This window comes from Lichenostomus cassidix, chromosome 4 (assembly GCF_008360975.1).
Source record: "Lichenostomus cassidix isolate B80296 chromosome 4, HeHo_3.0, whole genome shotgun sequence".
Taxonomy (NCBI): Eukaryota; Metazoa; Chordata; class Aves; order Passeriformes; family Meliphagidae; genus Lichenostomus; species Lichenostomus cassidix.
In genome coordinates this window covers 22964980-23033887 of record NC_139484.1, presented here as the reverse complement: position 1 = coordinate 23033887, position 68908 = coordinate 22964980, and the positions used below count along the sequence as shown (strand labels likewise).

Genomic DNA, 68908 nt, shown 5'->3' with positions numbered 1-68908 from the left:
GTATTTTGTCTGAAATGATAGATCTCCGTATTAATTAATTATAGCAGCACTAGCTGAATAAAGAATTGTGTAACTTGAACCAACAAATTTGCAGGATGATGCTGTGAAAGCAGAGTCAAACATGTATTCTTTTCCCCCATGTGCTTTACATCTGTCATACCTTCTTGCTCTGGTGTTCCTTGTCCCTCCTGGACAGCAGGACTGGTCTGTGGGAAGTCAGATGCATGCTTGGATAACAGCAGTGTCTCATCCTTGTCTGCTCTGTGTGTTGACATGCTAGAATGGTGCTGTCTGGGCAATGTGTGAGTCACTGAAGCTCCCTTGTTGCCCTCAGACTCATGAGGCGGGTGGATCGCATGGAGCATTCCATTGGCAGTATCGTCTCCAAGATCGATGCCGTTATCGTGAAGCTGGAAGCCATGGAGAGGGCCAAGCTGAAAAGGAGAGATGTGTTGGGAAGGCTGTTAGATGGAGTGACAGAGGTGAGAAACCCACTGGCTGTGGTCTGGTCACACCCTGCATGACTTCCTTGCTGTTGGCACCTCTTCCTACTGCTTGGCTTGGCAGGATTGAAGGAGTGGTGGTAAACAGGAGCTGGGTGCTTTGGCAGTGAGTGTGTGATTTCAGTTAGGTGTTAGGAAAATGTGAAATTTAAAACATGAAATTTTGGGAACGTGATCCAAGTTTCAGGTATGACAACATGTCTTATAGCAGGCCTGCCTCACCATTTAAGCCTGTGGTCAAGCAGCAGTGGTGTTCAGTAGTTGCTGAAGCAGCTTCTTCATTCCTTGGTGTCTGTTGGGATTAATACAAAATTTTTTATGGACTGGTCTGGTAGAGTCTGGGGGATCCAGCCCAGAAGGCCCAGCCTGCTCTATTCTCCTTTGTTGCTTCTGGGACTGTGTGTGGCAGGTGGGAACAGGTCACTTCTGTCACCAGGCTTACCTGACTTGTACTGCTTCTCCTTTCACCCTCTTTCTTGAGGGCCCTTTAGAAACAGCCTATAGGAGAAACGTGTTATTTCTGTGGATGCTAACATCTGTCAGCTGGAATACAAATTGTGCTTTCCTAGGTGGCAAACTGGGCATTTCAGTACTGGAAATAAAACAATTTGCTGTGGGAGTACTCGAGTGGCATAAGAATTTCCTGTGGTTGTATGGGGTTTTGCCTGGACTGGTTTGGAAGCTGCATTTCCAGCTTGTGTCTTTTAATGCGTTTAGGACGAAAGAGTGGGCCGGGACAGTGATCTGCACCGGGAGCAGATGGAGCGGCTGGTGCGGGAGGAGCTGGAGCGCTGGGAGTCGGATGACACAGCCTCGCAGATGAGCCACCGGCTGGGAACACCGCTGGGGCTGAACGGCCAGCCTCGCTCCAGGAGCTCCCGGCCCTCCTCCTCCCAGTCAGATGGCATTGAGGCGGGAGCGGGAAATGGGGGGAGCAACGTCCATGTGTAGGTTGAGCTCTGTAGGTGATTCCATGTGTTTCTGGTCTCAGCCAGCAAATACCTTGTGCTGTTCTCCAGCGTGAGGGGATTGTTCTGATCAGACCACTGAGGACAGCTTTCACTGGTGGGAAGAATAAATGGTCACTCCATAAGTAATTTTCAGACCTGTGTAAGCCATGTGTAACACCTGCAGTGAGAGTGTCAGCCTTGGAAACAAAAACACAGGAAACTGAGTGGATATCAGGAGTTACAAAATCTACTGAGACAGAAATCTGATTCCATGAAAGTATTATGGGCAGCACTTGCATGGGGGCAGCAAGCTTTGGACAGAATAATGTGCAGTGGCTGGCACACTAAAATAAAAGTCTATGAGTTTTCTTCTTCCTCTTGGGAAACACAAATTTAATTGCTTTTAAAAACAAATTTGAAAATATGATGGCATCCATTGTCTCATTCCTTCTAACAGCTGACAGTTTTCAAAGAGATAAAACAGCACTTTTTTTTTTTTAATTTCAGTTTCTAGTTCTTTTTCTGAGTTATTCTTGGTATACTGACATTTTGCTTAACTTAAAATATTCTTTTTTCCTGTTTTTGAGAGGTACTACTTTTCTTCAAACAGAAGAAAGTGCACTTAGTTTGTACAACTGTAAATTACATAATTCTGTTGTAGAAACTGTATGCATTATAATTAGCATTTCAGAATAAATATTTGCTAACTGCTTCCTCACACCCAACTGACAACAATTTTCAGCTATGTTGCAAAGTGCCCATTTTTTAATGCTGTGTTTTCATGATTTAAGTGTTCCTGGGATAAACATTCCAGAGGTTCTTAGGCAAGTGTGGCTACTTTGCAGAAAATACATTATTTAAAAGCACACAAAATTGAAAAATACTAAGTTTTTCTTGGGTGTGACAAAGAATGGGGCAGAGAAGTTGCTGACAGTTGGGAAAATCCAATCTTGTGCCATTTGAAGTTCTAATCACATCTCAACTCTGTGGTCTGTATTTACATTTAACTGAACTGCTTGTAAAATTATTAGGTACATTTCTACATAGGCTTTCCTGCTGAGGTGCAACACATGATCCCTTGGGGAGGTGTTTGTAATATAATCACTCATTTTTAGTATTTAATTCTCTCTGCTTTCTGTCATAGAAGCTTTATTTTTGAAAGGAGATGCAACACTGAATTCTGTTAGTTTCCTGTAGAGAGCATTGAGGGGTGTTTGGAGTGTTGCCTGGCAGTTTGTTTCCTTATGTGGAATGCTGGTCGAGGAGGGAGGCTGTCAGTTGTGCTTTTTTCCTGAAGGTGGCAGTTGTCTTATGTTTAATGACTCAGAGTTGGTGAAAAGGATAACGGAAAGCTACATAACCAATCATATCTCAGCTATTAGTTGGGTATATAGAGGAAAAGATTCCTGTTTAACAAAGTATAAGTAGCACATGTTATGCTATGTTGGTGCCTTCTGTTCCAAAAAGCATTGTTAGCTCTTGAGTGCTGCTTAGGCAAGGCTTCTGTGTTCCATATATTCTTACAATGGCACTGCCTGGATGTGCAGTGGCTCAGAAAGCCTTTCCTCTCTCCAGAGAGCTTGCTAAAACTAAATAGACTTCACAACTTTCCATTTTTTAGTTTATGAGAAATCATACGCACAGAAACCTGATTAATGTAAGGTGGAAGAGGAGGAAATTCAGGGTTGGAATTTCATAGTTGCTGTGTCTTGGGAACAGAATTATGTGGGAGAACAGGCTGTGATTTTTGTGTGGGTTCTTCTGTAGTTTATTTTGTCCTGTATTGGGAAGAAATTCACAAGAGTTCTCATAAACTTGCCAAAATATTGCACAGTGCAATGGGTAGGGCATTTCTGTGGGACGAGGGTACTCAGACTAAGCTCTCTCTTGCCTTGACTGAAAGGTTTTACACCTCAGAAACCTTTCTGAGGAAAGCTTTTCGGTGCTCAACTAGCATTTCTAACTGTAAACAAAGGGACCAAAAAGAAACACCAGCTGTACACATGGCCAGCTGGTGTGCAAGGAAAATAGAAGATAAAATACCAAAGCAATTTAAATATACAGAGCCTTGTCTTTGTATTCATATCCAAAATGTGCCTTTCAAAATGTTCATCTTGCATTTTGTTCATTCTTTTCACTCAGTTCATCTTTTGTTTGTACTATATGTTTATTATGAAAGTGTTTCCATTTATAGCTGTGTTTGTTGGGGTGTATTTGTGTAACGTGTCGTTACTTGATAACAAACTTCAGCTTGAAGTGCAATAAGTTTCCATGGGGTACCCGTGTGTATTGACAGTGGGCCTTGCAGCAAGTGCAGTGCCACTTGACAAGTGTTACAAACATTTTATTGGTGCATTTTTCAATTTTAGATTGTAATATCATTTGTCACTTATTACAAAGGTACGGTCTTTGCATAGTAATGTACAGTGTTTGGTCTTATTAGGAAGCTGTTAACTATGCAAGTCTTCTACAATGATCAAGAATGTATTGATCTGTAAAACTGAGCACTTTACTTCCTAATAAACAATTTATATAATCTACAAAGCAAACATTGTGCCCTTCACTTGGTTTGTTTATGATGGAACATGAAGAACCCTATTTTTTATTTGTGTTATTTTTATCTCACACCTTATTCTCAGATTACCTAATAAAGGGAGTAGAGGGTATAAATGAGCACAGAGGACCAGACTCATCCTACTGTTTCATTGCCCAAACAGTACTTTTTAAAACACTTTTATTTCAGATTTGTGTTTCTGCAAATGTGTGGGTCTGCTTTCTGCTGTTTCAGGTAGCAGCTCCAACTGCCAGTAGCTGTGTCTTCATTACTTCACATCTGCTGTGTAAATTAACTCTTCTCTATTCTCCTTTATTTTCCCCTTGTTTGAGGGAATACTACAGCACTTGGAGGGTTAGAACAGTGCTTGGAAAGCCCAGGCTCACATGTAAGACCCACAGCAGTGGGATGCTAGGAAGAGAGCAAGAATGGTTTTGAGATCTGGGGACTGTACTGGGTTTATGTGCATCTCAAAAAGTCAGTAGTAATAAGTGCAGTAAGATTTCCAAAGGACTAATCATGACAATTTTCATCAGCCACAGTTTTGCTGGTGACATTTTGATGAATGTTTAGACCAGTAATTTCATTCATTTGCAAAGTCTTGGAAAGAGTCAAAGATTAGCAGATACTCACAGGGGACAAAATGCTCCTTAAAAAACTCTTCATACAAAACAAACCAACAATATTCAACTCTTACAGAGTTGGAATTTGTTTTAACTCCTGTTCAGTTTTTAAGACTTCTACTTTGAAAAAAGTAATTTCCAGTGAGAAGAGTTAGGCTTTGTTTTCAGGGAAGTCACATTTGAGGCATTTTCAAAATAAAAACTTAAAGCTGCCAGGAATGCCTGTGTGAGCTGCACAGGCTGCTGATTTTACTGTTGCATGGAGAGTGGTGTGATTTAAACTCTGAGAAACACTCCAAGGAAAAGAATGCTCCTTTCAGGCTAAACTTGCAATTACCAGTTCATTCCAAAGTCTGAGGTAAGCACACTTCTGTGCTGCCATCAGCTTTCCCTGGAGCCAAGGTGGATCCTGTCAGACAGTTCCCCAGCTCCCCGGTTTCAGACGTCTTGAGTGCAGAAAGATGCAGCCATGAGAAACCTTGTGCTGCAGAAAGGCAGAGCTGGAGAGCGCCGGTAAGAAATTGAAATTTCCATTTCTCTCAGTGTTCTTGTGATGCCACAGCTGTGTAATAAAGGCCAGCTGTGTTTCCTGGCTGAGTCACTTGAAACAGTTAAGTGAAGAAACAGTTTTGACAAGGGCTTTAACTGTCCTAACTGACTGTTATTTCATGCCCAGCAAGAAAAGGAGGGAGATGTGGACTGGAGAGGAAAAGCATTTATGTTCAGGAGACTTCCCCTTTTTTTATGGCACAGGAAGATGAAAATAAGATCTATCAGACAGGAGAACTCATTTAAAAAAGAAAAAAAAAAAAGGAGGGGAATATTAGGTTGAAAAAATTGTTCATGTATGTAAGAACCATAATCACAGGTTATTTAGCAAATAGAAGTGTGTTACATGGAAGACCCAGGGGAGCAACTTCAGGAGTCTTTGTTGGCATTGCTGTTACTTACATTATCAGATTATACTCTCTCCTCCTGCTATTTACCTTTTGTGCAAAAAGACACAACTAAACACAAAGCAAGCTCTTGCACTTTGCTGATGTTCAAGACACAGCAAACTGATGCTTATGAAAATGGCATTTACCAGTTAATATTTGAAAACTATTCCCCTTTTTTTTCCCAAGTTAGATGATGTTCTCTTTTAGAAGATCATTTGTGTAAAGCCTGCAGAAAACCTGCCATTGTAGCAAGGAATTCTGAAATTCTTCATCCAGGAAATAAAAGTTTGAATACTTGTAATGTTTATCAGCATCCCAGAGAAAATGTGCAAACTTAAAATATGTAACTATAATCCATACCAGGGATATTTGAGGAGGTTTGACTCACCTTGGACTGATGCTGGTGTGTTGTCCAGAAACAATTTCCATCACATTATCTGCAGAGCCTGTCTGCAGCTGTACAGAGCAGGGTATTGCATCCTGAGCACCTGACTCTGTGCCCACTGGGTCAGTGGAAAAAAAATCAGCTGGTAAGTGGCTGTTTCATAACAGTGGAGAGTGAGGGAGTGATTGCAGTAATGTGCTCCTTGAAGAAGCAGGGTGACTAAGATATTGGCAAGGCAGCTTTCTTGAGAATGAACCAGACTTCACTCAAAATCTTATGGAGGCAAAGATTATTTGGAGGAATACATGAAACTGGAGAAGCAGGGTTTACTTATTTTAGCAGGCTAGGTTAGGCTGCCCTTGAGTATATCCATCTGTTTCCACACGTAAAGAAACTGTTTTTTTGAGCTCTTAATCTATAACTATGTAGTCTCTGAAGACAAGAGATATACATACATTATTTAAAATTTTTTGTGATGTTGCTATCTTAATTGCTTTCTTTTTTCTATCTCTAGTGGACATATTCATTATAATTATTGGCTGTCAACTTCAAGTGTCCACCTGACATAAATTCTTTTTGGCTTCTTTGGTATTTTTTTTTTTAATCCTTTCTCTGTGCTGGAATGACACAGAATTAGGAACCTTTTTGTTAATTCATTCTCTGCCTCAGTGGAATGCTACTCTACAAGCACATTTCTCAATGCCTCCTGGAAAACCCAAATTAAACAAATGTCTTTCCTTGCAGGTGGGGATTACATGGCCTAAAAGGATCTTACTGTTTCTACCAGCACAAGAAGCCAAGAAAAATGATGACTTTTTTTTGCAGCCCAAAGCATCCAGCCAGTGGTAGTGGCTTCATCAGCAAAACATGTAGGCCCATAGTGAGAGCTAGAGGGTCAGCAAGAATTCAGGCACTTGTTAAATCTTTGCTTGAACCAATACAATTTTTCAAAGCCTTGGTACACTGTGAAAAGTCACAAATCTCAAGTAAGTATCATGGGCCTTTTAGATGTGCCATTTGAAAAGTCAACAGGCTGTATCATGCACTTGTCCAAGTATGTGTAAATGTGTTACAGAACCAATTAAATAACTCACTAATATCAGTTTTGAAAATCAGGCAGCAATTCTGAAGATAAAGTTTATTTTCTATACTGTCTAGCCTTCTGCTTCTTCAACAAAAGCCATTCAGATTGCTCTGCCATCAGGCTTACTAACCTGTTTCAAATTCCACTGAACTAATTCTTTATTCCAGAAGAATTACTTCAACAATTTATATTATTGATTAATAAATATTTTTACCTACAGAGAAGAAGCTAAAAGAGTAATGATTGGATACCAATTATTTCACATTTGCCAGTGTCCTTCTGCATATTAAAAACTCTCAATTAATACAGGTTTTCTCTTTGGGCTGCTATCAGCATTAGGTTGCCTTTAACTTTTTTCTTCTTATTAATAAATAAATTTAGAGCTTTTTCAGGCTACTCTGAATTGTGGCCTCCCAAACCTGTATTAGTTTTAAATATTCTTCCTCAGGCATGAGCCCTTCAAGTGGATGATGTATTAGCTGCTTCTAGCCTATTTGATATCTGCTCTTTCCTTCATGAGCATTCACTACTAGGTACAAGCAATTACTCTCAATGGCACAGAAATATCAAAACCTTCGTTTCTGTACTGAAGGGAATAAAACTGAAAAGTGGTGTCTTGTGAGATTATTGCTGTCATACTAACTGTTCAAACTAATTGATTTAAATTAGTTTAATAGCACTTTAGAAAGTAACAACCCTCAGCTTGTGATTTATTTTAATTATTTTTAAGTAGTTCAGATGGAAGATGTGAAAGAAAAATCTTCAACCAGATTGAACACTCTAAAACCTAACTGAAAGTAAGTCTTTTAAAGTCTCCAAGAGTCCAGATTAAATCACTTGCTGTCAAAGTGTAACTGAAGAGGAATTTTCATACATGAAAACACGTTTTCAGTCAAGCAAGTGATATAATCAGAATCATTAAATTCTGTGCATCACACTTTTTAAATGCAAATGACAAAAATCTGAGGAAAACAATGGTATCAGGCAGTTCTGTCATTTGTAAGCCCAAGCAATGCAAGAGTTTTAACACCATAAACCCCTTGATCCATGGTACCCTCTCACTAAGATCCTGCCGAAAGGAGCAAATGTCAGGGATAATTCAGCTCCTAAGCCAGCTGCAGTGGAAAGCAGGGATCATTTCAAGACCAATTTGGGACAGATTAACGAAAAAAAGTCTTAATGAGCCATGTACCCCTAAAAGAATGCTGGACAAATCCGCCCCTAATGAGGGTAGGGAGATAAAAAAGATTGTGAAAAACCATTAACCTTGGATATGAAGGAGTTCCTTGAGAGCCTAATTCTTGTCACAAGGTCAAGCTTTTACAAAGCAATTATTAAGGATCTCCATAGTATCAGCATACAGGCACACACATGTACTCAGAGCCTTTTAACCTCAGGGATTCTGGACTCATTTCCCTTCTCCTAAAAATTTCCCTCCCACTGCTTCCACTGTTTGTAGAGGTACATGTTAGAGTTTCTAGGGATGATATGTCTCCTGGCTTGTGCCAGCAATGTAATTTTGCTAGTCAGTCCCAAACTAAAGGGGAGAACCAGATATGTCATGGAATAATAGAATGTTCTGGGCTAGAAGGGATTTTAAAGAGCACCTAGTACCAGATCCACTGCCATGGGCAGGGACACCTTTCACTAGAACAGGTAAAGTACAGTGCTGGATAAAAAGAGAAAAATAAAATCTTTATTTAAAGCCTATGGTGTGACAGAGAAGTCTGATGTGACTACTACTGTGATTTCTGCACATGCAACTGAGGTATAGAATTTTACCAGCTTTACACAGCTAAGTATTGGACAGTGCTAGAAGAAACATTTCTTTTATGCAAATACATTCTTATAGATGACCAACTGCTCAAATGCATAGTCTAAAGCAAGAAAAGTTGAGGAGTTTTGTGGTAGATATTATCTGTGTGATACTGTGTCAAAGTCTGTTCAAAATGTGAGCAGTTCAGCTTAATTTGATTCTTTCCTTTCTCAGAAAACACTGTTATATACTGAAATCTACTCTATTTTCAGATTGGAACACAGTCTGTTTGATCACATTTATAACTCTTTAAATGTTGAAATTATAAGGACCAGCTGCAATTAGCTGGGCTGTAGATTTCTACAGTTTTAGATCAGGGATGCTGTTCCACAGCTGTTTCCTCTGATGCAGTTCAACTGTGAGTAATGGTGTTTGACTGAGATGTTATTCCACAGGCCCTGTATCATTTGTTTCCAAACTCACAGTGAAATATTCTGGAGCACAGCCACAGGCTACACGTCTAGGAGGCCTCATTCCATGGTATTCAGAGCAAAGCTTGCAAAGGGAGCTGGAGAACAATGGAGGTTCTTTACTCTTCTCCTTCACCCTCAACTTCTCTGCCTCATGTTCTTGTCCCAGCTCTGCACTGCTTCCAAACCAAATATTTCTGACAGAATGGGGGAGGACGCACTCATTTTGCTTCTTTGATTCTGTCACTCAGCCTTGGATGATTTTTGTAATATTGGATGTAAAGTTCATAAATAGTTTCCTTAGCTGGATGCTTATGCAAAGTTGAATAAAAAAGGGATATGAAGCATCATGTTTTTAAAATACCTACTTGATATTAAAATATCAACCTTTTTTTGACATCAAATGTCTTGAAAGTTTGTTTTGTATGACTTACACAAACCAGGGCAAACACTGCAGGAGCAACAAGACCAACAGTAAAAGCCCAGGAAAGAGCTGTAAAGTTGTCTGCTATGCATTTTTATGCATTTACTATGCACAGTTCTGCAGATACAGAAGGAGACAAACTAGCATAAAAACAACAAAGAACTCACTATAGCAGCACTAGTGGGGCAGTGAAGATGACTTGCAGTCATGCAGAGGAAACACAAATTTCAGGACAAGGATTATGGGAAGTGGCACAGTAAGTAAGTACACCTTTATTTAAAAAAACAGTGCTTCTACCACTTGAGTGAGGCAAGAAAGGCTTGATGGCATCTGTTATTACATTCTAGAGCAGTAATGATTCCCAAATAGAAAGGGGCACTGGGATGGAAGGGATTTTGTCTCATGTACCCTGTGACCACATAAGCAGGTGAGACTGTTGGTGTCCTGATAAGCATCACTCTGGGCTGAATTAACTGCTGGTGAAGGTAGGTGCTAATTAAACCATGGAACCACTATCTTTTTCAAGTTAAGTCACTAAATACTAGCTATAGTTTTTGACAAGTTCATAGCTAGAACATGCAGAAAGAGTGAATAGTCTCTTGAAGAAATGAACAGCTGTACATTTTTTGTGGCAAAGAGGAGTGAGTTGTGCTAGACATTTTGGCAAAGTAAATTAATAGTAAGTATTTAATATACAAGTATGGCATTCACATTGTTGACTTGGGTAGTAATAAAAGTACAAAGAAAGGTCTCTTCAAAAATAATCAAGTCAGTTGCACATTCAGTTCACCAAACTACTGAACAGTGGGAATTGCATCTTTCCCTCTGGTTTTAAGAGAACTTCTTCATGAAGTGCAGTTTCAAGTAGGCAATGGTGAAGAAGATTATTGACATGCAGGCCAGAGCCAGGTGGTTCTGCCACAGACCCCAGGTGCTGTAATCGATGCCTTGCTTCTCCAGATAGTCTTCTCCAGTACATGCCCTACAGATAAATACACACACATTGATAAACTGGGTCAGTGTGAGGATCTAGGGAGATCTCTGGAAGTTGTGGTGTGATTGCATGTGTGTGGTAGGCTGGGCAAACACCAGCTGTATGTCAGTGGTTAATTTTCCATTCGTAAATTAGTTTTTCTTGTAGCTCCAGTTTCATGTAGGAAGCTGAAGTGGATTTTGTGAGGCTGTACAATTGTAGTGTGGGTGTGCATAGCTCTCACTAAAGAAAGTTTGAAGAACAGTGAGAAGCATAATGCCAGATATTTCTAGTGTAATAAACACTAAATATGACAACAAGCAGAATGTCCCCTGCAGTCAGAATGCAAAAACCCAAAGATTCATTTTCCATCTCTGGTCATCAGTTAATATCTCTGATACTCTGAATAATGTTCTAGGGCTTCTGAAGTTCCTGCAGGTGGGATTCATTTCAATGTACTAAAGTACTTACAGCTGGCCTATCTGTTGATCTCTGCTGTCGCTGCTTAAAACTGTGCTGTTAATGTTGCCGCAGAAGTTCAGACCAGTCAGCTCATTGATCTGTAAAGCCTTTTAAAATAAAAGAAACAACAACAACAGAATCAACAACAATAATCTCAAAACCTGAGGCATTTCTAATTGTAGGTATCATTTGGGGGGTTTGCAGACAGCTCACAGACTAAGAGAGTACATTTGCAATGAGCACGATCAGTGAAACTATTTTAAAACAGAAATTAATAGGTAAAGGAGTGATATGTTAATGAGATATAACACAATTAAAATGCATTCTACAAATGTGATGGTATCACTATTACATTGGCCAAATCCCCACTTTTTAGCAGAGTAGCAGAGTTCTTTTTTTCTTTTAAGAGAGCAATATATGCAGCCCACACCCTGTAAAGCATATATCACAACAGGCTTTACCACCTCCCCAGGCCAGACTATTTCTGCACAGGCATAGTAAAGCCCAAATTTCTCTGAAAAACAGCACCCTGGCTTAAACTTTCACAAATTAGGAGAAAAGCTTTAGCCTGACAAGTTTTTGTTTGATTGATGAAAAAGAGAAATAGATTTTTACTTTTTTGGGGGCGCATAACATTGTTCTTTACTTTGAAATATTTCTGTCCAGCTGCATTCCAGTGGATGTGGTAGTTCAATGTCTCTAATATAAGGTGTTTCCAAATTACAGAAGTGAGGTCTTGTAAACAGTAATGGGTGCTAGTTGATGAGAAACCTTTCTTGTTTCAAGATTCTGCACAACACTCCAAGGTTGCTGTACTTAATTAGCTCGCCTTTTGCTCATTAGGCCACCAAGTTTGAAGGTTTCTTTATCATGACTAAAGACCTTGCTTTTTAGCAAACAATTTCCAGATCTGTACACAGGAAAACAGAGCACTTACTGTCAATCCATATCGAGGGATGCTAAAGTATTTGAGCCAGGAGAGCCAGGACGCGACACTTGGGAGATTGACCAGCAAACCAGAGAAAAGCTAGAGGCAAGAATCACCAAAAAAAGCCACAACAACAATAACAACAAATGACAAATTACATCCTTTTATAATGTATTCTCTAGCTCTTGACTTTGCTTCTTAAGATAAAAAGGAATGGGAAAGCATTTCTAGAGGAAGAAACTGTTCCAGTGGAAGAACAAGGGAGAGGGAAGGAATAACTTTTGTTACCCAGCTTGGGGCCATAACCCCAGGTCCATCTCCTAAAATAAGTAACAGGAAATGCTTTCTCCTGTGCAATAAACCCATGTGCTTCCTGTCTGGGGGTCCCACACGGATTCACATGACTCTGCTGCTCCTCAAAGTGGGACTGCTGGAGGTGTGCTCTGGGTTTTGGTTGCGTGCCCTGAGTCTGAGGCAACATGGATTTTGGCTGTGGGTTCAGTGCTGCCCCATTTAAGGTTCCTGTCTCCTGACTGTGGCTGTCTGTATGTTGTCCAGTTTAACATGCTCAAGATGGGCTCTGCAGCTCAGCTGGGGGAGTGGTCTCAGAAAGCAGGAGGCTGCAGGTCACGTTCTCAGCCAGACACATTTGCCTTTTGGAAAGTTAAGGGAGAGAGAATAAAATGTAGCCCTAAGTGGCTTTCCTACTTTCCAGGCAGTTTGGTGGCTGGCAGAGCCACTGAGCAGAGGGAAGAGGAACCACTCTCCCCCTCACACCCAACCCTCCATCCCCCAGTTCTTGTTCATTCAAAGGACAAATCAAAATGTTCAACTCCACAGGATCAGGGTACTCAAATCAGACAAATCAGGATACGCTTAACCCCAACACATTTTGCAGAATTCATCTGAATTCTGGGTTAGGAGGATTCATGGATTTCACCATTTCTAGGATTTCATGATCCAATCTAGAAAACAGAACAATGCTACTCACAATCATAAAAACAAATGTGATAGTCATGAGTAGGTTTGCTACAGAAACCACGCTCTGTCCTGCTGCAATGGCAAGCGCCATGGAAGTGGCTGTGTAGGACACCATCATAAGGGTGAACATCATTGTAAAGAAGGCTTGTACTGTTGGTTTCAAACCTTAAAGATCAGAACAAGAAGGGTTTCAGTATGATCCTGCCGGAAGCTGTACCATAACCCAAATTCTATCCTGAATTTCTAGTGTGTCCTGCCAACAGAATACACTTTGTCTGCCAGCACAGGTTGTGTCACTGGGACCTGAGATTGCTGTGGTGCTTGTGGCAGCACCTATGTGTCTCCCCTGACAGTGGAGGACAGGATGGATAGGTAGTATGCCCAACACTGTAGTAACACTGAGGATAGTGAGTGGCTTCTAGTTTTCCATCAAAGGAGAAACTTCTAGTGCACTTCCATGAGTAGCAGTTGTACAGATTTTCACTAGTTTCCAGCAGAGAGCTCTCCTAAAGAACCTAGCAGCCTTTGGGTGGCTATGGGTTCAGTAGCAAGGTCTGTCTCATTCCAGTTTCAGTCTGAGAGCCTCTTGCTGATGTGGCCTTGTTCCCTATTCCTTAAGGAAAAAACTCAGACCAAAATGAAAAAGCTGGTAGTAATTCATACAGTATTAAGATCTTAAAATAATTTTTTTTCTTTTAGCTGTTCTTAAAAGGATCAGAAAAGTATCTTGTAAATGTCATCAGAAGCCAAGAAGGCTGCAGATGAAAAGGAATATATCAAACCTATGATATGGTTATGGCTTCCTCCTAGGGACAATGGGGATGAGATATCACAGGTTCTGCGATGAATACTTAAATCTACGTATCTTTTTTTGTAGGGAACAACATGGTGTGCTAAAAGCAAGTGCAGTAGCCACTGCCATGCCAGTGTAGTGCCTTAGCCTATATAAATATCCATGTATACATACACATCTATAAAATGCACGTGCCATGCTGATCTCTTGATGGGGCTGGAATGAGACTGTAGGAGGCCATACTTACCAAGCATGAAGTAAACTATGCAGGTGAAGATGATGCTGGGTAAAGTCCTTATGGGTATTAAATCAGCTATTAGCTTTGCTATGAAGTATGCAGATGTTCTGTAGTACCCACTGATATATTCATGTCTGGAACAGAGATAGGTACAGCACATTAAAAATTTAATCACTAAAAACCAATATGATTATTTTCACCCAGAGACAAATGAATTTGAGCTCAAACTGGATCAAAATTTTTCATACTTAGGCTGTAATGCAATGGTCCAGTAAGCCACACACTACAGAACTGGTGACATTCTCATATGTAAATGAACATGGGTATTTGTGCACATGATTTTTAGTAATTTTGTGTGTCATGTCATCAAAACAGAGAGGGTAAAGTTTGAATAATTTGCATATTTTATACAGCATAATATGCATATCTTTAAAGAGTCCAGTTAGATAGTATTTATTGCCCTCACTAGCACGTCATAAACTTTGGGCAATCCCAAAATTGAGTCTTCAGGGCTTTTTTTCTTACTATGCCAATAATCTCAAAACCTGAGCCATTTCTAATCACAGGTATCATTTGGGGGCTTTGCAGACAACTCACAGACTAAGAGAGTAGATTTGCAATGAGGACTATCAGTGAAATAATTTTAAAACTCTGCACTACCTGTACTTTAATGACAGCTAGCTACAGCAGGGCAGACAAACTCACTGCCTAACAGCAGAGCCTGGTAACATTTTTGTAAGTTTTACTTACATAAATATCTTCTTTTCCACAACAAAGAGTTCAATAGCTGAGACGCTGCTGAAACACTGGTTGGTGGTCAGAAAGAACATTGACCCCACTCTGTAAAATAGCAAAACAGTTAGCTGTCATTAAAAATGGGGTGAAAATTTAGTGTTTCCACTACAGTATACACAAATCCATCTGTAGTGCCTGAAGTTAGGCAGTGTCTGACCTCCCATCCCAAAATTCATGGGAAAAAGTTTTGGCTACAAGTCTGAGCCTGTAACAAGCCTGACACAGATGTGGTACAATTATTATTTGTTTTTGGCATATAAGGATAGTACATTCTCTGATGCATCAAAGGATAGAAAATGAACTGAGTGGTTTTTTGAGAGTGTTGTGTTTAGGTTTTTTTTCTTAGTGTGATTTCCCAACACCTTAAAGATTCTCAGATTGTGAGGCATTTGTCTGCTGCAAACTGTAAGGAACAGAATAAGCAGTGTGAGAAGTAGTTTTCACCTTTTCCACAGAAATTTAAGGCACTTCATGCTCAATTTAAAACTGGGCTAGTTTTAAGCAAATGGTATGAAGTGTTTCAGGATTAAGAACCCAAGGGTTTCATAGGTGCAAACTCATGTGTCAAGTTACCAACATAGAGCTGTCAAAATGATACATAGAGCAGCATAATTTGAAAATCTAACTTTAGGTGACCTTCTGCTGGCAAATCCAAGTACGTGAATAGAAACACTTGCAAGGTTAAAGCTTTAGTTACCTAGGTTTATGTAGCCACAAGCCTGTATATTTTAACCCTCTCAGTTCTGCAGGGACCTCACTAGAGGGACAAAAGCACATCCTCTCTTCCAAGTTACTCAGGTTTGGAATAACTACTGATGTGAAGGGAAGCATTTGCTTTAAAGAGATATTAAGCTCCTTTAAAGGAACCTGTATCAAATTTTTGAATATCCATTACCTAGGCTTACTGACCTGTTCTGCAGTCCAGCAGAATCCTCTTTAAGTCCAAAGAAAAGAGCGCCTACAATCAGTCCCAGAAAAGCTGTAACACACACCTAAATGGGAAAAAGAGAGAAGAGGAGGAAAACTATCATTCCCATTGCTTCAGAAGTTTTCCTGACTGCCAGAAGGAGGATGACAGTTTATTTTCATGCTCCACAGTGTGTAATTGCTGGGCTCTATCACACATCTTATTCATGGGATTGTTTTTAACAAGATACTACAATCAGATGTTCTGATATTTGCAGCCTGTAACGCGTTTTAAATAGCAAAGGTAACATCTGCCTCAAGGATGTCACTTAAAAGAGTGATGTGTGTGCATCACCATTTTAAATGCTAAATGCAAATGACAAAAATTGGAGGACAACTGATGGTATCAGGCAGTTCTGTCATTTGTAAGCCCAAGCAATGCAAGAGTTTTAACACCATAAACCCCTTGATCCATGGTACCCTCTCACTAAGATCCTGCCGAAAGGAGCAAATGTCAAGGATAATTCAGCTCCTAAGCCAGCTGCAGTGGAAAGCAGGGATCATTTCAAGACCAATTTGGGACAGATTAATGAAAAAACAGCTTAATGAGCCATGTACCCCTAAAAGAATGCTGGACAAATCCACCCCTAATGAGGGTGGGGAGATAAAAAAGATTGTGAAAAACCATTAACCTTGGATATTAAGGAGTTCCTTGAGAGACTAATTCTTGTCACAAGGTCAAGCTTTTACAAAGCAATTATTAAGGATCTCCATAGTATCAGCATACAGGCACACACACGTACTCAGAGCCTTTTAACCTCAGGGATTCTGGACTCATTTTACCTCCACACCAACCGTTTATTCACTCATTACATAAACCACGATGAAGATCATTTATGCCCTGGCTACTGGCCAGCTTTTCTATTGGCTTCTCTAGAACTGCTGAGAATTGCAGTGGGAGTTTTGGTGTTGCTGTGACTGCAGAGTTTGGCCCATGAATTAGGGGATTTCTGAGGATTATTCATTCTGCAGAGGCCAGCCAGACATTCTTTATTTTTTAAGGCAACGTGCAGCTTTGAAGGAGTCAACACTTTCGGTGTTGATCCTTCTGAAAAAGCACCAACAGAGGCAGAGTTTCTCTTTCATGGTGGGTGTTAGACCCCATTGTGGACTTCAAGGCACTGTGTCTAGAAGACATCATCACCAATATGAACAGTCAAATGACCAAACAGCAAACACATTACGAGAGTGCAAAAATATTTTTGCACTTGAGCCAACTGCCAGCATTTCATTTTGTGCTGAAGCTTAATTAAGTATGCAAATGCAGTCTGTTAGCTTTTCCTGGAGGGGGAGAGGATTTGAGGCCAAACCCCACAGTGCCAAGACTGGACAATTCGAGTCAAATCTGAAGAATGTTCTTGAGCAAATGTGTGAAATTACTTGGGAAATAATGTGCTCCTGGCTGGGAGCAGCAGAATGCCCTGCTAGGAAAAGTCTTGTCTCCTAAAGTTTTCCAGCAGTCCAAAAACAATTGCTGAACAGTCCCAGATTTGGGAGCATTCAGGGCGCCTTCTATTCCCAGACTCCCAGACCCTGAACACTCTTTCTTCAGATGCTTACTGCAGCCAAAATACCAAGAGGCAAAACTATCTCAATGACTTATCTAATAATCCAATATATCAATGTATACCACAAAATTATTGATACAAAAAGCATTACCTGGGCTATGGAAGCTTGAGGATTTCCTATCAGATTTTTGAATGTGCGTTTGGACACCCATTTCAGCTGGTGAAAGAAGGAATTGGCGTATGTGATTTGCCGGAAAACTCCTTTGGTTTTCTTTTTATTTCCTGAAGAAATACTCTCTAAATGTGCTTTTGTTTCTTGGTAGTAGACAGAGCTTGAATATTTTTCTGCTAACTGCTCAGCCAAGCTTTTATCATATTCAGAACTTCCTTCAGTGCTCTCTGCTGAAAAGATTAAAAAACCAGAAGAATTAAAATGCACACATAGTTCCAGGGATTCATTGTACTCAGTCACATAACATGCAGTTCAAAAAAGCTGGTATAAATAAGACCAAACCTCTGCTTGTCTGTGCAACCTGTCCCAGAGGCAGCAGCCTCTCAACACTCTGACCAGGCAAACCCTTGTCTGCCCAGGGTATTTCAACCTGGCAGCAACATGGCTTTTAGTGAAAATTTGATTTTTACATCCCTTTCCCCACAAAGGTTTCTGTAAGTGATCTGTTTCACAGATCTGATAACATAATTCTGGACTTCCCAGACTTTTAGATCCAGGTAATCCTGAATGTCTGCTTTGGTCATAAATAAATTGCTGCAGAACTCCTTTTTTCCTCAACACAGTGTGTGCTTTTCCAATGACAGAGATAACATACATTGCCAGCTATAATATTTGCAAGACCCCAATCACAGCATTTTTGAAAAATGATGGTTGCTCCTTTGGTAAACATATGGTGAAACTGTGTTTGGCCACACAGTGTATTCATTTCCCTTTTCAATCCTGAGAAAAGAGAGGAAGCTACTAACGAGTAGCAGCAGAAAAGGATGAGAAAGCATGGTCCATACCATAGGTGAGAGCTGATTAGTTAGTTTGGGGATAATTTCTGCCTTAGCACATCTTCAGGGAAGCATCAAGTGAACTCTAGCCCCCTATCTCTACCCCCACTTCCCACCCTGCTCAGAGGAAGGAAAACAGTCATTTCCTGACAGAAAAAAAATTCCATTGGGTAAATTCTACAAGTCATAACTGCATCAGACGATGTCCTTTACTGGAACAATTGCCCTGATTTCTCATCTCTGGTTCTGCAGGACTTCAGCTGGTTTGCCTTGACAATGAAAAAAGCTCTTTTCCTGTGCTGAGAGTTAAAAAACCAGTTTCCTTAATTGCCATTCCCATACATGTTAGGATAATTTGACTCAGCTCTGGGTCTCATACCTGTGTTACTCTCATCAGCCTTGTTCAGTGCCACAGCAGTGGAGTCTCCATTGATGACATCCAGGAAGAAGTCAGCAGGGTTGTTGTAGGGCTCACACTGGTAGCCTGTGGTGACAATATTACAAGCCCTGAGTGGGCTGTGTGACTGGGCAAAGGCTGTGCTTGGCTGCAGAGCACAGCCATACATCCTGCCCACGGAGCAGCCTGCACCAAAGGCACAGCAGGCTTTGGAAGGTCTGTGTTTTCCCGAGGGATGAGCAGCACTGCCGGGCAGCACCATCAGCAAAAACAAGGTGACAGCTGGCAGTGTGCTCTTCCTGATCCTAGCCTGGGCTTTCTCTGATGAAAATTCACCCAGGAAGAGCTCATCTAAACCCACATGTGGGTCAGGAGGTGAAACACCCAGAGAAGTGCTTAGCCTGTTAAAATCCTGGGCTTGCTTGGATGCAACGAGTCCAATTCTGGCCTGGAGCTATTGGCATTTTACTTGAGTTGGTGCAACTAAAGGTTGGCCCTGATGGAAGTTGTGCTCACCAATGGACTGGAAGTACTCAATGGCATGCTGGGCTGGCCCGTGGTACAGCACTCTCCCTGCAGCCAGCAGTGTCAGGTTGTCAAACAGACGGAATATGGAGTACCGGGGCTGGTGGATGGAGAAGATGATGGTTTTCCCTTGTTCTGACATCCTGAATGTGAAGAATGATGGAGATGTCAGCTTTTTGAGTTGATTCAGTGTTTAGACAAGAGAATTCCAAAGTTCAGTTAAGTTTTGATGAAGTCTGATTAACTTTGTGTGACAGAGAGGGGAGAAGGAAGGAAAATAAATGAAAAAGAAAATACTTAGGTCATACTTACAGCGTCTGTGCGAGAAAAGAATTCCCACTTTGGAGATCACCTTTTCAGTAGCAGTAGAACAGCATTAGCAGTACTGGCATCAAGTCCTGTGGTTGGCTCATCCAAAAACAAGATGGCAGGATCTGTGATGAGCTCCATCCCAATATTGGTCCTTTTCCTCTCTCCCCCGGACACCCCACGAGTGAACTGGGTGCCAACCTGATACAAAACAAAAAACTTATATCATTTGGCCTGAAGAGAAATCCTTGAGGAACAGCATCCTACTCACATGGCAGTATTTGGGGAGAACTGTAAGGAAGTTTCGCCCTACTCTCAGAAACAGATGAAAATGTTATCTCACACATAGGCTGGTTCTCAATGTCACTATTACTTGAGGTCTTTTTATCCACCCACAGACTACTTTTCCCTTTCCCTGCAATGTTTCCCTTCACATATGGTAACAGCACAGTCTGTACAGAAATGTTATTCAGTTTTTCTTTACTGAAACAGTCTATTGAAATTTACTTCTTTTTCATCTGCCACGATGAGCCGTTTGGTTGATTAATAAACCACTTATTATTGGATCATGGTTTAAGCACAATGTTTACAGGCCTTACCTTGGAATCTGCCACTTTGCTCAAACCCAGTTCCTTGATGATCTGATTCACTCGTTCATTTTTTTCCTTCTCCTTCACTGACTTTGGCAAGCGGAGTGCTGCTGAGAACTTCAGGTTTTCTCTTACAGTCAGGGTTCCCATCACCACATCATCCTTCATTAAAAAAAAAAAAAAGGGTAAATACTTGGTGGTAGCTCAGCAGTTTCTATTTGTTCCTCTGACAACTGCATCTACCTATGTTTTGTGCTGTCCTTGCATGCAGAGGGACAGCAGCATCAGCCAGAACATGCAGTAAGGTTCACCTTCAATGCCTGTGTCGTAGCAGAGTGTTGATGTAATTGTATTTGCCTTAATTCATGAAGCAACACCATATAGGAACAGCCTCCATCATGCATGATATCAAGATGCATAAACAGCAAAGTATTAAAAACTATCCCCTATGAATTCTTACCTTATTCAGGTTTTTGGAGATGTTAAGGGAGAAACTGAAGGGCTGAAGGGACCTAAGGAGCAGCTACAGCTCAGGTCATTATCACAGTGTGTTTGCCTGTGCAGCCTCAGCCCACCACAGGTGAGAGCAGGGAGAAAAGAGGGAAGGAAAAGAGAGGTTGGATCCATGTGGATTAGGGTGAAGGTGTTCCCAACTTGTTTTATCAAAGGAGGAGGCAGGGGAGGTTTTTTAGATATTTTCTGCTTGTCTCTTGCAAAGGGAATCTGTCAGGTGTAGAAAGTTCAGAGTTACATGTGGTTTGGGAGTCCACCTTTCTGTAACAGGCTGACCATAATTTTAAGGAATTTTCCTAAATTCTTGGATCAAAGCAAGGTATTTGCAACACAGCAGCAACTTCTTACAGTAGAATCCATGGTGATAAAAATTACTTACCTGTACTACATACCCAGTAGTACATTTAAAGTTGGGAGGTTGAGGAGCTCCATTGACCAAAACATCACCAGAGAGCCCACGGGGATCCTTCCTGGCAGCCAAAATATCCAGTAGCCTAAAAGAAAGTTTGGTTGCTTTGTCAGATGAACATGCAGGAGGCAAAGCTCTCTGAAGCATAAACCTAGCTCATGGTACAAAGAGCTGCATAAAAGCATAACACATTAAATGTCTGCAATTTAGAAAACCCCCAGCAACTTTCAAGGACTGTTTCTTTTGTCCTGGTTTCCTAAGAAAATTAGATCTGTGCAGTTTCACATCCATTTTCTTCAATAATTCAACTTAGAATGATGTGTAACGAGCGACAGTCAGCAAAATGTGGACTACGACTGGATTTCACCTTTGTCAGTGTAAACTGCTTGTCTTTTTTGAATTCAAGGATTTCTCAGGAAACAGTGAGATTTGCACAGACCTAACTAAAAACTCAATCTTTCTCTGAAAGAGGAGTCCATTACTGCTAAATGTGTGCAGTTTTATTTTCTCCTTGGTGTAATTTTTGTGGAGAGCAAAGGAGGCACTTACGAAGATTTACCACTTCCAGTGGGTCCCAAAATTGCATTCAGTCCTGGTTTCATGATGCCACTGTAAGACAAAACAGATTGGTTTTACAAAATAGTTGGAGTGGGGTTATTTCTTTTACTGTTTCAACTGGTAGGCCAGTGTAATTTATCTGCACAACTACTTTCTGCATTGCATTAATTTTGGAATTAAAGAAGCTGCCTAATCACCAGCAATATTTATCATCAAACTTCACCTTAAGTTTTGTTGCTAATTCTGCTAATTCAAGATGAACTAATCTTCATATAATGAAGACAGCTCAGAAATATCACTAAAATGTAGCAAAACCTGTCGGCATTTTTACCACATGGACCTCTACAAAAGAAGCACACACGTGCTTTAACCATATTCAGTTCTAAAGGTATTATTCTCTCCACACAGAGAATAATGGTCTCTGTAGGTAGAATAAACTAGGGATTTGTCTGTACTTAAATAACAGTTGATAGTTTCTCTGTATCTGACATTAAAGCTCCATGAAACTCAAAAGCCAGATGGAAAATGTTCCAACTAACCCATGTGAATCAACTGAGGTACCACAACACATGGCTTTTCAGGAAAGTACCAAAGCCTTTAAGAGCTCATGTTTAGCAGGTGTGGAAATTCCATGGGCAAAGAGCAGGACAGACAGAGCTACACAAAAGGGTGAATATTTATGATATAAACAGGAGTGAGAGAGCTGAAAGTCATGGGTGACTTGGAACAGCATATTTTACAAGCACTTGCCACTAATTTTAACTACTGAACTGTGAATGGGCAAACTTTATTCACTGATTATTGAACAAAGGCCATAATTACATGGCTGGTTTACTGCAGCAGTGCTCAGTGCTGGAGAAAACACCCCAGAACAACTCAATCAAAAAATGCCAAAACCTCAGAAACCTTTACATCTATTCAAAGTTAACCTAATCCTCACTCATATTAACATGTTAAATGATTTAAATTAGACCCCCCAAAAAATCTCCCCTTCCCAAGGCCACCTGAGGGCAGGAGACACAGCCATGGAGGCCAGGCTGTTGGTATCTCAGCCAAACACCCTGGTGCAGTAGGAGGATTGCCATGCAGTGTGAAGCAAGCAGAGCTGGTTGGTGTGCCCTGTGCTGATAGCAGCCAGGAGGGCTGTGCTTCCAGGGCCAGGGACAAGGAGCTCTCTGCTGTGCAGCCTCAGCCCAGTGACTGAGGACCTGGGCTTAAGCACAGCTGGCAGCAAACATGAAGCAACCACACATAGAAATAAATTTTTCTAAATCTTCATCTGCATATTGTGCTTAATGGCTCAGTGCCATGAGTGAACACAGCTGTTGGGACAGAAATAAGACATACACACACTCTGAAGAGATGTTTAAACACCTACTTGACGTTTCTCAAAACTTCTTTATCGGTAGTTTTTTGGAAACACAGGAACCCAGTCTTTGTCTTCACACGGTAGCAGATGTTGTGGAAGGTGAGAACGCTTCCTGGCCTGCCAGCCAAGTCTGGCGAGGATTGCCTTCTGCTGGGAATGCCATTTATACTGGAGTCTGACATCTGAATGCATAGGTGTGGCTGGCTTTCTGCCATCCTTCCTCTGGAAATGAAAAACAGGAAAGGGAAGATTTGATTAGGTATGGAGAGGAAAGATGTGTCTTTTGGGCTCAGTGTTTAGCACTGGGCCTAGGGTGGGCCTGGAAGATGCCCATCTAGGAGGGGCTTTTTTGGGTAGGAAGTCTGGGCCTTGTGGGCTCAGACCTGGAGATGACATGAAGCTGATGAGAAGCCAGGTCTGCTGGGGTTAGGGAGATAGAAGAGTCTCCCTCCACCCTGGTGGTCTGTTGGGTGGGTTGACCTTGGCTGGCCAGCAGATGCCCTCCCAGGTGTCCTCTGAGGTGAATATCTGCTCTGGCACCTGGACCTCCTTCTCTGGGATCTCTAGAGCTGTTTCTCCCACATTTTCTCACCCCTCTCTCACAGCTTCTCAACATCTTTTACCCTTTCTTACACAGGTTTCCAGAGAAAGGAAAATAATGTCGTTATAGGAACATGAAAACTGACACTGCTACCAAGTAAATCCTCTTCCTTGGGTTTGATTTCCATGTGAAAACTAGAAGGTAGCTGTGGAATAATTAAAGTTATCTCACCTCCCTCATCAGGCAGGGTCCTGCCTGTGAGCCATCCACCTGCACCATGGGGCATCCCTGGCTGTCCCTGTGCATGCAGACCTTTGTCCCCTTTGTGCTTCCTAAGGGTCATTTAGGTGAGAGGTGGGATCTGCCCTCTCCATGTACCATGCTGAGTCATCAGAGCCTAATTACTGTGGCAAATGTTAGTAATGCAACAGTTCATGGGAATCGAGAGGGTAGATGAGCAGCTGGGAGCTGTGGGGTGACCAGTTCCCTGCCTCAGCACAGTTACACTGCTTGCAGCAAGAAGGGAGGCAAATTATGAGACAGTTCCAGACATGCTCAATGAATTTCAGAGCCGTTAGTAAAAATGAGCCTTGCAAAAAAAAAAAAAAAAAAAGCTGTTTAATCTAAGAGACTCATATGGTCACATAAAAACCCAAACCCAAGCCCTTATCTTGTCAGTTTGCTAAGGGTGCTTGACAGACAGCTGAGCTCTCCTTTGTGGCTATCAGCACAGTGAAATTTCTGGAAGTTCTACATTCAGCAACAGGCCTATCTGCACATAAAGGCTGGTTCATCTGTCTCCCAGTGATCCTATCCCAAATCTAGCCCAAGGTTGCCTCTCCTGAGAAAGCTTCAGTTGTCTGTGCTGACAAAAATATAAGGTCTTAATGTTTCAGTAATCAGTAATCTTGGCCCAGTGCAAAGAAACTGTGTTCCAAATGTAATTACAATGGGTCTAGCTTTAATTTGAGCTAAAATGTATTTTGAGCAAGTTGAACATCAATCAAGTGTGCCTCAAAGTATAGAAGCCTTTTACTGATAAACTGCATACACTTTTACTCGTGCCAGGGAAGATTTACCTACCTCAAGGAGGGCAGGTAATTTTATAAGGTTGTTTATCCTGTAGTTATTCTAATTTGGCTGGACATCAATCATTGCCTTTTGAAAGGATGCTTTGGTAACTTAGAGAGGTACATTCAGAGCTGCAGTGGGAATTTTTCATTTTAAGGCTCACCAAGTGCTGAGCAGATGTTTGCTGAGCCAGGCACCAAATGCTCAACCACAGGGGCAATACAACATGTAGGCATTAGAAAATTCCTTGAGCTGTTGGATAACCAAGCAGCAAAAGGTGAGTGCAGATGGCAGGAGACAGTGTGACTCCAACCTTGATATATCACTACTATGTAAGGCATTTGCATCAGTATTTTTCTTGATCACATTTTTTTCTCAGCTTAACATTTCAGTTTTACTGATACAACATTATGAGCAAATGAGAAAAAAATAGGTAGAGTTTGACTTCAGGCATTATCAACAGAATGGTGGCATTTTTCTTAGTTTCATTTGATTTTGTTGGGTTTTTGGTCCTTTTTTCCAAAGACCAACATGATAACGCTTGCACTGAAATTTCTGAAATGCTCTTTAGGAAACAAATTTCCTTTTTTTTGGGAATTAAAGAAATTCAGTCTTCCAGACTGAACTAGCCAGGTAGACAGTAAGCAGACGATCAGAAACTGTTTTCACAAATGCAGGATCACACTACTTTCACAGAGTCATTCCTAAGAACAGACAGTCTGTCATAGTCATATTTAATCTGCCAATCAAGTTATTATGAAATTGTACACATCCTTGCAAAAATGTGTGCAGAAGCTATATAAATAAATCAGCTATGAGAAAAATTACACATATCCACAGCAAACAGTCTTTCAGTGGCTATTTAATACAGATGTCAGCAGAAAACTTCCAGTTCAGGAAGGCTTGAGCCCAAATAGCCAGAGATAGCCCAAATCTGCCAGAGAAAAACAATGTTCTTTGCTATTGTCCCTTGGGAAGGCACTAACTACAGGCAGCTGTGAGCAGAGGCTGGATTCAGGTCTCATTGGACCCCTAATGTAAGTTGTTCCAGCCGTTCCTGGCTGCAGTGTGCCTGTGCCACTTGCAGGGACAGGGTGGGGTGCAGCAGGTGGAACGCTTGGTACGTGGATTTGCCTGTGCTCTGTTCCTCCCTTCAGGAAAAAGGTGTATTTGTGGGGACATGCCATTTATCAAAGTGAAAAAACCCAAACTATTTCAAAGGTCGTTAATAATGAAAATAACATGTCACACTTTTGGAGCTACTAGAATTCATTGTAGAAAGAAATTGCAGAATTAAGCTTTTGATTTGCTTTGTTTTTTTGGATGCTTCGTTTTCACTGTGGAGTGAAGAGTCGCAGTTTGGTATTTTACAAATCAACCTTCCCATTTCTTATCTAGCAATAAACTTCACCAGAGGAACACAGGGGCATGCTGTCTCACAGCTAATATCATTGTCAGCTGCTTGCAATTGCTCCTCAGAAATGCAATTTTTAAAATATTGTAATTTTTAATGGTTTTAAAAATAATTTATTGAGTTTCATGTGACATATAGCCATGAAACATTTTAAGCCAGAGCTTGTGCAGGACAAAGAAACAACCACGATGAATGTTAATCAAATCAATTTCTGTGCAAACTTTAAATGAAATTTCTCAGATTTCATTACCAATGGCTTACAAATGTTTACTTTAAATCAGAAATGAGCTGGAGATTCAATGGCAACATGTACTGCCTGCTGTATTCAGAAGTATTTGTTATTCTCAATAAAGGGTTTCATATTCTCATCATATCAACCCTGGGTATAATACCCTTTTGCATTAACAAAATATAAAATCTATAAACCCTTTGGGAATTTTGCAAATTTTGTTTGTTTTGCTGAATAGTTTTAAAATATTTTTTATTGCTACTTTTTCAGCATAATTTCATCTTTAGCCTTATAGAAAATCCTCTTTTTCAGAGATATTTAGTCTCAGAAAATTTTGTCAGGAGACAAGGACTGGATCTAGAGATTTAATCTTTTATTAATGGCAAAATGAAACAACTTTCTTAAAAACAACCAAGAAATCTCTTTGCCCACTGTTTAAATTCAGAGAAAATGAAGTCTCAGTACAGTCACTTTCCTGTGTATTCTTCTGAGACTTGTTAAGTACAAAGTCTCATTTTTCCTACACACACAGGGCACTAAAAAACATCAAACAGCATAATGTGTTATAAAGTTCAATCGATTCAAACCCATTTGAATCACAACAATATCATACCTGGAGTCTTTCAAACAGTTTCAGTAGATGTATTTGTATTCCTTAAGATATATTGTCTGTACAAAAAGCTAAGGAACATTCATTCCTGTCAGTCTTCATGCAAAGCTCTTGGCATCAGAGGGATTTGCAGTTCAAATAGAAAAAAACACAATACTAAAAACCAATATTATAGGAGGCATAGAAAAATGATGAATAACAAAATTCAGACATGCATTTTTTAAAATCCAGGCAGTTACTCAAAAGATTTTATCTCTATAGAGAACAAGCATTGACGTTACTTAAGGAGGAAGAGTTTTAGAGACAGAAGCAGTTTCAGCAGAGTTTTCTAAAGGAAGCTTCCTCAAACCCTTTTTAAAAACAGTCCTTTTTCCTTTTTTCTGGGTATTTGAACAAGCCAGGTAAACCACAATTAAGTGTGCTATTATTTATTTTATTTTAATGGGTATAAAGTTAAGTCTTGCAACCTGCAAGCTGAAACAGTACTGTATGTGCATTTTGGACTTTGGAGATATATATATATATATTCACAGAAGTTGTAAGTATACCTTTTCTCCCCCTTCTTTAGACCTTTCCAGGGATGTGGACTGACCAGAGAATGACTGTGGGGATGCACAGAGGCCAGGATATACAGTCCCCTTTCTCAGGAACACGCGTAGGAAATTAAAACCATTTGAGTAAATAAGGATAATGCGATTCAGGCAATCTGTAAGTTAATTGCCAGCCGATTTACCAGGGATTTGTAACCTACCTTCCATGAAAAGAGCCCTGTGTGTTAACTGGGGACCGAGCAAGCAGAGCATGGTGCATGCAGGCATTTGCACACCGGTTAACATGCATGAGGGAATACCACGGATAGCAGTTCCTGCAAAATATTCTCCTTTTTCACCTTTATGGTTGTAATTTAAGTCTCGAAGCTTTTCCCTTTCCCCCATTAATAAAATGTATTTTCATTGATTTCTTGCCTTCCCAACAAAAACTCTTGAAAAGCTGGGAGAAGGCAGGCGAGCTTTTTGCTGGGCTTTCCTTGGCTATTGGAGAAAAACAGCTGCCGACTACAATTCCGTTGCAATGGCAGTGTAAGCAATTCATGGACAGGGAAGCAAGGCACTACACGAGCTGAATCTGCCCCAGTAAAAGGTCTGAAGTGCTGCTACAGACTCACTCACCAGCGGCAGGTCCGGGCAGCGCTGCAGGGCTGCTGAGGAGGTGCCAGAGGCGCCGGGAGGGATGCAGGATCCAGAGGAAACAGGAGCGTGGTGTGGAGGAGCACAGTCCCGACGGCTCGCTCAGCTTGCAGAGCAGGGCAGTGCCACCCGGATCATCACATCTGCCGCAGAACGAGCTGCCAGCTGGGTTCCCTGTGCTCCGTCACCCCCGGGAGTCTCCACCCTCTCCCTGCGCGCTGGGGAAGCCACGGGGCTTTGTGGGGAGGGCAGGGCCAGGGCGAGCCACAACCTTCACCTTTTCTCCTTTTTGCTGAGCAAGTCGTGAGCTGCAAGGGCAACACCTCGCCGGGAGCTGCCCCAGCCCAGCCACGCCGGTAGCGGTGACACGGGAATGAAGGAGAGCATCTCCACGTGCCCGAGGCTTGCAGCCATGGACAGGGCTGGCAGAGCTGGCAGGGTGGGATGGATGCCGGCACGGCATGGCAGGCACAGCTCAGCCGGCTGGGAAGTCCTCTCTCCCAGTGTGCTGGAGACAGGTACGTTTTCCTTCAGTTCCAAATGCCTGCAACAATGCAAAGGCTATTTTGAGCCCACCAGAGAGGGGTTTTCACTGGACAGTACGTGGGCATGTCGTTGATGCTGTGGAAGGAACTAAAGCTGCACTTCAGGAACTAACCACCTTTGCTATGCAAGGTAAGGGCACTAGTCCCCAGATGAGGTCACTGGGCAGCATCAGCCACAGCTTTCCAGGAGCTGTGATAACACTGGGAGCAGGGTCAATTACAGGCATGACACTTCTCCCATGTCCTCCCTGATGCAGTTTTGCTTTCCAGAACAGCTGCAGCTTCTAAGAATCCCAAAGATGAGGCTGGGCAAGCTCTAGGGGATGCTGAAGGAATTCCTTTGGTTCAGTTGGTGCCATCCTGAGCGAGTGGTCTGCCAGAGCTTTGACAAATGCATGAGCCCATGGAGTCACAAGCTTTCTCCTTAGCAGAAGACATAGAAGAGTACATGTTATGGATGGTTTCCAGTTAAAATAATGATTTTCATGCTCTCTTTTTCCTAGCAAGACTCATTACTAATTATTAAACATCAAGGCTGCCTGGTCCAAACACCACAGGGCCAGATCTTTCAGGTGGCTGTAACCTGGAATAGGTAAGTATATAATTGTTCATAAACCACCCTCCTGAGACCTTGTTCTTTCCTTTATCAATAATTTTATAATAATTAACTCTCTACTGTTTTTATATGAGACTTATAAGCATGCCAGCAGCCAGTGAAAATCAAAGCACAGTCCCAGTGGCATTTGAGAAGGTGCACACGTGACCAAATAGGTGCAGAAACACTGTTATCTCATTCAGGGAGCATATCTGCAGCCTGGGCCGGAAACCTCAGCAGATAATTTGTAGTATCAGGGCTATTCCCAGGCAGCTTGGACACAAAGGTGTACTGAGTAAGTTACTATACTGGGAAGAGCTGCTGACTCCCTCAAAGGCAGAGGCCCTGCAGAGAGACCTGGACAAGTTGCAGGGCTGAGAAATCACCAACCACATGAAGTTTAAACAAAGACAAGTGCCAGATTCTGCACCTGCCGTGGGGCAACCCTGGATGTATGGACAGTCTGGGGAAAGAGAGGCTGGAGAGCAGTGCTGTGCAAAGGCACCTGGGGGTCCTGATCAGTGGGAAGTTGAATATGAGTCAGCAGTGCCCTGGCAGCCAGGAGGGCCAAGCATGTCCTGGTGGGCATCAGGCACAGCATCACCAGCAGGGCAAGGGAGGGGATTGTCCTGCTCTGCTCTGCACTGGGGCAGCATCAGCTCCAGTGCTGGGGGCAGCTTTGGGTGTCACAATATAAGAAAGTATGAAACTATTTAGAGAGCATCCAAAGGAGGGCAACGAGGATGGGGAAAGTTCTAGAGGGGAAGCCATACCAGGAGCAGCTGAGGTCACTTGGTCTGCTCAGCCTGGAGGAGGCTGAGGGGACACCTCATTGCACTTACAGTTTTTTTGTGAGGGGAAGATAAGGGGCAGACACTGATCTCTTTTCTGTGGTGACAGTGACAGGACCCAAGGGAATGTCCTGAAGTTGTGTCAGGAGAGGTTTAGGTTGGATATTAGCAAAAAGTTTCTTCACCCAGAGAGTGTTTGGGCACTGGAACAAGCTCCCCAGTGAATGGTCACAGAACCAGCTTGACAGAGTTGAAAAAGCTTTTGGACAATACTCTTGGATACAAGGTGTGGTTCTTGTGACTGTTCTACGACTAGCCAGGAGTCGGACTTTATGACCCTTCTTGTGTCCCTTCCAACTCAGGATATTCTTCTACGAGTCAGGAAAAGCCAGAGCACTTGCAGTGGATGCAGAGAGGTGGCTATTGCTCTCAGCATGACTGGTGCTCATGTTTAAACAAAACAAACCACAACAACAAAAGGAGATGAAAAACTGTGGTAATTTTGTTTCCACAGTTATTCGCTCTCCTGTTAAGAGCCAATATAATTTAGGGCTTTTTTTATTGTGGGCACAGGTATCCTTGAGATTTTTTCTGAATGCGTCAACTCACAGTTGCTCCTGTCTTCAGCAATGGAGCAGACTATCTGAAGGAAAGCCCCAGCTGATGCTTTCATTAGAGTCTGAAACAGTGAGCAAAAGGAATTCAACTTATCTTTCTGCAGTTTCAGGAGCTAGAAGGGAGTAATTTAATTTCACTGGGAAATTTTCTCTCAGACACATGTGCAAGTGAGTCTGAAGGGACCATGTTATCAACTCTGATAGCTGCTGAGATGCTTAATGGTCTTGTATAAAGATAGCACAGAGCCATTCACATTTAAATTAGTAGTAAAAGAAATGCATTGTAGGAACATGATCCCTCAGAGATAAGATTATGTATTTCATCAGGGAGAGACAGTGCAGACTTTGGCATCTCATCAACTTTGCTACTGCAGGGCTCCCAAGGGGATCACGCGAACCCAGGGTTTGAAACCTGTGTCCTCAGAACTGAGTGGAAAACTCAGTTATAAATTCCACCCTAATAAATTATTTTCTATCTTACTGTCTCCAAGACCATGCCTGCCCCAGGCGCTTGTTTGTCAGATAAGAGTGCATGACATGCGTTCATAAATTTTTCTTCATCTATCTTTGGGCAAGCCTGTGGTGTATTGCAGGGTTATTTAATGTTAGTAACTGATTAAACATGGAGTTCAACCTTTCAGGCTTGTGTTTTGTGCTTGGTCAGATGTGAGGCACACCCACAACATGACCTTTGGTCAGTTCACAGCACATAAACCCTGAGATGTTATACACACACTAAGTGAGGTATCACCTTATCAGACGATGCTTCCAAGCAGCTTGCATGTGCTGTTTAAATATTAAATCTGACAGAAGGTCACCACCAGCTCTCCATTAACTAAGACAAAAGCTAGAATCTGTGCAGCTGCCACAACAGCCAAGGTGAGATCCTGGGCTGTGTTCCTTCTTTGTTTAGAGGTGAAGGAGGCTCTGCCCTTTTGCCTCAGCACTAAGAGTCAATGTTTAAAAACATCGTAAAAAATTATTACAGGAGGAGAAGAAAACACATCTTGTATGAGTAATGGCTATTTAAAGACTAGAGATGATGAACTTCAAGGAAGGGCTGTAGAGGTTGAATCCAGTGTTGCTCATTATGATGCTCACCAGGAATTCTCCTGAGCTGCAGATCAGGCTGGCATGATACTGTACAGTACTTCCAGCTTGGTGTCAAATCTCTCAGGAGTCCTTTTGGTCTGTCCCATTAGCTCTGAAAATAACATGATGTGCCTTTCCTCTGTGAGGTTTAACATTCCCATATCGAATTATTTCAGCCATGCCTCAGAAAAGTACCAGTTATATCACACAGTGTTAACATCACTCATTTTACTTGCATGGGAGGTTTCCCAGCAGGTGCCCTGCTGCTCAGAGTGAGCTGCATTTCACTGATGTGTTCCATCCTCCTGAATTTAGGCTTAGAACTATAATCCTCCACAACACTGCTTTATCTTACAAGTGGTTTGCCTCTACCTTACTTTGAAAGCCAAAGCCTGGCTTACTTGAGAATCAACAAACCTAGGAAATATCTAAGAGCTGTGTTTCCTGTTAGTGAACACCCCAGCCCCTTAAGCTGCTAACACCAACTTCTAACATCCATGTCTGCAGTCTTATTTCCTTCCCAGCTCTCTGATTATTTTGAGACAGCAAGTCCCAGAGAGGGAGTTGAAGCACCCCAGTGGCAAGCACTGCACCCTCTGTGAAATGTTCTGAACACAAAGGGCAAAGACTACTTCATAGAGTTGAACTACACAATTCCTGAGTTCTTACATTCACTCATTGCTGCTCTAACACGGTCCAGCAGCTGAGGTGTTTCCTTCTTTACTGCTAAATTGCTGTCATCTTGTGCCGGAGTAGAAATGTCTTGTCGTGTGGGAATTGCCTGTGGGCGAGCAGCAGCAGCAGGGCAGTGCTGAAGAGCTGCTCTTCTTCGTGTGCTGAACTATGAAGCAGAGAAGCAGGTGGAGCTTTCAGCATCCTTCTTGCCTGGTGCCCTCTAGTGACTGACACTCTGCTCTCCCGGGTCGCGCTGAAGAGAGGATTCCGAAAACACAAAGCTGCTTAGGGCCAGGCCCAGAGGACAAAAAGAAATAATATCGGGTTTGTTCATTAGTAACAGCGCGGGATGAGAAACTTGGTGGTCTGGTTTATTTCTTTGTACTTCGTGTAGGCAGCATCGTCACTGCTCTGCCCTAGGCGAAACAAAAATGAAGGAGCAGAAAAAGTGCTTCTTGAAAATGTAGAGAACCACTCTGGAAAAGAAAAAAAAGCTGTTTCGGGAAGGGCTGCCATTAGCTTGTTTTTACCAACATGCAGTACATCAACACTCCCACTGCACTAGCCTTGATGAGAGAAGAGCTTAAGAGAGTGCCTGATCTGATGCTCAGGGTCATGCCTTGCTGCATCATCTCATGCTCTTGTGGGATCAGTGCAGAGCTGGGAGTGCTCAGCCTGGAAAAACCAGAGGCTCAAGAGACACATTATTGCTCTCTAAAACTACCTGAAAGGACTTTGTAGAGAGGTGGGAGTCAATCTCTTCTCCCAGGTCACGTTCAAGTGACAGGATGAGAGGAAATGGGAGGAAATGGCCTGAAATTTCGCTAGGGGAGCTTTAGATTGGATATTAGGAGAAATTTCTTCATGGAAAGGGTGGCCATGCCCAGGAACTGCCCAGGCTGCCAAGGAAAGTGGTGGAATCACCAGCCCTGGAAGTGTTAATGAGATGTGTAGATGTGGCAATCTAATCCAAAATAGCTGGGGTGTCCATCAGCTGGAGCCAGGGTGTCTGTCACCCAGGAGCCACATGGGCTGTCCCCTACAAGGATCTCTTCCCAGCAAGGAGCCTGGGCTCTTCCCTTGGAGATTAAATACGTTACATGTACCTCACTGTGTGGAGGATCTCTCTCAGTCCCACTTCTGACATCAGAAACAAAATGGGGGTGACCCTGGCTCGTCTGGGCAGCCCTGCTGTGAGGCTGTGGGTGCAGGTGAGGCAGCAGCACAAGGCAGCTGTGTCTCCTCCATACCTAAAAAAAGGAGAGACACCAGTCAGTCACAGCTCCTGGGTGCACAGCCCAGAGTCCTTCAGGGGATGCCTGTCCCCCTCCCCATCCAGAAGAGTCACATCTCTCCCAGAAGGGCAGCTCAGGAAGAGCATCTTGTCAAACCTCTCTACATTTCATTCCCACTGTGTGCACAGGGACTGTACCCTCTAGCACTGGGCTGTCCCCAGCACTGCACAGAACCGCTGGCAATGGGGTGCAGCTGGGCCAGACCCCATCTGATGCACCTTCCCTGAACTCCCTGCTGTGCCAGGGCAGGGCTGACTCCGATCGGGAGTTGCTGACACAGAGTTGCCTCACCTGGGGGTGCTGTGAGCTCGTCCATGTCCCTTGATGTCGCCGGGACGTGCGGTCCATCCCAGTGGCGCTCAGCCCGAGAGCTCCGGTGCTCCTGGGACAGGACAGATGCGGAGGTGCCCAGTCCTGGCACAGAGTGCTGGAACAGCCTGCCGGGATCTCACGGGAGAAACGGGATTCCTGCGGAAAAACTAAGCTTGTCACGCTTCTTTGTGTGCACCACGAGGGTGGAACACCGGGAGCAGCTGGCTGAGCCGTGCGACAGCCAGGGACCGCCGGCGCAGGGAGCGGGATAGGGGCGGCTGCAGCCCCGCGCAGGAGCAGCGCCAGCGCGGCCAATGCTCCTCCCGGACTGTCGGGGAGCTCCTGCCCCCACCCACACACTGGGATGCCGGGATCCTGAGCCAGCAGCTCCCCGGAGCCCGGGGGCGGCTTGGATAGTGCCGCGATGAGGAGCTGGGACGTGCCAGGAGTGTCCTCAGTGCTCCAGGGAGGGGCAAGGGCAGATCCAGGAGAGGGACTCGGGACAGTAAAAGCCTTACAGAGAGCTGCCGAAGGCTTCAAAAGTAAGTGTGATCCTTAAAAAACTGCCTAGATAGGGTGGGATGCTCATTAAGATTTTGTGGCACTCAGGTGAGGAGTATGAAGCTGGTGGGGGGTTGAAGTTCCTGGAAGTGCCGCTGTGCCCAAAGGGGAAAATGAGGCAGAATCCGTGGGGCTCCGGGCAGATCTGAACCTGGGTGCCGAGGTGCCTGTTGTAGGAGAACAGAGGGCCTGGTGCCTGAGAAACATCGATACTTCCAAAAGGCAGTAGGAGAGCGGTGATGGAGTTCGGCAGCTCCTTGCAGAATCCCCTCTGCTGTTGCTGGTTTGTGAGCCCTTGGGAAGCCACAGCCTTGGGCTGTAGGATGGCTGCAGGGAGCCTGCTCTGTCCCAGAGCCCCAGACCAGAGTGACAAGCCTTCTCCTTGCCCTACAAGCCCTGGGGATGGCTGCTTTGCATTTGTATGACTCTGCGATGTGGATCATCTGCGACAAGAAGCTTTTCCTTCCTGCCTGCTACTCCCAGCAGCAGTTTGGCAAGGATCATGCTGGTAACACCTCAAATAATGCACATAGGTGTGCCTACTGCTAAGTCAGGTTGTGCCTACTGCTAAGATCATAAGTATGTACTTGCTTTACTAGTGATCATTTGTAGTAGCTTTTAATAAAGAAAATTGCAGAAACAAAACCTCCATGCCCTTGTGTCTGCTCAGCAGCCTCCAGGCTGCTCCTGGCTCACTGTGGAGGATACAGGTTCCTACAGGGTTCATGGCTTTGGTCCCTGGCCCCAGTGGACCAACCCCTGCATACATTGGAGGAGAAAGAGAGCTGTAGAGGAAACCCCATGATCAGGAATGGGCCAAGGGGTGGAAGGATGCCAAGCAGGAATGACTGTCAGGGAACACCAAAACAACCATCTCCATGGGAGGAAAGATGCGGGCAGGGGCTCTGCGCTGGGAACACAGGGCTCTCTGAGGAGAGGGCGATGCTGTTGCCAGCTCTGCACATTGGTGGGGTCCACAGAGAAGTTCCCATAGCAGATTTGACTTCTGTTCTGCTTTATTTTATCTTCTCACTGAATGTTGTGGTCTGGCCTCTTTCCAGCACGGGTGTGCAAGAGAAAGCCTCCTTTACCTGACAACCTCATCATGGCTCTGACCACACAGCCTAGAAAAGTACAGCCCTGGTTCTGATGCTGCAGAAGGACACAGAGACATAAGAAACAACACACAGGCAGGAAGGCAGGCAATGCTTTTATTGCTGGCGTTACCCTGGGAAGAGTGAATTGAGCACAGGAAAGGCAAAGTCCTCGTGGTGCATTTCCCAACATCCAGGGCAGCAGCAGTTACTGCCTGCAGTGGCTTCACAGGGTGCACTGAAGATGGCAGCATCTGCAACGGGACACGAGAGGAGAGTCACCCTTTACCCAGCCATTACTGCCCTGGCACTGCAGCAACCCTGTGTCTGAAGGTGTCAGTGGAAAGGGATACCTTGGGAAGCCACTGGGTGCTGTGCAGCAGGGAGATAAAGCAGTGCCAGCACCCCCAGCTTACCAGAATATGCCCAGCTCCTTCCTCCGGTTGATGTCTCTCTTCAGCTGGCAGACTGCGCAAGGGGTGCAACACCAGATGGTGCAAAAGTCTCCCAGGATGGAGCCCTATGGAGCAAGGGACACTGCATGAATAACCCCACCCCACATCAGCCTTTAAGCCTTTCAGCCTTTCTATTTCATATCATCAGCACCCCTGGGCAGCTCACCCGGGCCCCGAAACACTCTGCTGCTCATATGCAGCAAGGACTGGGATGAAGTGGTGTGCGGTGAAACTACCTCCAGCTCACAGTGGGGAGGCAGGTGTGTCCCTGGCTCCCGACCTGCTGGGACGCCCATGCAACTCCTTGCCTCTGTCCTTCTCTGAGCCCCACCCCAGCACCCATGCCATTACTGTTGCTGCTGTTGGGACAGGTCCTGAGCTGGTCACTGACCGGGATGTTGTATTTGGTGCGGTACAGGGTCCTCATGGCCACGCTGGAGCCACACAGACAGCACTCGTCCATTTCCGAAGCCACTTGGCATTCCAGGCAGGGGTAGCAGAACATCCCACAAAGAACTATGGGACAGTGAGATGTGGATGTGGTTGAGAGGTGCAAAGACTGAGGAAAGGGGGAAAAGCCAGCCGGGAGCTGTGGTTCTTGGCATCAGGCAAGAGCTGCTCTGCCTCCAGTACCCACAAAAGTGGGGTTTGCAGCAGGGGTAATGCTGCAGAAGGAGCAGGGTGAAACACCAAGAACACATAATGAGCAAGAGCAGGAATGAGGGGTACAGATGTACTCACACACGCCGCAGTCGGAGCAGCAGTCCATCAGCCCTGTCTGCCAGTGCCCTGGCTGTTGGGCAACTGCAAACTGGGGTTGGCTTGTAATCACATTGTGAGAGGCCATTGCCAGCACAGAGTCAGGTCCCTCCAGGCAGTTTGTGGTCTGGAAAGAAAAGCCATCAGAGGAAGATGCCACAGGGGTTTCTGAAGTAGGTGTTTCCTGAAGCAAAGCCCTCCCCAAAACCAGTTTCCCACCAAAGGCAGCAGAACATCATCCCTTGCCTATGCAAGTGAAATGCCTGAGTGAAAACAGAGGTCCTTCTGCTTCAGAACTGCAGCGCTTCAACACTTCAAACTTGTCTTCTCCTCTCCAGTTCATCTTTCATCGTTGTCTGCATGAAATGTTTTGGGCTGGTTTTCCATGTTTTTGTTGTTGTTGTTATGATCACAGTCTCCCAAAGTTACTCCTGCTCATTTTTAGTTTCCCCAAGATCTCAGGAGTCACCTTAACTTTTGCTTTGTTCTGTGAGGATCTCAAACTATTTGCTTCTCCCTCTGCCTTCCTTCTTCATTTCCCTTCTTAGCATTATTCGCCAGTGCATTTTCCTTATCTTTCCATCACTCTAAACCCTGTCACCAGTTCCTATCTCTCCTCCAACTGACTGTCTGTGCCAACACCTCATCCTCCTCTTCCTCAGTCCCCTGGGGTCACCATGGCCCATGGAGTTCCTCTCCATCCCATCCTTCCTCAGCAAGGGGCTGCATCCTCTGAGAGCAAGAAAGCTCCTGCTCCACAGCACCATCCCCAAAATCATCTGAATCATGTAACAACTCCACCTGCACCTGCACCTCCATCAGTGGCTCCTTCCCTCCCTGCTGCCTCTGCAAGGCACAGCAGCAGCCTCTGCACTCTCACTTTTGTTTTGGAGCTTTAATTAAACAAAAAAAAAGAAAATAGAGGATGCTCACACAAGAGAAGTGCCATGCAGACACACTCCCTGCCCTGTGGCCAAGCTCAGCATCACTTTGTTAAGCACTATAAGTGGATTGTTTTCACATCAGAATTGCACATTTAGACAGTTAAATATCAAACAACACAAGAAATCTGGTGGAACAAATACATTGCTGTGTCCAGCACTAGGATGCTGCCATAGAGCTCATTACCCACATCAGAGAGGCACTGACTGTGGCATTGCAGGTGTACTGACTAATGCCAACAGGTGGCAAAGGGCTGATGGCTCTGCTGGCAGCTCCTGTGACTCCCCAGCATTTACAGACTGTCTCAGACACATCCCAGCTGACAGACACAGCCTGTTGCTGCAGGGCCAACCCTTGTTCCTGGCAGTCACAGGAACAGGAAAAAGGTTGTTGGATTATGCTCTTAAGAGGGAAGAAAGCTGGTAAAAATCCCCATGTGGTTTGCTCATGACTTTTTGCCGCTTTCTTCAGGCAGTGGAAGCAAGGCTGGGCTGCCCCTATCTGAGACAACTGTGAGGGCAGCAGGGGACACTGCACCCACTGTTCCTCTCTGGATGCCTTCTGGCCCTGCCCTGGCCAGCTCTCCCTGCTTGCTCATCCATGAGATCCCAGAGAATTCCCACCACTTCTGCAGCCAATGCAACACCTCCTGGCATGCCAAAACAGCAGCCCGTTCAGGAAGCCTCAGCACACAACGATTTAAGAAGCAAGAACCAGGAGAGACAGGGAATGAGACAGACCATGGACAGGCTGGGCTGTGGTAAGCCCAGTACGGGGCTCTTGTGCAGGGACAAGGATGTCCAGCAGCAGGCAGGATCACAGGGACCCCACAAGGAGAAGTGGACAATTCACAGCCCTATGGCATCACCAACCATGCTGGAATGACTGATGGGGACACAGGAGCAGCAGCAGGACAAGATTTATGAGCAAGATCCCACCAGCCAGGCTTTCCCTTCCCCTCCACAGGTTCGAGCACACCACATCCCTGCATGGGTGGAGGCTGCAGTGCAGAGCAGGCAGCAGCCTGGAGAAGCCTCTGCCACACACTCACCTCCCAACAGAGGCCCAGGCCAGCACACCAAATGTATCACAATTCCACAATTCACAGTCCCATGGCATCACCAGCCACGCTGGAATGACTGATGGGGACAAAAGGACCCCGAGGGGCATGCAGCTACCTTTTGCCAACAGCCCAGCTTATAAAGCAGAATCTACAGGCACATGTATATGTGCACAAATGAGCACTGCAGTGCAAAAGCTGCTGTACTCTACTTCTCTTCCACATGTCTGTCAAGATGCCATCGGCAACACGCACCACGCTGTGGTTAACCCTGAAGCAGTTTCCCAGGCAGAAAACTCATTTTTGTTTCCAGTTCTTCCCCTTCTCCAGCATCACCACTTCAGCTACAAGCAGTTTCCACACCACAACCAGAGCAAAGCCGTGCCATACGTACTTTTCAAGCCGTCCTTGTCCCAGCAGACACGTGTCCTTTTCCTGGTTCTTATGCTTTATATGCTCTCTCACAAATGACCTCTGCTCCCTCTGACTAACAGAGCAAATGCCAGCTTAGGTGCAGCTTTGCAGTGGCAGCTTCCCTGTTGCACTGCTGCTGCCCTCCCTTGTCTTTCCCCACTGGGTATTCTCCAGGCCTAGAGCCCCAGTGGGAGAGATTCCCAGAGAAGGGCAGTTTCTTTCCAGGCTCTTGTACTGCCTTAGGCCATGTGCTGCTGGAAGTGCAGCACCTTTCCTTCATCAAATCTGAGCATCGGCAAGAACTGCCTGTAACTGTACTGGGTGGCACAGGAGTGGCTGCTCTTAAGCTAAAAATGCATTTTTCTGTATTGCCAGGGATCACCCATATGACTGCTTGGGCCATCTGGGGTTTAAGCAGTTGGGAGTGCCACAACACCCACCCATCCTGCAGCATGGACAGAGCCACTACTTGTTCTTCAAAAGTTTTGCGGTGAAGGCAAGAAGGCAGAGTCGGGACAAAAGAATAATCATATTCTGCTCAAGGAAAGAAGCTGGGAAATATTTGTAGGGATCAAAGATCCTTTAGCATTTCTCCTGAGAGTGATGGAGTCAGAGTGGATGAAACCTCCACCTTCTGGATGGGAATGCAGGGCTCACAGCCCAGAGCAGGCAGATGGGCTCTGTAAGACCATGCAGGAAGATGACACTCTTTGTCATGGAGAGGACCTGGAAAACCCATGATGCAGCCAGGTTTTTATTGCAGGTGGGTGGGAATTCATGCTGAGGGTCCATGTCTCTGCAATATCGAGGTGAGCTGGTGCCAGGCAGCCCCAAATCCCCATGCCTTTACATTCAGAAAGGTGGCACTGGCCAGCAGCCCTGGACAGCCACCAGGGCCACCACAGCAGGGACAATGCTGGGTGGGCCTGCAGAAGTAACTTGCCTCAGGAAAACCCAGCTCTGCCCTGGAGCAATAGTCACTTTCCCATATTTTGCAACTTGGTTGAGCAACACCAACTCCTTCAATGTACTAAATACCCTTTCTGAAAACTGATCCATTAGCAAAATACTAACAAAAATATCTCTATGCAGCAGGCACAGGGAAATTGCAGCTGCACCAGGGGCTGCTGAGAGGGATGGAGCAGGAGAAGGATGGGTGTTTTCAGGTGGTGCAAGAATGACATACACACAGGTAGGAAGACAAACTCAAAACTTTATTGCTGCAGTTAAATTGCTTAAAACTCAAAACTTCATTGCTGCAGGGGAAATCAAATGCAATCAAGGCAAGCCCCATATATCGCATTTCCCAACTGTGAGTGAGGGCAGCAGTGACTCCTGCCTGCAGCAGCTCCAAGGACATAGCAAGGATGGCAGCATCTGCAACAGACAGTAGAGGAGGGTCAGGGAGTGAGGCTGTGCCTCACCACACTCTGTGTGTCCCTCCAGTCCTTCTCCCTCCACCCTGCACAAGGTTCCCACCAACATTTTGCTTCAAGACAGATCACTCTTGTCACCTGTCCATGGCCATTTCCCCACTGCAGAGAACTTTGTCTCATGTCAAGGGGTTGGCAGGAGAGGCTCTGGGAAACTGCTTGGCTGCATGTGATGGCAGCTTTATGGACCATCACCACCACCTTACCAGAATATGCCAAGCTCCCTCCTGCGGTTGATGTCTCTCTTCATTTGGCAAACGGAGCACACAGGGCACCACATGGTGACACAGCAGTCAGAGCAAATGGACCCCTGTTAGGGACAAACTGGTTAGGGACAGAGGCTTCCCAGAAACCATGTGTCAGCCAAGAAAACATTAATCACATTCCAAGACAACTACTCTTTTTTTCTTGGCTGGCTGCAGCATCCTCAGTAGCAAACCTCCCGGGCTGGCAAACCTCCAGCACAATTGAAAGGAAGGAGGGAGCCCTTTGTGCAAGCTGCAGATAGCTACTTATCTTTTGGCTTCTGACGTTCAGACTGGGAGAAAAATGCACGCAGGAACAAATAATTTGGGCAAAGTGAACTTGGGCCTCGTGATTTGCCCTTGGGATGGCACCAACTGCCTCCCCTGCAGGAAGAAACACCCTCACACATGTGCTGTCCGCCCTTCTCCCAAATCTGATTATGGATTTTTATCTCTGTAACCAACTTCACCTATTCTTAATCTGCCCACGGTTATCTCACATCCTTCCCACCTTTCAAAGCTGAAAGGGGGAAGCAGCAGCTGATGTGGACATGAATGGGGAAAAAAAGGGAGAGCAGAAAAATCACTGCTGCCCTGAGGTCATCCCATAAGTGCAGAGAGAGGGGCCTCGGGAGCACCTCATCTCTCAGGCTCACAGCAGCATGAGGGGGCAGGCTCAGCACTGACCGGGATGTTGTATCTGGTGCGGTACAGGGTCCTCATGGCCACGGTGGTCCCACACAGGCAGCACTCGTTCATGTCTCCAGCCACCTGGCATGCCAGGCAGGGGAAGCAGAACATCCCACAGCAGCCTAGCAGGGTGAGAAACACAGCACTGGCTGAGGCTCTGCCTGCCTGCCCAGAACCACTGACATCAGCAGAGCAGCTGGGAGAGCCAGGCTACATGGCTGCACAATGGCACCACTGGGCAGAGCAGCAAGGGCAAGGAAATGTTTTCTAGGCACTCACAGACACCACAGTCGGAGCAGCAGTCCATCAGCCCTGTCTGCCACGTGGCTCTAGAGACAGAGGACATGGCCCCGCCATACTGCGGCTGGATTGTCACAACAGTTGGGACAGCCATTCCCAGGTCCTCTGCTGAAAGAGACAGGAAAGAGGAAAATCAGTGAAAAACTTGTGGTCAGTCTGAACCTCCAACCAAACTGGTGGCTATCACCCTTCAGCAGGCGGCCTTTTGCCCAGCTCCCTTGCTGCCACTGGAGATGATAAAGCATAACTTACCTTTTCAAGGTTTTTGCATTTCCTGCCATTTTATCCAGCCTTCAGTGTAGCATCAGGCCACTGGTGTTCCCCACTCCACCTCATAAAAGCTTTACTAGTGCTTAGACACAGCTCATTTCCCTTGTGCTGTGCTGAGCTGAGCTGGGCTGGGCAGTGAAGCCAGGCTAAAGGGAGTGACTTGGGCATTCCAGTTGTTGGACTTGGCTTATTTTATGCAAGATGGCTTTGGCATGGGCACAGAGCATGTGGGAAGCACCTGGGGACTAATTTTCTCACTTCCTCATAGCAAAGCCAGCCTCCACACAAGAGAGATACTATAGAAAACTTGTATGTCTGGTTTCTTTATGTAGGGATTTAGAAAGGCAGAAAATCAATGTCCAAAGCCTGACACCTCTCCTGTGGTCAAAAAAGCAAGCAAACCTTGATAGCCAATAAGCCTCAGGTCTAAAATAATAATAATGATGATGATAAGAATAGCAACAAGAGCAATCCCTCTCTGCTTTTAATTCCCTGGACAAGTAAAAAAAGCACAAAACATTCTCCAGTAAAAATTCAAAGAAAGTTTGGCCTTGGGGTGAGGTTTGCTGAGATAAGATACACCGCCTGCTCACATTTGTTGACACCTTTTTTTCTATGAGCTAGGTTGGTTTGTTTCATTTCTTGGAAACAGCAGTTCGAAAAAAAGCAGACCCACCCTACAGGATGGTCAGGCTCCTCTCCCTCTTCCCCCCACGTTTGTTCTGACCTCAGGAGCCAGAACAGAAACTGAAATAGTAATGTTGGGGGAGGGGGAGAACCTTCTTTCTCCATCCTTTGGAGTAAAGCATGCTTCTCCAGAAATCCCACTCGTGGCTTCACACTCCAGCCTGCAAACCCTGCGGGAATGCAGCTTGAGGTGGTATCAGGTGTGTGTCCAGAGGGAAGTGCAACGCCTCTGCCTACCCACAGCTTCCCCCTGCCTGCCCACAGCAGTGCTACCGACATGGGGTGAATCTCTCCACACTTTTGCAAATGCACAGTGTTCTGTACACGGGGATTACTCACTTGTTTTCTCCTCTCCTGGCTGCAAACACTAATGGAGAGGTAGCAGCATGAAGCTGCTCTTGCCACCAACAGCACACCCCACTGAAAGGACAGCAAGCACACACCAGGCATCAAAAACGACAAATATCTGAGCTTCTGGCAGGACAGCCCAGTTTAAACAGAGAGTAAAGTACAGGTCAGATTCCTTCAACACATTCATACAATTCTATTAGCAGAAGAAAGCAGCAAGCAAAGGTAAACTCTCCATAATCCAGCTTTTTGCATAGACTTTTAAAAGCCCCCTTGCTTCCCCAAGTAGGATTTGCCAGTTTGCTTTATATCATGTGCTAAGCGGGAAAAAAGAAAAAAAAATCCCTACTTTGACACTGTTATCCCACTCTTCTCAGGTTACCAACTCACCAGTAGTTCTACGCTTTTAGAGGACCAACCTGGTAATCAGCCTCAGTCAGTGCAGGTTTCCTCCGCTCTCTAGCCGGGACGCTGCACAAAGAGGCTGTGGCAAAAAGGAACTCAACTTGCTCCCTCGGATGCTCTCATTGGCAGCCAGCAGTAAAAAAAGTATAATGGGTGGGAGGTAACTTGAAGGGGGAGGTCAGGAGATGTGCCCTGTCCTTAACAACCACAGACTTAACCCATGCAGAACACAGTGATTTATTTTTCCTTTTTCCAGGATTAGTTATTCTTCTTTTAAAAAAATTAAAAAGAGATTGTATGTTCATTGTCTTATTCCCTTAACTTTGCCCACATGTTGTTGCTGTTCAGGGGAGAGCAACTCTGGATGATGTACTTTCATTGGGACAGACATTTAGATTTTCATTTCTTGGAAAATACACCCCACATGGAGGCTTTCTATAAAAATTAGGCTGATTCCCGAAGTGCTTGTCACAAGCCATATAGCCCAGCCACTGTAAAATTAACTGAGCACTTAACATACACACAAAAATTCTCTTTATGAGATGCTAATATTTACAGTTTCTGTATTAATATGCCCCAAATATGTAACCACTCATCCCCTGTGCAAGTCATGACAGTTTTGGATGCACTTCCACATTTTGTAGAGAATCTGTGGCAGCAGGACAGCACTTCTTGTTTCCCAGCAGGATGCACATAGCATCCAGAGATCCCAGAGAGGGTCTGGGTGGCTGCCTTCTTAGGAGCAAGTCACGTTCAATGTGTCCCATGGGAAGTGCTGATGGTGAGTTTCCCTTCTCTCTCGCCCTCACCAAGAATGGGGAAAGGAGCTCAGGCTAAACTGCAATGTAGCAGCTTTGTCAACAGGCTGGGATTTATGGTGCTTTAAAAGAAGTCTTTTACTAGGAAGCCGTGCCTTGAAATGCCTCCCTTGGCTTCTAGCAGCTCCAAAGTTTAACTGCGGCTGTGCCTGCTTTGCAACAGGGCTGCCTGGTCACTCCCTGGCTGCATCATACACGGTTGGTGTTTTTCCTAAAAACACTGTAATAGGCGGTGGAAACTGAGGTTTGCAAAAAGTTGTAGGTCAGCAGATTCCCCTGGAAGAGGAGATGCCTGGTGTTCACCAGCTGGCTGGAGGAGGCTCATGGCCTAGGAGTCTGCTGACGAGGAGGGAAACGGGAAGGTGAAATGAAATTGGTTTTGTTAGGTGGTAAGAAGAAAAGGCTCCAGTCAGAACTTAGAGCATCTCCCAGTACCTAAAGAGGGCTACAAGTGAGCTGGAGAAGGACTTTTCACAAGCACACGTTATGAGGAGCCATTTTAGATCTGTTTTGTCTCAATACTGGCTCTCAGAGGCATGTGGGGGAAGAAGAGCACACGTGAAAGGAGGCAGCTAGAAGACGGGGGAAGCCTTGTCTCTGGGGTGATTTCACCTGTCAACACCTCACAGCAGACACTGTGCACCCCAGAGACACTCAAAGATGGGAGAAGCCTTGTCTCTGGGGTAACTCTGCCCGCCAACACCTCACAGCAGACACTGTGCACCCCAGAGACACTCAAAGATGGGAGAAGCCTTGTCTCTGGGGTAACTCTGCCTGCCAACACCTCACAGCAGACACTGTGCACCCCAGAGACACTCAAAGATGGGGGAAGCCTTGTCTCTGGGGTAACTCTGCCTGCCAACACCTCACAGCAGACACTGTGCACCCCAGAGACACTCAAAGATGGGGGAAGCCTTGTCTCTGGGGTAACTCTGCCCGCCAACACCTCACAGCACACATTGCGCACCCCAGAGAGGCTCCTCCAATGAGAAGGGCCAAGCTTTCCACCAATGAACTACGGAGAAGGCTGGACTGGACCAATGGCCTCCCGCCAGCAGAGGGGCCAGGGGGGGCAGGCGGTATAAAAACAAACTGTGTCGCAACACTCGGGATTTTCGCTTGGAGTTCGCTTGGAGTCTGCCCAGTAGCTTCGTTAGGGGAAGTTTTTTGTTTGCCATGGCTTGGCTTTGCTTTTCTTTGTGCCCTGCCCCCAACCCGGCTCTTGGCCCTCGCCCTCACTCGCCCTCGTGTCCGCCTCTCTCGCCGAGCGCTTGGCGGGACGCTGGCCCAACCTGGGTCCTGCCCGTCCCTGCCTCCACCGCCTGCCCTCCCGACCTGCCTCCGCCGCCGCAACCTTCCCCGCGACACTGCCCAGGGTTCTGCGTCTCCTCCCGGTCGCCCTCACCGCGTGTCCGCCTGTGTCCGTCGCCGCAGGAGCCGCACCTTTGGATCCGCGCCTGTCCGAGCAGTGCGCAGGCCCCGCGGCAAACAACGTGGGCGCCACACCCTCTGCCGCTGGGACGTCGACTGTGCTCTGCTGGTGGTAACGCCTGCTTTTGTCTTTGTCTCCTCTCTCGCTTCCTCCGTTCCTTTCCCATTTTCTCTCCTCCTTTTCTGTCTTTTCCAGCCCTCTTCAGTGGGGCAGCTACTTCTTTCTTTTGTTTTTCGTTCCCAATTAACGGTTCCTGATACAAAGTCTGTCTTGGTTGACTTGACTTCGTTCCTGACCATCTAATTAAAGAACTCCTTGCAGTTCCTCTCAGTGGAATGCAACACATGTAGTGACAGGGCAAGAGGGAATTGATTTTAACTAAGAGAGGCTAGGTTTAGACCAGATATTACAAATTTTTCACTGTGAGGGTCGTGAGGCACTGACAGAGCTTGCCCAGATAATTGTCGATGTCCTATGTCTGGAAGTGTTCAAGGCCAGGTTGGATGGGGCTTTGAGTAACCTGGTCTAGTGGAAAGCATCCCTGCCCACAGTGCAAGGTTTGGAACTATGTGATCTTTAGGATCTCTTTCAAACCAAGCCATTCTATGATTATTTCCAAGCAGACCATGGAAAAAATCAGCTGAAATTAATATTGACCAATTCACCATGTACTAGAGTAAATGCAATACTGATGAAGATTCAGGAGCACAGATTTAAAAAACATCTCTTAAAATCTTCATGCCTTCTCTGCAAAGAACAAAGTATGAATCATGCAGTCTATCATCGTATTTTATTGAGCAGTTGCAACCAGAAGCTAGTTTATTCCATTTTGAGCCACTCACAGGTAAATGTTCATGCCTGTTCTCTGTACCACTTAAGTCCAACCTGGTACTTCAAACACTACCACAAATGAGCAAAGCTACCTTCCCCAGCACGCTGCCTCATGCTCCTGTTCACACAAACCCTGGTGTCTCTAGTGGTGAGAGGTGTGTTTATTCACAGAGAGTCCATGTAAGCCCACTGGTGTGCAGCCTGGAGGGGCTGCCTGGCACAGGAGAGTGCATGGAAGCCTCTCTCCAAAGCTCTGGTCTCACCAGCCCTTTCCAGAGGCAGAGTAAGAGCCTCAGGGTTTCATTTCAGACGTGGAGAAGGGCTTCTGAATCAGAAACTTTGCATTTTTATAGATATCTCAGCAGGTTCAGTGGAAGGCCACGTCACTCCCAAACCTTGCTTCCTTCCCATAGTTTGAAATGGCCCAGGTGAAAGGGAAATTCCTGCAACTGGAAAAGCCACAGGAGAATGGAACTGAGCACGTTTTAGGGGAAGTTTTGAGAGCCCTTTGTAATACAGCTGAGGGTCAGCTGCATGTCTCACTGAAACTGAAGCCATTGCATTTGGTACAAGGTGAGAGCTGCTCACATGTCTGCACAGTGGAGAGGGTGTGCTTGGATGGCTGATCAAACAGAAAATGATGCTGTGTCTGGGAGGGTGCAATGCCATCTGGGCAAGGTGCCTGAACCCCCCCAGGTACCCAAACATGAGGTCCAGCACACAGTCAGGGCCAAGGGCATCACCAGCTTTGCAGGAGATCTTCGTCACAGCAGGTCAGACCTAACGGAAGAAACAGAAGTGGTTTCAAATCCCTCTGCATTGCATGCTGGCTCAGGCAATGGTTTGTCACAAGATGTTCCACAAGTCTTGTTTGAGCAAGATATGGCCTGTCATCCGGCTGAGCTTCTGTTTCCTGTGGCTCACCACCTTTTCATGCTTTCAGCAGCGCCACTCTTTGTCCAGGTCACTTAGACTTGCAAGATAACACCCTACAGGAACCAAGCTTTATCTCAGGAGCTCATAAGGTGAAAAAAAACCTAAGGTAAAAATCAACTAATCAACCCCCTTGCAAGAGACAGACCAGTCCAATAAATTTTGTAGTCTCCTGCTTCAGTGACTCCCTAACTCAAAATCACTGACTGCCTTCTGCACACAAGCAGAACTATAAGAGGGTACAAGTGCTGATCCTTCCATCTCTGTCCCTATCACCATCCCCAGACAGTGGTGGGAAGCAGGAGAACTTCAGCAGTTCAGCTGCTCTTGGGTCAGCTCCAGAGGCTTTCTGGAGTAAGCTGACCTATGGCTACCTTCCAGCTTGGACATGTGCTTTGTGCCATTTCTATGGCAGTTTTATTCCAAGCTGACTGCTTCTGCCAGAACAATGCAGGGCATGATGGACCTTCCCTTCTCCTGTTCCTTGTGTCTGGCACATATGGTGTCCTTGCTTTAACCTGATGGTGCTGCTCCCAGCATGCACAAAGAGCACCTGAGCAGATGTCTGTCTGTCTCCATCTGTATTGACAGAAGGACATCCAACACACTTTGCAACAGTATTTGACATGTGAAAAGTATTTTTTTCAATGTATTGATGTTATTTAGCAGAGTACATTGTACTGCGGATTAAAAAGGGCTTTTACTACTTCATAATAATGATGGTTTTCAAGACAGATGGGAGAAGGTACTGAGAGAGAGGGGAACCAGGAGACATGATGTGCAAGATGGGGAAGCTGTATGGCTCCACACATGCTGCATGTATATGACCACAAGTCCTCCTCAGAGGAGAGCCTTGCTTTTCCCTGGCAGTCTCATGACACAACAAGCTCACCCTGATGCAAGCTCCCCAGGTGTTTACCCTCCATTTTTCTGACTTAATGTGGCATAAATAAATCAGCACTGATAATTTGAATTCTTGAAGGCAATTTTTTGCCTCCCGCTTCCCGTCGATACTGATTTCTCAAGCAAAGCCTGAAGACAGCAGATAAAATGCTCGCCGCCTTTGCACTCCCTCCAAATGGTAGGTTTCCCTGCAGGCATATCCCAAGATCTCAGAGGACCTCTGGCAGCACAGCAGCTCACAAGAGCTGGGCTGAGAGACACAGGAAGGAGTGAGAGGACACTTTACCCCATCCTACCCACCATACAAGAAAACACAGGCTACTGGTCCCCAGGTTGTGCTGGCAGCAGTCCAGCTATGGAGAGCACATTCATCAGATAAAGACCCATCAAAGGAGGAAGTTGTAGGTACCAGAGTCCTGCGTGGGGTTGAGCAATGAGGTGTTATCACCTGTGTCAGAGACTGAACTACTTCATGCCTCAAACATTGATATAAAGTTTTGCTCATTATAACAAAAACTGTATAAAGAAGCTACAATCAGAGAAGCTTCCCTGAAGATACCTGACTGGTACTTTGGACTGAGAGTCAAACTGCTGAGATTAGATAAAGGGAAACCCTATTGTTCAGTCATCTCAGGCTGAGGGAAAGGTATTCATCCACAAGGGCCAAAGCCATCAGCTGCACTGAGAATCATCTCTGGCTGAGTATTGGGGTGGGGGAGAGCGCAGCCCACAGAAGCCAGGTTTACACAGACTTCCCCCACCAGCCGAGGCGGGGGAGAGGTTTGGGGTGCATGGTGTAACCTCTGGTCAGAGGCAATAAACACCCATCCATCCTCTGTTACACAAACTGGCCCAGCTGTGGAACCCCCAACCCCACAGGCCACATCCACGGGACTTTCACGTGAGAGGAGCTGAGGGGGAGTCACAGTCCATCACAGACCCCCCAAAGTGCTCCCCAGAGGCCTCGCACCACAGGACTGCAGGTGATGCAAACAGAGTCTGCTGCTAGAGGCTGCCCCCTCCCCCGGGGGACATGGCTGGACATTGCCCCTGGCCTGAGTGTATATTAACCCATGGCATTCTGTACTTTTCGGGGGGACCATCACCACCAAGAAGACCAGCTGGAGAGGATCAATGTGACATCATTGGGATCCACAGATGGTGATATTTTCTTTCTCCCTCTTTCTGTCCCCCCCACCTCTTTTCCTACTCCTCCTTTTCTCCCTTTTCCTCTCACTCTCTCATATTTTCTATCAAATAAAGCCCATACTATTGACTGGCATATGGTCTCATTTGCACTTTAACTCGGGCAGAGGTATTTCCAAAGAACCTTAATAATTGCATCATAACAACCTATCGCCTGGGAGACAAGGCACTCACTGCACACCTTCAGCCTGCCCTTTACCCAGCCAAGAGCAAGCTGAACCCCACCAGCTCCATGGACACCCCGTGCTTTCACAGCCTTGGCTTTCTGCCCTGGGTTTTCCTCCCAAGGAGGAGAGGTGGGAAACTCCCACCTCTAATATAACAGATACCGTCAGAGTGACACTTTACTATGGTCTGCCAAATCCTTCTTTTATCGCCTTGCTGCACCCACTGTGCGGTGTCATGCACACGGAAGTGCAGGGAAAAAAATGATTGTGCCAACTCTTAAGCAAATAAATTCAAGGTGCCTTCCCATAAGGAAAGCTGAAGTAAAGCACAACAATAATGCAAGTTATGGTGTACATGAAGTCTGTGCTTTTATATTTTATTTATAATTATATCTATTCCATGAAAAAATGGTTAATAGCATGACAGCATTTGGGGGAAAATAAGCTTTGATGAAGCTGAAAATCTCTTTGACAAATATTTGGCTGTGCTGCAGCATGGCAGGCAACACAAAATGCACACAGGTTTTTCTCCTAAGCAGCCACCTTCTTCAAAGCAGTCCCCTGGTGCTATGCATGTGCTGCCGCTTGCAAGGTTAACTTGGAGATAAATTTATTTCCCTTCAATATAGAATTTTCAAAACACTTGATTTGGAAAAGACCTCTAAGATCATTGAGTCCAGCCATTAATCCAGCACTGCCATGTTCACTACTAAACCATGTCCCTAAGTGCCACATTCTCTCACCTTTTGAGCATTTCCAGGGATGGTGATTCCACCGATTCCCTGAGCAGCTTGTTCCAATATGAGACCACCATTTTTCTTAATATCCAGTCTAAACCTCCCCTGGTGTAACTTAACACTGTTTCCTCTCCTCCTGTCACTTGTTACCTGGGAGATAAGACCAACTCCCACCTGGCCACAAGCTCCTTTCAGGGCATTGTAGAGAGTGAGATACTTTTCATTCAAGCTGAACTCTGAATGCTTTGACTTCATTGCAGGAAAAAAATAAGGTCCTGTGGAATGGGCATGCCACTGCTTTCCCCCACTGCCTGCACAGCCTGTTGCAAGCTTGGTTGTGTTCTTTATGCATTTGATAAGACTTATTTCATACAAGGTGTATTTAATTGTTACTGTACCTGCAGACAAGAAGCTCGGCAAAACTCTTTTGTAGGTTTAAGTACTTTGGGGCAGGTTTTTGTTTTTGCTTTGCATTAAGATGGGAATTTCCGCTCCAGAAATTACAGCTGTATTGTTAGAAGCTTTGAACTTGGCGTGAGCACTGTTCTTTTGTTGTTGGTTTTGTTTCAGTTTCTTTTAAGTGTATTAGACCTCTTTCTGCTTAGGTCAGGCAAAATCACTTGTGTACAGCTGCCTGGAAGTGTTGTTTTTTGGTGTTTTTTTTAAACAGCACCACCCAGGAAAAGGAAAGTTCTGTAAAACCGATTAAGTTTTTTGCAATTTTCTTTGTAATTCTGGTACTGCATCTAGGACACTATTAAAATTGCTCTGGCCTTTTGCCTCCATCACAAAGTACAGGGAGGCACTGCAGGAAAATAAAAGTTACGTCTTCAGTATACCAGGAGCCTTCAGCTAGTACCTGGACCTCACATTATCCATGGCCAGTTAACATCCACATTTTTTCTTGGCAGCTTTCTACTGAAGTTCTAACAGAGCCTCTCTCCTGGTATTTGCACAGTGAAGTGTTTAGAAATCAATTAATGGCCCTCTCCTAGCTTTTGCAAAAATGGAAATAAAAAAACTGTGTCTTTTTTTTTTTTCCAGGTCATGTCACCAGTGGCTGGCGGGAGGCCTGACCTACTGCCCTGGTGTTGCCAGACTCCCTGGCAGCCAGGCTGGTGGGGATGGGCACTGGAGCTGTTTGCACAGCACTGCTTCTGCAGCACATCCTTGGGAATAGAGGGAGGGAAAAACCTGACCCCCTCGCACTAATAACATCGTATTTATCAAGAAATACAAATAGGAGAATCCAAGCACAGTTTGCCTTGGCTGACCCTCCTCTGGCAAGTCTTTTCCCTGGGAAAGGGGAGTGTGACAACTCTCGTGTGCTACTGAGCTCAGCAGGCTTCTGATCCAGCCCCGCCCTGCAGGGCTTCCAGTGCCTTGGCAACCTCTCCCTTCACCCCAGCAGGAGCAGCACCCTTACTTCTATAGGACTAATCCTGGACAAATAGCTGCTTTGATACACCCTTCTACAAATACAACAGGCTCACACTCAAGGAAGGGCTGGTGCTGGTGTTACAGAGCTTTCTGTTTCACTGAGCAACTGGCAGTGTTTCAGTTTGCCATTGTTAGACACAGTTGACCTTCCTACTGCCTGGAAAAAACATTTGTTATCTCAAAATCCTGTGGTGGAATACTTGGAAAAGAAAGGGGAGGAGAAAGGCAAAGTTTGATAGCGGAGAAGAAACTTTCAGAGGACATTGTCTATTTGTGCAAAAGCACACTAAAAAAAAAAAAAAAAAGATGATGCTTAGGTGTATTTGAAAACTTCTTAAGAAACTGTATCTAAATACAGCAGAGAGTGTCTCTGAAGATCTGGAATAGAATAGCTTGCGAATGAAGGTAGGAGATGCACATATATCTGCCAGCAGATCCAAACAGGAAGGTTTTAGCCAGGAAGCAGCTCAGCTTTTATCTCTTTTGCACTTAAAAATTATTCCTTTCCATTTAATAATCATAAAATGCTCACACAGTTAACACCCCTGGTACTAGTCTGGAATCTAAACCTTTCTCAAGTTTTCAGGCAAGGAACCTAAAATACAGCTATGTCTTACCTATGTAAAATTGGTTTTTGAGATGAATTTAGAAAAGTCCCACAGAAAATATTAAATGATTTTCAAGTTTAGGATATGAGGACTCTTTAGAAATTTAATTTTTACTTTATTTAGCTACACCTTCTTCTTCCTCTCATTGCAAGACAAACACTTGAGACAAGCAGCCTTTGGAAAGAGAACAGCAGAAGGTTCAAAAGCACTACAAAATATGAACTCTTGCCAAATATAAGCTACTTTAAAACACTTCAATATGTTTTAAAAAAAGATTAATAACTTTTTCCACCTCTCTAAAGAAATACTACTAGTATTAACAAACTGATTCATACTAATTATATCACATGACTTTTTAATTACTAGTAAATGGCTAATAAACAATGTTCAACGTGAAGTTGGATGCATCAAATTCTCCCTTTCCAAAATGCAGCTATGTCATCTAATTGATCAAAAGCTCATTGTTTTTCATTGTAAACTGCTTTCCTTCAACTTAATACTTCCTCCACCACAAAAATATAAACCCTATTTAAGAACAACTTCTGTGTAAGGGCCATTAAGTTAACCTGCGCTTGCTATTTTTATTGTTTCTAGGCATCCCCCTAGAAACAAATTTTTACTGTAAGACTACAAATAAAACCAGAAGGCATAAGTCAAAACAAGTGGAATTAAAAAATAAAAATAAAACCATGTCAACAATTTGCATCATGAATTTGTAGCTCAGGGTCAACCACTGGTCACACACACTTGGCAACAGCTCTGGGGTGCACTGCTTTTGAGTCCTTAGTATGTGCTCAAATCACTCTTGACAAACAAGCTCAGCTCACTCTGTGCAGTCAACTCTGCAGAAGCCTGTCCTTTTCACATGGAAAGCACCTGGTGCAGTGATCACAGCAAGAGCAAAAGCTCTTCTTAAACACTTCTCTATTGACTCCTTATTGTGCACCTCACACTCAGGATAACAATAGTTACTGCAATTCTTTCATGCAGCAATCTCCAACTCAAATTGAAAACTCTCTTTGTAATAAACCAGACCATCAAACATGTACAGCCAGGTTTTATTTACATCTAGAAATCATTTTGCATTTTTACAAATGCTGCCACCAAGAGACACCTGCTTCATATAAAATCCTGGGTTTACAGCCTCCAGAGCTTGACAGAAGTTTGCTGGTACTACACAGGACCAGCAGAGCAGCTTCACTTACAGCAGCTTCTATGCAGACTAAAATTATTCACAGATAACCAAAACTTCCACTGTAGGACCATCTCAATTGCATGATTGCAGAAACAAGAATGTCTTCACCAACTTTTATACATAAACAATATAAAGCAGCTATACTTACATTAAAGGTCATTTCCTTCTTACAATACTTACATCTTAGTTAGACTAAAATATCAGTATAGTGATTTCAACTATCTGTTTTCTAAAGGCTCTTCTACATTTTTTAAGTCTTTTCGTTTCCACAGATTTCCAAGCACAATCCCTATGAAGAGCAGAATTCCTACAGTACGATTTGAAGCAAATTTCTTCCAACAGTCTTCAGGCTTGTCTATGTCCACAGTGTAAATCTGCAAAAGCACAGTATAACATTACAGGATTATTATTCTACTGACTCATAAATATCTGACACATCACAAAATGGTTTGCAACTTAAAAAAATCATTCTTAAATTCTAAAGTCTGCCCTTACCTCCACAAGAAACAGGATTACTCTGTGCTTAAAAAAGTTTTTGCATAAGTGGCATCTGTGTTCGACAGATTTGTTCAACATACAGCAGAAAAGTCAAGGATCACTTATGAACATGATTCCCAGTCCATCTCAATGAAAAACTATATAAAACAGCCTGGCTACTGGTGTGCCTGGTTTGATATTTAAAAGTGCAAAAATGGGCATGTAAGTAAGTCTCTTTGAGATTTTACTCAGTACATTGCCACCTAATTCTTCAAAGTAACTTAAAATAAAAACAAGGCCCCCAGAAGACGCATCTCTGCTGCAAGGTTTGTTCCATGTTTCAGTAGAGATAAGGCACTGGAGAGCCAGCAGTGAACCAGGTTAACTGGAAGGCATGGGAAGTGCCAGGCCCTGCCTTGCCTCACAGGCTGGTTCAGTCCTGTTGCTCTTGGCCATGTTCATTCAATTCACTTCCAAACAGGAACCAGGACATCTGCAACGGCAGCCAGAAGCAAGGCTTGGCTTAACCAGCATGGCAGCTCTCTGCTGTGAATCACAGCTAAAAGCAAAAAAAACCCCAAAAAACCCCACATGGTATAGCAAGAGCAAAGTTACTGAAAAATATTCCCAAAACCCAAATTTGGTACAAAAGGCTTGATGATAACAAGAGGAAATGTTGAGCAAAATGAGTGAAAGGACTGATAGAGAAGGAAGCCCTAAGACCTCAAACCTTGTACTTCAGCCTTTGAAAAAGTTAAAGTTTTCAATTCAAAGAAGTGAAACCTTTCCCATGAAGCCTGCTTCATTTGTGGTTGTACAGAGAAATCAGCATTGGCTCCTGATCAAATAATCAATAATATTCTTTATAGGCTTCTAAGATATGATGTGATTCACACCCTTAATAACATGTCAGTCTCTCAGACACTGGGAATTTGAAGCATTGAACTCACAAACTCAACGGCAGCCAAGCCATTCTTTCAGAAACACATGCAAAATAAAAGATGTTATTTTTCTATTGCCACACTTTTTGAGAGGGATATAACTTCACATCATCATGACCCAATTCCTCTGCCTCAGGCAAAAATTCAGTGAATTAAGGAAATCCTGGAAATCCTGGCCCTCGAGCATCTTACTCAGCTTTCTAAACTCAGTAAAGCACACGATCAGAAATCTTGAACAAGAAGATAAGCATGAACATTTTTAAGCAGGACTAATATTAAAATAATCACCAAAAAAGAAGCTACTCTGTGGTACACAGAACAGTTCTGTTCTTGTGATTTTGGCAATCCATGCAATTGTTAATTCTCCATCACTTACACTCATTAGGTCTGCATCCTCACCATAATCCTTAAAAGTGGTTTCCATTTGTGCCAAAACTACAAGGCAAAGCCTCTCTAACAATACAAACTGTAAATGACCATGCAGTGAATGTAGTTTTCTTTCCCTCATGCATTTCCAAACACAGTCACTATGAGAACAGTGGCTGAGTGCTAGACTACATCACCACAAGAATTCTCTTACTCAGAAATACGTTTAATATCCATTACCTGCACGAGCTCCACCCATTAAAATGTAACATATGACCAACATGCTTTATAAAGTTCCACATTACCACCAATGTAACTGCTCAGACTGGCAATGGTTTTACTACTTGCAATGCACAAACCCCTGCCATCACTTATCTATCAAGACCAGCAATTCATTTTTGAATAGACTGACTTATTACTTACTACAAGACTGTGAAATGCAGTTGTTAGGATTCAGAAAGAACAAGGTACCAAGATCCTATCTGCATCCTTTATTGACAGAGCTAGTTTCTTTCTTTCTGTTATTCATTAAAATTTCTAAACTACTGCAACTACAAGACTGAACTGGATTGTTCTCTGCTATAAAAAGAACTTGGAACTGTCAATTCACATAAAATTATAATATTAACATCTGCTATTATATGTGCCAGACACTGCAAGAACTGAATCAGAACAGTCAACACCACAGTATTTTGCAGCATATTGAGGTGGATCTAGCAGCAGCTGCTGCTGGGAGTGAGGAGAAAACCTGTTTCTTGAGATCACAGTTTAATGTGTGGCACTTCTTTTGGTTAGGAACAGACTGAAACCCAGTGCTCCACTGTTTGTGGTCAGGACTGAAGGTCTCTTCAACCAAAGGGTCTGCAGAAGGTATTTAAGAGAAGCAAGCTTACTGTCAGAAGACCTCAGTTCTCTTTACAAGAAAGTGTTCTTCATGGGTAGCACATGAATTGATGTGGGTTAAAAAGTGCTCTGATTTCTTACTAAGAACTTCCACATGGAAAAAGTATAAATAAATCCATCAAACCTGGTGTGCCAGGTGAGCCCCTACGGCAGCCACAGCCGAGTAATATGGGAAGGTTTGGTTGCAATTCATCCCTGCCACGCACAAACTCAGCAGCATGGCCAGGCTGAAGCCACTGAGCCACTGCTTTGTGTCCTCCTTGAACTGCAGTGCAGTTGACTTCACACCGATCATGATGTCGTCCCTCTTATCCTGGAATAAGAGGATGAATTACCAGAAAATCCATAATCCAACACCACTTCCTAAGGAAAATAAAAAGGGGAGACTTGCTTAAATTTCCAATGCTTCTTATTAGGAACCCAATTTAAGGGCAGTTGTAGGTTCCACATTAAAATTTAAACTAGAAGGTTGGTCTTAGGGCTGCCTTAGCAGCCAAGAGTTAATACCAATGTCAAAGTCATTTACACAATGCAAATGCAATAAGAGCACAAAGGGCATTTGACTTCCGTCTTTCCACCTGATATGCAAAACCTTGGCAAACAGCAATAAAACATTGAGGGGCTGGGATTTCTTTGGTTCTGTTTTAGCTCAGCTGAATGTGAAGAACTGCAAGAGGTTAGTTCTGTTGCTTGACAACAAATTTGTAAATGAAACACACAAACTTGTGTGTACAAACACAGGTATCTGAAATGTCTCTGATTATCACCTGATGTGCATAAATGGTGTCATACACCAGGGTCCACATGACACCAGCAAAGTACAAGGGCAAACACACAGACCAATCACACGACCCTCTGATGGCAGACCAGCCAAGAAGGGCTCCCCAGTTAAATGTAAGTCCTAAAAACATAAGGAGAATTAAAAAAAAAGAAAAAAGTTAGAAGAATGGCAGCAGCAATTAAATATTATCTGTTTGAGAGTGTGTCATATCAGCAGCTTTTTGCACAATACCAACATCTCTATTTTTCTACCATTTATTTTCAGACAGGTTATAATTATAAGTATTTTGACATTAAATACTCTGGGCATACATGGAAAAATACATATGCCACACATTTTCCCCTAATTTGAATTTTGCTTCATTAATGTAGGGAAACATTTGCACAGAACTATTCCAGAATATTTAAACAACAGGCCTGAATGTAAAATGCTGAGATGTCAGTGTAACAAAAGATGTCAGCATAACTGGCTGCAAAACAGTACATGGCAGCCAACTATGGTACTTCTAGGCTGAAAATGACAGTTTTGGTAAAAAACTCCGAAGACAGCTAGAACGTGAAAGCAAATATACACATGTGTGTTTTAGTAGCTCAGCCTAAAATACAAGCACCATCAGTATCTGTTCAGGAGTTATTTCAGAGGCTGAAGACTGAAATACAGGACAAATCTGTATTTATGAAAGGTTTTGAAATAACCCCAAAACTATATCTCACTTTCAAATGACAAATATTGAGTTCCTCCCTACTTTTCTTCCTCCTATCACTCTATCAAAACAAGGAGCTGATTTCTGACCAAAAAAACCCACAAAGCCACACATCAACTCCGATGCCTGTTATAAATTAAGAAGCACATGGCACAACAGAGCTTTATCTATAAGGTATTTCTATTTTAATATAAAGTTATAAAAAATCAGATTGCTAAAGCTCAAATACTAATTTGTAAAATATCCCAAAAACTACAGCTGAAATAAAAAGTAGTAAAAATATTTCCATCTCACCCAAAACTAGCTGTGGCCAGTATGTTATTCTCTTCATCAGAGGGTAGGTGATCACAAGGGACAAAGAGGCTGCTCCCAGAATGATACTGTAAAAAGTACCAAGAGGATTATTGTTTGCCAGGCTAAAGATCAGTAGATGTAGTGCAGCATTATAGGAGCTGTACATGGTACTGAACTAATTCTTTTACCTTCAAATACAATTCCATTACTAATAACCTCCTCCTTCTGCCCCCAACACCTTTTCTGTGCTTAACCCAGGACCCAGAATCATACAGTAAAAACCAAAAGATAACTCCTACATCACCTGTAGTAGTTCAGACACAGAAGCACACAGAGTGCCAGGCTGAGCTGTCCCCCGAGGAAAACCAGGGATTGAAAAGTGGAGATATCTCCAGCTGCCAGGGGTCTACTTGCTGTCCTTGCAACCTAAAAAATGGAAATAATATTACCACCAGGTACATCTGTAACTGATGATAGGCAATTTACAAGGTTTGTTTCCTATTTTCTGGGGAGAAATGAAAGGGGCCTAATTCTGTTGTTGAAACTTCCATTTCCCTCTAATGGCATTTTCAGACTCTGGTCCCATTGTTCTGGAGTTAATAGCTGTGAAAAGACAATTAATTTAAACCTAGCTGGGATACAGCGTAGTTTAGAAACTCTGTCTGGAACAAGAAATCATACAAGATAAACTGAAGAAAGAAATAGGTATCAGAAAAAGTTAAATGAATGGCGAGTTACTTGTCAAAAGTGACCAATGCCAAAAAAGTCCCAAATGACTGAAATTCACCTCAACATGAGGAAGAACTTCTTTTCACTGAGGGTGGCAGAGCCCTGGAACAGCTGCTCAGGGAGGTCATGGAGTCTCCCTCTCTGGGGACATTCCAAACCCACCTGGACCTGTTCCTGTGTCACCTGCTCCAGGTGTCCCTCCTGTGGCAAGGGGTTGGAGTGGATGATCCCCAGAGGTGCCTTTCAACCCTAACAATTCTGTGAAATTGTGCATGATGATGAGAACAGTGTCAAGTCTATTCAAAGAGGTTCAAAAGCCAACTTTCTACAGAATATTATATATGTATAAAGTGTCTTGCATATGCTTCAATAATGTGTATTTAAATAAACTCTTTTAGCCTGTTCTCCTCCCCACTATCAGGTTATGTTAAATATCAAATACTGCTTTTGCAGTTTAAACACACACTGAACATATCTGTGACCAATTCCACTGCACAGTGCAACCAAATGTGGGATGTTTCACTTACAGAAAACATCTCCCAAATAATCAAAAACACAAAATCTAAACCCCAAACCACCATCACCTACACCAGCCAACATCCTGCTGTTGATGTGGTCTCTATGGCACTGGTGTTGAAGGCAGCCTTTTAAGGTACCCCAGAAAAAGTTCTGAAGACAATTTTTAAAACTTTTCATCTAACCTCATCACAAAAAACATTAATTAAATAATTATATTGAAATTCTAACTTATCACAGCCCCCCATCAAATCTGTTTAGCATATGTAGTTGTTTACACTTTCCAAGCCTTAAACATCCAAAGCTGCCACAAACCCCATTCTGATTCCCTGCCTTCCCAACAGCACAAATACAGCAGTGCTGTAGTAAGAACTTCACATATTGGATTGGCTCATTTTCCTGTGTCTTGCAGGGCCGAAACTCAAACACCAAAACCAGAGGAGCAATATAGGAACAGAAAACAGGACAAGCAAATAGTGACCATCCCCGCCAAGCCTGCACCTGTGCATGTTTCAAAATCTGACACTGGGCACTGCCTTTTGCTTATTTCCCTCTTCTAAACAAATGGGAGATGATAAATGAAAAACAAAACATAATAGAAAGGGATTAACTCAGGGCTGGGCATGACACCCTAAACAGCCAAAATTAACAATACAACAGTACAAGGAAACACTGCTCCTAAAATGAAAAAAAATTGCCATTCTTGGGTAGATTGTAACTAGCAAGTGTAGGAAAAAAGTTTTACTTGTTTTGCTCTGTCATGCAAAACATCATTGAGAAATAAACTTGTTCAGGTACTACCTACAGGTGACAACAGCATGTATTTTATCTTACACAGAAGTGATACTCTAGAAGATTTATTGCAGAACTGGACAGGGAAATGTTGTACAAAATAAAATAATTTCTACTATTTTAGGAGGAAACATAGACAAATTAATTGTGTGCATCTCAGAAACATGGAGGAATTCCTGAACCTAGAACCTGCACTCAGCAAGGAATCACTGGTGATGTTCATGTAGTTCAGTGCCTTCAAGACCCTTGGTGCGTGGCTAAGAAAAAATAGCATCAGTTAGGTGGAGCATCCCTCTCTGGAGACATTCCAAATCTACTTGGATGCATTCCTGTGTAATCACCTGCTCTAGGTGAGTTTGCCTTGGCAAGGAGGTTGAACCAGATAATCTCCCGAGGTCCCTTCCAACCCTGAGAATTCTGCTGATTCTGTGATGATGGAGATGTGTGGGCACGTGCTTGGGTCACTGAATCACAGACTGGCTTGGGCTGGAAGGGACCCTGAGGATCACCTCGTTCCAACCCTTGTGCAGTGGGCAGACATACTTTTTACTAGACCAGGTTGCTCAGAGCACCATCCAACTTGGCCTTGAACACGTCCAGGGATGGGGCATCTCAAACGTCTCTGGGCAACCTGCTCCAATGCCTGACTACCCTCACTGTGAAGAATTTCTTCCTAATATCTAACCTAAACCGACTCTTCCAGTGTGAAGCCATTCCCCCTTGTCCTGTCACTGCATGCTCGTGTCCACAGCCTTGCCCCATGGCTCTCTACCTGTCTGTCATAGTCGCGGTCCCACATGTCATTGATGGTGCAGCCGGCCCCCCGCATGAGCACGGCTCCCGCGCCGAACAGCGACAGCATGCGCCAGTCCGGGAGGCAGCCGGGCGCGGCCGCCAGCCCGATGCTCCAGGTGCACGGCAGGTACAGCAGCCACGTCCCTGCGTGGAGACAAAACCCGCGGGCGGGCTCAGCGGGGAGCGGGAGGCCGAGGGGCGGACGGGGCCCGACCCTCCCCGCCGCGCTCACCGGCGGGCTGGTGCAGCCGCATGAGCCGCAGGTAGGGCTGCAGCGGGGCCGGCGCGGCGCGCACCAGCTCGGCCGCCGAGAAACTGCGCGGCCCCGGGAGCGCGGCGGGGCGGCGGAGCAGCAGCGGCGGCGCGGCAGCGGCGGCGGCGGCGAGGGGCGGGCGGGCGGCGCGGAGCCCGGCGGTGCCCCGGAGCCGGCCGGCGCCCCGGCACAGCCCCGCCAGCAGCGCCGCCGCCATCTTGGCAGCCCGGCAGCCGGCGGCACGGGGTCACGCGGCCCTGCGCATGCGCGGCGCCCTCAGCCGACCCGCGCCGGGGCTGAGGGGACCATGGGTTCGAGTCCGGGTGTCGCCAGTGAAATCCTCGTCCGCTAAACATAACGTGATCGTTCTTAACACACGTGCCATCTCCCAAACCTCTCCCCACTGTAAGTAACTAACAAAAAAAAAAATCAGATTTCCCATGTGGCCTTTGTATCTCCTATCCTCGCTCCCTCAGTTCTCCCGCCGCCTGCGTGAGGGACTGAGATGCTGAGGGTTACTGACGAACAATCGGCGAGCTGCGAAAGCGGCGCCGGGCGCTTGGCTGAGGCCGGGTTTGCACCCCCGAGCCGGAGCGAGGAGCAGAGCTTTGAGGTGTGCGGTGGGAAACCTCAGATGTGCCTAAGAACAGCCCAGGCCGCCACAACAAACCCACCTTTGCTTAGCGACAGGGGAGTACCTGGGCATTCCCACCTGACCCAGATTGCATTTTAGCCCATTGAACTGCAGGTCTCAGGGGCTTCCCCATCCCTGATGGATCAACACTGCCACCATCACACATCGAAACTACATCAGTCAGGTCTCATTGCTGGGTCCACAGGTGGTGATATCTGTGCAGAAAAATCCACAGCACCAGAGGTTTATGCCCAGAAAGGAGACAGAGGAGTCCTGTAGCTTTATTCTAATAAAGGGAGAGGCCATGGGGCATTCCACTGGGGTCTCTCAAGTTGTTGTAGGATGCAGCCTCCTTTTAATCCAATTTTCCCAGCCATGTCACCCTTTTCCTTCCTCCATTGACTGAGGTACTTGAGAGGTACAGGCTTCCCGAATCGCCTAATATATATCCCCTTCTAATATGTCTTTGTCTTTGTATCTCTCTTCTTTTCCTCTAAGTCCAGGAATTAAACACGGCCTTGGATGAGCAACAGTCTGTGTCAATTAGAAACATTCCTGTGAAATTAACGTTTCCTCCCATTGCTTCTTTCGCCTATCAGTATCTGGCTTTTTCTACAGGCAGACTCACAGTTTGTTTGTAAAGATACATTCTCATTCCTTTCATATCTTTCCTCTCCACTATCTTGTCCTTTCGCTGCCTTATATATTTTTCTTAAATGAAATCTTTATACTTTTATATTGTTATATTTCTATAGATAATAACCGAAACGGCTGCATATCTCCTTTCCATCATTCTTAAACTAAACCTGCTGTATGTGCATAAACACCTGTCATTCAGGGCCATTTCACTCTAACCTGCCCCAAGGGACCCATGAACAAGAACCTCAGTTACCTCACCTTCAGGGGCTGGTCGTAACACCAATTTATGGATTATTGCACAAACCAGAGAGCAGAGGACAGAGCCATGAACCCTTTGACTTGCATGGCATGGTTTCAGTGTCTAAATTTCCCTGGATCTGCTGCTGAAAGATTCCTTAGGGAATTCATTGTCACTGTCGAGTATAATTTTTTTGCGTTACACACTTTCTTCAGCTTGAATAACTTACACACTGGCAGAAAACAATGGAAACCATTTTGAACTTTAATCTCCCAAAATGCTGACTAGCAGGAGGAAGTGAAATATTAATGTGGTGGTGAAGTGACCTTGATATTTGGCCATTTATTGTTTTAATGACCAGCAGTCCACAGCAGTAAAATGATTTGCACAGGACCATAAAAGAAATAGTTGCTCAACTCTGATGAAGAGTAACTAATAATCTAGGCTCCATTTCATGTTGACAAGGTCATAAAGGGCTTTATTCAGATACAGACAAGTGCCTGAGGTGTGTTTGAATAGGGAGTCCTGACAATGAATGGCCACAGCATCTCTGCCTGCTGTGTCCATAGGAGCATAGGTGCTCTGATTGTCACCAGGTGGATGGTCCTCTATAGACACTGTTTTGGGATTTTTTTATGTGTGATGTGGTGAGGAACCCTGGACTGTCTGCAGAAAATTTTTAAGGAGCTTGGGGAAGTAAAGCAGAAAAGTAAACTTACTGCCCCTGTATTTATATTTATAATAAAGTGGGCTGGCCCTTCATTGAAAAGTAATCTGGGGAATTGTTAATTTCTGACTTTGAAAAACCACCAAAAGCATTAAGGCCCTACCATCTTGTTTGGCTCAAATCTGAGCTGATGGTCAAAATGTCCTTGACTCTAAGGAGGATATCAGTTTCCTTATTTTCATGTACAGCAAATGATCCTCTATACCAAAGTCTGATGCAACTTACTCCACTTACTCCAGGAACTGGTTTACAACAAACCCAATGTGAGTAATCCCACCTCCAGAGTCAAAAGGGCAAAAGTTAATTGCAATGAGTGTGAGATATGGTTCTCCCTGTTCTCAAACAAGTGTACACACACATATTCAATCCCCAAGGTTTACAACAGTCATAGATGAAAAAAGGCCCCACAGATAAAGAGTGGGGCAGGCACTGGTCCTGTGAGGGTGATGTTTATCTGTGTTTCAGACCATAGCTGTCTTGGAGTGCTGAGATCCAATATCATTCCTGTTCCTTGCACTTATATTCCTCCTGCTCTGTTTGTATAGACCTCACAGTAGCTATCAGCTGGATGTGCAACACTTTGTAAAGAGAAGGGTGGTTACTGAGCTGTAAATCTAACCTCCCCACCCCACCATGAGGAACCAGGCTCAGAGAAGGAGGCATGGTTGGGTGCAGCTGTCATTTGCATGCCCTGTGCCCCTCTTGGTAGTTCCTGTGTGCCAAGCACCAGCACATGTGTCGGGTCTGAGTCAGGCTGGGTGGAGGGCTTTTGCAATGGTAGTCAACCACAATGAAAACACACCAACCTGTGTAGGATTTCTTTCATTTCTGTGTACTTGGATGCTCTTGTTGATGACCAAACAAAGCTAGGGTAATTATGACCAAAAGAAAAGTAGGGAGTGTTCTGGTATCAGTATGTCAAAAGGGAGTCTTAAAAAATTAAAAATTGCCAAAAGCTGGTATGAACCGCTTTAATTAAAACCTTCAAGTACAAAACTCACAAGCATTGGAATAAACAAAACCTTTAGAAATGTTCTAAAAAGAAGCTACCAGGCAAATAATAACTTTGATGTTTTAGTTGTAAATTACATTTTTATAATAATATATTATTAACTTTATGCCAACTGTATGTAAGACTTTCCACTCCGTCTTACGCTCTCTTTACTTCTTATATGGAATTTGGACAATGTAAACAAACTCAGCCAGCCTCATTTCTGATCTGTGTTATCCTTTGATACATAACCCTTCGCAAAATGCATCTGTTCTGTGGATGCACACTCTCCTTTGGCACACTGAACTCAAGTATAACCTTTTTAGTGTGCAAGTTTTCATCCCAGCTACAAAAGTACATCTGTTTTGAAAGTCCTCTGATTAAAAAAAGGTTCCCTGCCCTGGGTTAAACCCCATGTAGCTGGTAGCATCTTTTTAAAGCTTAAAAAGGGAAGTACAGTAGTGTGGGGTTGTTTTCCCCTGCTGTGCTCAAAATATCATAAGGTGTTGGCAGTGGTGTGGACTACACATCTTCAAGAAAAGTAGATGCAAATAAATATGTGCAGGAGGCCACAAGTACTATCTGAGGCCCTTTGTTGCCCTGGGGACCAGCAGCCTGTGTGGACAGGTTGGACAACAAACTGCAGCAGGGTGTGCATGGGGAAGGCACAGCTGTGGAGCAAAGCCACCACCAACACAGATTTCTGGCCTAAATCGCTGCTTTCCCAGTGGGAAGGATGTGAGCCTGGCTGGGCAATTCTGTCCCCACAATGCTCTAAGGCCACTGACATCCCTCTGGTGGCAGAGGGGTGAGTGGTTTGCTCAGCCTCTTTCCTATCCCATTTCCTTGAGGATGGAAGAGACTTGAGTGCATTAGGGAGTGTAAAGCAGAGACAGCTTTACCTGTGAGTAGGTTCAGGGAGGTCCTTTCCAGCTGAACTGCCTGTGGGGTGGTGAAGGTTGAGCAGTCACAAACTCCCCATGTAGCCCACTGAGCACAGAGAGGTTTTGCCAGGGCACTGGTGGGCTCCTGTCCTTTCCTTGCAGGGATGAAGTGTGTGATAGCAGAGGTGGATCACACTACAGGAATAAGCCTGCATTTCCTGTGTCAAAAACTTGCCTTTGGAAAGCACGTGGCCACAGCTCCATCTTGTGACTGAACTGTCCTAGCTTGGTGCTGCCCCAAATCTGAGGGAGGACCTGGTTTCTCTGCAAGGCCTTTCTTCCTGCAGCACCCTGACACTGGGTTGCTTTGCATGCCCACACTTTCCACCCCACGATGCTCTCAGCAACCACAACCCTTTCTCAAGTTTCTCCACATAGTGCAAAGTCACAGCTGCACAGCTCAAATAAAAAACCTGCTCATCGTTTCTGAAAGCAAGCTTTTGAAGAAACTGCTTTAGGAGCTGTGCTTGCAGAAAAGTGAGGGAGAAGGGAGGTGGTGGTGGTGGGCTGGCAGAGCCCTGGGCACTGTGAGAAGCTGATGTGGCTCTGTGTGTGGTGTGGAGAAGGGTTCCATGCACAAGCACTTTGACAGGCTTGAGCTAAAGATTATGAGCTAAACCAGCCCCTGCCTGGTCTTGCTCTACCTGGATAATTCTCTGGGGAGCTGAACAGGCATCTTTCACATACCAATTATCCAGTAGGATCTTATGTCTTCCCCAGCTCACAACTCATACTAGTGCTGCCACATTTGCATCCCTTACCAGAATTAAATCCCGTGGTAGAATCGTGAATTTCTTGGATTAGAATTCCCTACTAGCCAAGTGCTTTACATTTATCCTGAGTGTGTGTATTGACCACTTAAATGCAAGCAATAGCTTTGGCATTTTTGATAACATAAAAGCCGTAGGAGAAGGCTGGAAGGCTGAGCAGGCTGCCGGGACCAAGGGGCTTTTCCATAAGCTCTGGCAGTGTTTCGTCATCCAGCATCCGTAGCACATGGCCGTTCAGCTCAATAGACCTGGAGAGGGACAGAGAGACTGTTTGGGCAGCTGTGCTCTGTTTGCCATCGAGCACAAACAGCTCTGGGCCTGAGTGTAAACATTAACTCAGCCCAAAGCCAAACTAAATTTCCCTAGAGTGTGTACACACACTGAGAGAGACATCTGCAGAACTCCCTCTGCAAGGACTCCTTCAGAGTGGTAGCACAAGCACATCAAAAAGTACATGTTTCTTACTCTTCCAGTGAGGTCAATAGCAAAACAGGCTTTGAAAAGTACAAATTTTAATTGCTTTTTCTCCTGAAAACATTAACATTTTTCTGTGCCCACAGAGCAGATCCTTCCCCTGTGGATGCATTAACAATGACAACAAAAAAACCCCCATCAACATACAAAGCCTGAACACGTTGCTGTAAATCAGGAGCCAGCACTTGGGAGAGCAATGTACCTGTGCTTGTGCAAAATAAAAAAAAAAGACTTTAGCAGCTGGTCCAGCGGCCTGATGCTTGCTAGGAAAAAACTTCCAAATTAACATCAAGTAAATGTCCTTATAACTTAGCAAGCTTTCAGCAACCTGAGTTTAGGAGACCTGATTTAACAGAAGTCAGATCTTACTGAAAAAACCCAGATGACTAAATGGAAACCTCTTATTCCCCCCTTGCAAATTGAACAAGGTGAGGTTGTAAAGACCTTCTAACCCTAAGCAGTCTTTTCCATGGGGATGGGAGGAATTGCACACTTACCTGGAAAGAATATTCTCTTTGCCATGAGGCAGTAAGAGGTACTGATCCACGTGCTTGCTCAATAGGTGATTCGGTAGCTCCAAATGTTGAGTAACGTTGTAGAGGTTTAAGGCAAACAGTGTCACATCCCCTTCTTTGTACTTTGAGCTGCAAGGCAAGAGAAGGTGATGGTGGGGATCAGGAGAGAAGGAGGTTTCACTGAAATAATGTGTGACCTTGCACTGTCCCAAATGGTGTTTGGGTTTGGCTGGGGGCTCAGTTTCTAGGATATTTTGCCTTTTCTGGAGGCTTACTTGAGGCTGTTTGTGCAGTGGAGGTAGACACGAAGCTTCCTCTTGTCAGCTCCTGCCAGGCCAACATGCAGCACCTTGGTACCCACCAGCTTCTTGTAGAGCAGGGAGAGCCAGTAGTCCTGGGAGGCACAAAAACACATGGAAACATTTGTGTACATGCCTGCTGCTCCACACAGTGCTTAACCTAACCTTCATTTTGATGCTCATTTCAAGGGGTTTTCCCCCATAGCTTTTTGCTTGACCAAGCTTTTCACCACACCTACTTAAATTCACACAAACACCATAGCTAAAAGGGAAGCCCTGCCTGTGAGCAGCTGTGTTTACAAGGTACCTTAGAGTAATTTTCCCCTTCACATGCAACTCTCAGAGCTCTGTTGGGGATAGATTGTTTGCATTTTGGAAACACCTTTCTGCAGGGTACAGAGGACCTGGGGGCTGAATGCAGGTGTGTGAGCTGAGCTGCCCTTCCTACAGAAAAGCTTGTGCCTAAGGCACAGGCACAACACCAGGAAGAAGCTCCCAAAACTTTAACCACTCTCACGAGCACTGTACTTTTGAACAAGTCTCAGGGTTCATTTCTGAATCCCAGTCACAAGTGCAACCTCTGACACCCCAGGATGGTGCCTCAGAGCAGGGTGATGCCCACTGCAGACTCTTTTTTTCCATGTCTTTCCAGACTTTCAGAGAGTTTCTGCAGCTCATCTGTCTGCCTTTGAGGTTTTCCTAGAAGGAAAACCATTGTGTTTCTCTCCTGACTCACCACAAGCCCAGGAAATTACTTTTCCTATCAGCCTTCATGTTCAACTCCTCTGCAAGGAGGTGCAGCCTTCTGACACTGCTGTGCTTCCTCATTTCTGTCCTAACCACAGCTGATGGGCCTTGGTTTGGATTTCCCTGCCTCTGAAGTGTTATTGGCTTGGTCAGAATCTGTACTGCCTGTAGGTCAGGAACAAGGCATATAGTTTCAGTCCAAATTAAATGTATTTTAAATGAGGGACTAAAAAGCACAAAGCAACAAGCCTGACAATGCAGCCTCTTACATACCGGCAAAGGCTCAAAGTTGGCATCCACCAGGTGATAGGTCCCTGCCCCATAGAAAACCTGTCTCATCACCACATCAATCCCCTGCCTGGCTGAAAGCCCGAGTTTGTCCAACCACCTGCCAAAAAATGAGGCAAATATCACACAGATGAAATTGCTGACCTCAGCTGCACCCTGTGGCCCCCTTCCAACAA

The 68908-nt window shown here is 44.6% G+C and overlaps 6 protein-coding genes across 13 annotated transcripts in view; 1 reads left to right on the top strand and 5 right to left on the bottom strand.

Annotated features, from left to right (window-relative positions):
• The window catches only part of PKD2 (polycystin 2, transient receptor potential cation channel), a 20859-nt gene extending 16857 nt beyond the window's left edge, over positions 1 to 4002 (top strand). Inside the window, exons 14-15 of the mRNA XM_085058291.1 lie at positions 335 to 482; positions 1221 to 4002. Coding sequence (XP_084914417.1) covers positions 335 to 482; positions 1221 to 1454 — 382 coding nt within the window. The 3' untranslated portion in view covers positions 1455 to 4002. The remainder of the gene's footprint in view (positions 1 to 334; positions 483 to 1220) is intronic.
• Positions 4003 to 9926: 5924 nt separating this feature from the next.
• ABCG2 (ATP binding cassette subfamily G member 2 (JR blood group)) lies at positions 9927 to 28282 on the bottom strand. 2 transcript variants are annotated; one of them, XM_085058289.1, is made up of 16 exons: positions 28044 to 28282; positions 23019 to 23231; positions 21632 to 21691; positions 21053 to 21167; positions 20170 to 20322; positions 19614 to 19771; positions 19253 to 19404; positions 18719 to 18823; positions 17483 to 17733; positions 15767 to 15849; positions 14813 to 14902; positions 14072 to 14196; positions 13042 to 13196; positions 12060 to 12149; positions 11132 to 11229; positions 9927 to 10669 (listed from the first exon to the last, which is right to left on the bottom strand). In XM_085058289.1, exons 2-16 carry the CDS (start codon positions 23222 to 23224, stop codon positions 10519 to 10521), a joined length of 1992 nt encoding a protein of 663 aa, XP_084914415.1. In that variant the 5' UTR covers positions 23225 to 23231; positions 28044 to 28282; the 3' UTR covers positions 9927 to 10518. The 2 variants fall into 2 exon arrangements, with proteins under 2 accessions (XP_084914415.1, XP_084914416.1); XM_085058290.1 differs by having other exon boundaries at positions 17483 to 17730.
• A 7459-nt stretch (positions 28283 to 35741) lies between these two features.
• Positions 35742 to 37761, bottom strand: LOC146438036 (placenta-specific gene 8 protein-like). 2 transcript variants are annotated; one of them, XM_085058288.1, is made up of 4 exons: positions 36835 to 37761; positions 36485 to 36609; positions 36055 to 36158; positions 35742 to 35892 (listed from the first exon to the last, which is right to left on the bottom strand). In XM_085058288.1, coding segments are annotated over exons 1-4 (336 nt in total). In that variant the 5' UTR covers positions 36941 to 37761; the 3' UTR covers positions 35742 to 35891. The 2 variants fall into 2 exon arrangements, with proteins under 2 accessions (XP_084914414.1, XP_084914412.1); XM_085058286.1 differs by lacking the exon at positions 35742 to 35892 and having other exon boundaries at positions 36051 to 36158; positions 36835 to 36940.
• A 2702-nt stretch (positions 37762 to 40463) lies between these two features.
• On the bottom strand, positions 40464 to 43798 carry LOC146438035 (placenta-specific gene 8 protein-like). 6 transcript variants are annotated; one of them, XM_085058284.1, is made up of 5 exons: positions 43661 to 43798; positions 41916 to 42044; positions 41634 to 41758; positions 40908 to 41011; positions 40464 to 40645 (listed from the first exon to the last, which is right to left on the bottom strand). In XM_085058284.1, coding segments are annotated over exons 2-5 (345 nt in total). In that variant the 5' UTR covers positions 42031 to 42044; positions 43661 to 43798; the 3' UTR covers positions 40464 to 40644. The 6 variants fall into 6 exon arrangements, with proteins under 6 accessions (XP_084914410.1, XP_084914411.1, XP_084914406.1 ...); XM_085058285.1 differs by having other exon boundaries at positions 40464 to 40637; XM_085058280.1 differs by lacking the exon at positions 40464 to 40645 and having other exon boundaries at positions 40904 to 41011.
• Positions 43799 to 53760: 9962 nt separating this feature from the next.
• COQ2 (coenzyme Q2, polyprenyltransferase) lies at positions 53761 to 61701 on the bottom strand. The gene is made up of 7 exons (XM_085058278.1): positions 61446 to 61701; positions 61191 to 61357; positions 58686 to 58807; positions 58382 to 58467; positions 57371 to 57504; positions 56728 to 56916; positions 53761 to 54290 (listed from the first exon to the last, which is right to left on the bottom strand). Exons 1-7 carry the CDS (start codon positions 61681 to 61683, stop codon positions 54135 to 54137), a joined length of 1092 nt encoding a protein of 363 aa, XP_084914404.1. The 5' UTR covers positions 61684 to 61701; the 3' UTR covers positions 53761 to 54134.
• A 2960-nt stretch (positions 61702 to 64661) lies between these two features.
• HPSE (heparanase) overlaps positions 64662 to 68908 on the bottom strand; it is a 12077-nt gene continuing 7830 nt past the window's right edge. The window contains exons 9-12 of the mRNA XM_085058262.1: positions 68718 to 68832; positions 67674 to 67792; positions 67381 to 67527; positions 64662 to 66657 (exon numbers count right to left, since the gene is read on the bottom strand). Coding sequence (XP_084914388.1) covers positions 66498 to 66657; positions 67381 to 67527; positions 67674 to 67792; positions 68718 to 68832 — 541 coding nt within the window. The 3' untranslated portion in view covers positions 64662 to 66497. The remainder of the gene's footprint in view (positions 66658 to 67380; positions 67528 to 67673; positions 67793 to 68717; positions 68833 to 68908) is intronic.

Excerpts from the sequence above, each read along its gene's own strand:
- COQ2 (XM_085058278.1), bottom strand. The coding sequence starts at position 61,683 with ATGGCGGCGGCGCTGCTGGCGGGGCTGTGCCGGGGCGCCGGCCGGCTC. Across the intron at positions 58,808-61,190 it reads ACCGCGACTATGACAGACAG|GTTGCAAGGACAGCAAGTAG; the intron begins GTAGAGAGCCAT and ends TCCATTTTTTAG. Across the intron at positions 58,468-58,685 it reads CTGTGTCTGAACTACTACAG|TATCATTCTGGGAGCAGCCT; the intron begins GTGATGTAGGAG and ends TACTTTTTACAG.
- LOC146438036 (XM_085058286.1), bottom strand. The coding sequence starts at position 36,940 with ATGGCCTCTCACAATGTGATTACAAGCCAACCCCAGTTTGCAGTTGCC. Across the intron at positions 36,610-36,834 it reads CTGCTCCGACTGCGGCGTGT|TTCTTTGTGGGATGTTCTGC; the intron begins GTGAGTACATCT and ends ACTGTCCCATAG. Across the intron at positions 36,159-36,484 it reads GCACCAAATACAACATCCCG|GGCTCCATCCTGGGAGACTT; the intron begins GTCAGTGACCAG and ends CTTGCTCCATAG.
- LOC146438035 (XM_085058280.1), bottom strand. The coding sequence starts at position 42,030 with ATGGCTGTCCCAACTGTTGTGACAATCCAGCCGCAGTATGGCGGGGCC. Across the intron at positions 41,759-41,915 it reads CTGCTCCGACTGTGGTGTCT|GCTGCTGTGGGATGTTCTGC; the intron begins GTGAGTGCCTAG and ends TCACCCTGCTAG. Across the intron at positions 41,012-41,633 it reads GCACCAGATACAACATCCCG|GGGTCCATTTGCTCTGACTG; the intron begins GTCAGTGCTGAG and ends TGTCCCTAACAG.
- ABCG2 (XM_085058289.1), bottom strand. The coding sequence starts at position 23,224 with ATGGCAGAAAGCCAGCCACACCTATGCATTCAGATGTCAGACTCCAGT. Across the intron at positions 18,824-19,252 it reads TGAGTACTTCCAGTCCATTG|GCTACCAGTGTGAGCCCTAC; the intron begins GTGAGCACAACT and ends TTGTCACCACAG. Across the intron at positions 14,903-15,766 it reads TCTGCTGGACTGCAGAACAG|AGTGGGGTCAATGTTCTTTC; the intron begins GTCAGTAAGCCT and ends GCTATTTTACAG.